Genomic DNA, 72,089 nt, shown 5'->3' on the forward strand with positions numbered 1-72,089 from the left:
ATGTCTGAATAAATTCTAAATGGATATGGGAGCTCCTAAGTCCCTATCATATTGCTTCACAGGCCATAAGAGTGCATTTACCTTAACGTGTATAGACCCAAAAGGATTAGTAGCCTGATGCTATAGAGTTACTGCTGACAATGCGATGAAACTGCCCTTTATACTGATGAATGCCAGATCCCATAGATGGAGTTCAAGGTTAAAGCTAAGGGAAGATGTTACAGTGAAAAGGGCATTTGTTCCTTCTCTGTGAGTGATAAAAGACCTATCTAAAAAGGAGCATGTGTGCTCTGAGCTAAAATGTGATTGAAAGCAAAAAAAAAAAAAAAAAAAAAAGACGTATTGGTCAGCTGTTTATGAGAATACACTTAGATTTTGCTTAAGCAAAAAGAATTGGAGTTATTCATGAGGGGAGACTATGGAATCTGTAACTCTTGTTTCCAAAAGAAAATAGGCCTGCCTAGGAATCCTTGAGGTGATTTATTTTTTTCACTAAATTTTATGGTACAACCAATAAAACAGTGGGACCAGATCTTTAAATACTAATATTCACCATCCTTGTATGTATATTTTAATGACGAAAGCAAAGAAAGAATACATTTTTCTCTTGAATCTATATTCCTTCTTTGGAATTTTCAAGTGAAGTAAGAAAAACTAAGTGTATAAATCCTTTAGTACAGAAAGAAACCCTTGTGGACCTGGAGCAGGGAATTAATTAGGAGATGGAACTTAGTTTGCTGATAATACCATGGATTACCTGAGGTCAGCTATTATCCTCAGGTTTTCAAGTTTTGAAACTTAATTTTAATCATGGTACACAGAGCTGTTCAGCCCTTTAGGGGCCCACTTACACATTGCTCAAACTCACAAGATTCTGATGTGTAAAACCAGAATGCCAGTTTATGAACCGATGTTGGAAGTTATCTCCTAGTAGGAGTTTATGCCTTCTGATGGTCACGAATACTCAGACCTCCAAATTTGCCATCAAAAGACTTATATTAAAATGAAGTAAACTGCATAGTCTTAAGACATCAGAGTTCCATCAAGCGAAGAAATTAATGGGTTGTCTTTCTCTAGGGAAAGAGTCCAGCACAGAAGCTAAGTGATTAGGATACGGCTGAGACTAGGGTTGGATTCAAAGCTCATCTACCACCTATTAGTGACTTCGGGAAAGCTCACTAGTGCTTATTTCTCTCTTCTGAATATGGAAATAATGAAAAAAAGACAATCCGTCTAAAGCACTAAGCACAACAGACCTACAGGAAACAGTCCAAAAATGTTCAGCGTTATATTTCTAACTAAAGAATTGATATTGGTTTTCTGGGAAAGGTTTATTTTAATAGGGTTGTTGTGAGAATTAAGATGCTCTAACAATATTAACTAGTACTGTTTCTAGCTAGAGAAATAGGTTTTACGGGATCAAAATACCCTCCACCTGGATAGCAGCGCTTGACAGATATTCAAACTTCCTACTTTCAAGGTTGTTTTCATAGGACACCACCAAACACCCTAGCATTACTTTTTCATCAGTCTTCTTTTCACCAGTCACATTCTAGGCATGACTTTCTGTGCGTGGCCGCCTCCTCTGGATTTAGGGTTTCCTAGATCTCCAGGGAAGGTTATTTTGATAGGGGTGTTAAGTTTATTAATTATGTGACTATTTCTACTATCGAATAGTTTCAGCCTCAGAACTACAGGTGAGTTTTTCCTGACCATGGTACTAATTCCACTTATTTTCAAAAGATGAAGAAAGACATATAAGTCCAGATCACTTGAGCTACTGGTTAAAATTGCAAACTCTTGGAATCGTTAAAATGGTGGTTATCTCAGGACAGGGTGGGGTAAGTTTGGCCTGGGAAGGGGCATGAGCAAACATTCTGGGGTGTTGGAACATTCCACAGCTTTATCTTGGTGGTGGCTGTGTATACACAGATATAGACGTATGTGAAAATTCAGTGAACTGGAAGGCTTCTCGCTCCTGGTTCTTCATGTCAGGAGCTTGGAATTTGCCACTCCATCCTTTTGTTTTTACTAAAAACAGGTAAAAAGCTGAACAGACTGAAAAAGCAATAACTCTTCTTGGATCCATAAGAGAGGGGAGGACACAGGGCAAACTGCTGCCCTCAAGACTGGAGAGACAGGTAGGAGAATAAAGGGAGTCACAGCTTACTGGAGCAGAGACTCCTGAAAGGAAACCGCCCCAGGTATGGGGATGCCTTTTTAAATACAACATCAAAGACAAGATCCATGAAAGAAATAATTGATAAGCTGGATTTCATTAAAATTAAAAGCTTTTGCTCTGCTAAAGACAGTATCAAAAGAATTAGAAGACAAGCCACTTACTGGGAGAAAATATTTGCAAAAGACATATCTGATAAAGGACTGTTATCCAAAATACACAAAGAACTCGTGAAACTCAATCATAACAAAACAAAAATCTAATTAAAACACGGGCCAAACACCTTAACAGACACCTTATCAAAGAAGATATACAGACGGTAAATGAGTATATGAAAAGATGCTCCACATCATTTGTCATCAGAGAAATGCAAATTAAAGCAACAACGAGATATCACTACACACCAGTCAGAATGGTCAAAATCCAGAACACTGACAACACTAAATGCTGGCAAGGATGGGGAGCAACGGAGCTCTCATTCATTGCTGGTAGAAATACAAAATAGTACAGCCACTTTGGAAGACAGTTTGGTGGTTCTCATAAAACTAAACATAATCTTACCATATGTTTCAGCAATCAAGAACCTAGGCATTGGGCTTCCCTGGTGGCGCAGTGGTTGGGAGTCCGCCTGCCGATGCAGGGGATGCGGGTTTGTGCCCCGGTCCGGGAAGATCCCACATGCCACGGAGCGGCTGGGCCCGTCAGCCATGGCCGCTGAGCCTGCGCGTCCGGAGCCTGTGCTCCACAACGGGAGAGGCCACAACAGTAAGAGGCCCACGTACGGCAAAAAAAAAAAAAAAAAAAAGAACCTAGGCATTTATTCAAAAGAACTGAAAACTTATGTTTACACAAAAACCTGCACATGGATATTTATGGCAGCTTTATTCATAGCTGCCAAACCTTGGAAGCAAACAAGATGCCCTTCAGCAGGTGAATGGATGAATAAACTTTCCTACACCCAGACAACGGAATATTATTCAGGGCTAGAAAGAAATGAGCCATCAAGCTACGTAGTAATGGAGGAGTCTTAAGTGTATATTACTAATTGAAAAAAGCCAATCTGAAAAGGCTACGTACTATATGATTCCAACTATATGACATTCTGGAAAATGTAAAACTATGGAGACAAAAGATCAGGGGTTGGGGGGTTGGAGAGATGAATAGGCAGAGCACAGAGGATTTTTACAGCAGTGGAAATACTCTGTATAATATTAGAATGACGGATATATGTCATTATACATTCGTTCAAACCCACAGAATGTACACCACCAAGAGTGAACTCTGAAGTAACCTATAAACTTTGGGTGATGACGATGAGTCAATGTGAGTTCAACCTTGGTAAAACATGTACCATTCTGGTGAACGATGTTGGTGATACAGGAGGCATGTGTTGGGGTAGGAGGGTTAAGGGGAATCTCTATACGTCCCTCTCAATTTTGTTGTAAACCTAAAACGGTTCAAAAACTATGAAGTCTTTTAAAACTTCATTGAACTGTGAACTTGAGAGCACTTTACCATGGGTATTTGACAACTCAATAAAAAGATTTAAGCATCAAATAAAAAGGTCTGGCCCTATCTCAGATGTTTTGAATCAGAATCTCTGGGCAAAGGGCATGTGAATCTTCATTTTTAATAAGCACCCTCGGATGATTATAATGTACATTGAAGTTTGAGAACCACTGATATAAAAAAAGCACATTTTCAATATTGAAGACCAAGAAAAATAATCTGAAATCAAAACCATCCCAGAAGCTGTGAGATAAATGCCACATAAATACCAGTTTTCATATATTCTGAAACCTTAGAGCTTTGAGTCAAGCAACCAACATCTGTTTCTTGTGCTATCTGATACGTCTCTACATGCAGCTCTAACATAAAAATTGAAATGAGCCATTGGGAGGTGAGGACCCACAGAGAGGCTGCAGCAGGGCTCTGCTCTTAACAGTCACCTTGTGGCCAGAGCCTCAGGCTGCACTGCTCCTCTCTTCCAATCTGATAACGTCAAAAGCTGGTCAAGTTACTGGGGGTTGAATTACAATGCAGTGCCATTGGGAAGAGCACTTGTCAAGAACCTACCTCCTCCCAAATAATCAGGGGTCTGTTTGGAAAAGAAGAAAAAGGATCTGCCTAATGGAGCTTTTTGAAAGCTGAGATAAAAAGACTTTCTTCCGTGTTACTGCCTGCAGAGTGTCATGATTCCAAATGAAAAACTCTCTGGCTCACAAACAGATGCTCTAATGTTTGAGTGAATGAATCGGGAGAGTATTTAGAGATCATCCAAGATCTCTGCAAGGATTTGTTTACACAAGTCTCCTTTGGCTTTAGCATGACTTTACACTGCATCATTTTCTTGCAACATTCACTGCGGTGTTATTAGGGATGTATGCAGGAAAAGGCGAGCTTGCCTTCAAGGGCATCGTCTGCCTGCATCTCTGCAGACTGTGGGAGAATACATAACATCCACTCCACTGTGGAACAAACCACAAGACTCCGGTTACCCACCTCTTGCGTTTTCCTTTTACAGTTCTGGACGTGTGTAGCACACTTTTTATACAACGGGCCCCAACTGAACAAACGTTTTCTGGGCTGCAAATCGAATGAGAAAATGCAAATCTAGGATCTCCCTGTGGACAGTATGGCTAAGGTTACAGTGAAAAGTGATCCCTGGCACAACTTTCATGACTAATCCTCTTCATCTATATCCTCTTTCCCCACTCACAATAATCATGTCCTTCAGTTCATGCCCCACCCATCAACAGCACACCTGTTAGTGCAAACCTATAATAACAGAGGGTAGATTTTCCTGGGGAAATGGTAAAATGACTCAAGGTATTTATCTGTCGGCAAAACTGTGCTTCCTTCTGAGACTGTTGTGTGTACACAGATATTTCTCCTCACATGAATCACAGCATTTTCCAGCTGGAAAAGACCTTGAAGATAATCTAGGGAAACTTCTCGTTAATAGATACAGAAACACAAGGCCAGAAAGCAAACCTACTTCAGGTTATAGAACCAGTTAAGAATAAAACCTGAGCTTCAGTTACTATCCTTTCGCCAAACCAGTATGGCCTCGATCAGACTTGGTCAACAACTCTCAGTCCTTTTCTTTTTTTTTGTTTTCTTTAATAGGCAATTTTTTAGTGCAGTTTTATATCTGCAGCAACATTGAGTGGAAGGTACAGAGATTTCCCATATACTGCCCTGTCCCACACACGCCTCCAAGTCATTATAAGTTGCCCAGTAACTGGACCATTCCATGGAGGTTAAACCAAGGTAATACCTTTTTTCCTCTATTTTTGTCCGATATTTTTACAGAATGAGACACCAGACAGGAGATGATATCCTATCACAGTTGCATTAGGAAGAACTTCACAAATGTTCCCATTCTCCTGCAACCAAAATACATTTGTTTACTTCTCCCCAGCAACTAATCCTACTCCCTCCCTCTTGGTTATGGGTCACGCCTTCCATCAGCAATATTACACTTCCTTCCTAAATTCTGGAATTTCTCCACCTCTACTTTTCTGGGACCCATCACACATAGTCTCTTTTAGTCCATAGCACATCTGTTGACTATTTTGAAACAATCCATGTCTTTTTCCCAATGTTTATCATCAGTTTTCTCACACAAAAGCATTGGGGCACTTTGGCATTCTTATTAGTCTGTGGTTGCATTTCAACCGTCTCCTACAAACTGAATGACAAAAATGTCCACAATATTCAAGAAGTTGAACATTTTCATCATGCCCCATTGTCCCAGGCAATGAAAGCACATGTTCAGGATGAGTCATTCCATTTCCTGCCAACAATAATTGGCAGGCATACTGTGGCTTCCTTCAGTTCATCACTTCTTAGTGTCAGCCTTAAAAATTTAAATCTTAAATCATAAGAGTTTATGATCTTAATCAATCTGCAATTATTATAAGCAAATGCCTTGTTTCATCTGTTGACAGAGATACATGTGAAATATTTAAGCAATTCAGAAATTGCCAGGTATTGATAATATGTATCTTAGCCTCATTTGCTTTTTAATAAGCATCAATGTGGCTCATGATACTTTCAGATAACCTAATTTAAGATGCGAATCTTAGGGGCTTCCCTGGTGGTGCAGTGGTTGAGAGTCCATCTGCCGATGCAGGGGACACGGGTTCGTGCCCCGGTCTGGGAAGATCCCACATGCCGCGGAGCGGCTGGGCCCGTGAGCCATGGCCGCTGAGCCTGCGCGTCCGGAGCCTGTGCTCTGCAGCGGGAGGGGCCACAACAGTGAGAGGCCCTCATACCACAAAAAAAAAAAAAAAAAAAAAAAAAAAAAGATGCGAATCTTAAACATTTTCCTGATGAAATATCCTTCCAAAGTTTCACCAGTGTTAGCTAGTTTATATAGTACTGTACTTCAGTTTTGATGAATGGAAAAGTCAAAACAGCAAGCCCAAGGTCATGAGGCATTAACAGGAGAACAAGGACTAAAATGTGCATCAAGGTCACCTAACCAGTGATTCAAAATCTAGCAACAGATCTTGAAATCTTTCATGATAGATCCCTAAACTGTCACCACTACACTCCCTACTTAACCAAGCTCCCCCTTCATTACCTTCCACGCTGCTTTTCCTAAGGGTTCCCGGATATTAAGTGGAGTGTTCCGTCTCACCCAGACTCTCAAGACCCTCATTTTAGCATCGCCCAAGGTCTACTCCTCCTCTTTTCACTCTCCATTCACAAAGTGATATAGCAAGGAAATGGATATGAGCCACGAAAAGGCTAGAGCTCCTTGACCTAGGTCTCCCTGTTTTTAATTATTGCAAAGAGAGGCAGTATGATTTAGTAGAAAGAATAATAGATTTGGTGTCAGTAAACCCAAGATGAAGTCTGGTTCTGTCACTTTACAGCTCTGTGACTTTGAAAAAAGTCACTGAAGTGAATTACTCTTGAATTAATCTTACAGAGCTTCACTTCCCTCATCTCTTACCAGTGTGGGTATGGCACACTGGTTCACTGTGATTTGCAAAATCCACTGAATGCACTTTTTAAATGCACTTCTAGTGTTATATGAGTGTAAAAGAGTGTGATGCTGGATACCTCTAACCCTGAGGGCAAAGTGGCACTAAAGGGCTTATAGGGCTTCAGTGACTCCTGTACAGAAAGCTGATAATCATGTCCTAGGCCCATGATCTCAATTTTTTTTTTCCCTAAAAGTCTTCATTAGGAGAATAGAGAATGAACCAGTAACTGGGCTAAATGAAAGAAATTTATTTGAAAATTTATTTCTACTTTTTAACCCATGTTTTATTTTAAGAGCGTTTAAATTTCCAGTGAGATAAAATGGATGCTTTGGGGGCTTCCCTGGTGGTGCAGCGGTTGAGAGTCCGCCTGCCGATGCAGGGGACACGGGTTCGTGTCCCGGTCCGGGAGGATCCCACATGCTACGGAGCGGCTGGGCCCGTGAGCCATGGCCGCTGAGCCTGCGCGTCCGGAGCCTGTGCTCTGCAACGGGAGAGGCCACAACAGTGAGAGGCCCGCGTACCGCAAAAAAACCAAAAACAAACAAAAAAAATGGATGCTTTGGGAAGATGTGACACATTTACCACATTTTTTTTATGCCCTCTGGAACTGCACCCCATGGCACCCTTGTGTCATTAGCTGTGGCCTTCTGCCTTTCCTCATCTGTATTTCCATGGGAAGTTATTAGAGCTATATTATAGCCCTTTGTTTACTGGTCTTCCTCCTCCAGACAGGCACTTTGGTTTCTTTCTTGTATTATCGCTAGAGCCTAGCATAGTGCTTGGTATATTGCAAACATGCTATACACATTTGCTGAATGAATCAATTAACTTCCTCTTTTCAAGGATATGTTTTGGGTTGGTTGATAATTAATGTCCTAATTACTATTGATTTCCACTGATAAAAATGAAAAAGGCAAAATGAGAGCTTTGAAAGTTAACTGGTTAGACGTAAATCTAAGTCCAATGCTGGCTTTCAGTTCTTCCATCCAGCGCCCCAGCCATCTTCCCTGGTACTCAACAGCCTGACGCTCAGTAGAGGTGTTCATTTCATCGCTATTGGCCTGTCTTTGCATATGAACAGTATTGGTGGTTTATTCTGCCATTTGATTTCTATAATCCTCAATTATAAATATAAGAAACCTTGCTCCAGTCCTTGTTCCACATTCCACAATGTCTGTTTCACACACACACAAATTTCCCTTTGAAACCAATGAGCATTCTGTGCCAGAAGATATCATGGAGATGAGGGAAGAAGACAGGGAGAGGAGAGAGGGAGAATCAGAGTCACCATCTGTTGACAATACTCATGTGTAGAGCCAGTTTTGAAGGTTAATGACATGTCACGCATCCTCTAGCGTCTGGTAACAAAAATAGGCTGCTCTCCCAGAATTTGATAGAACAGTTGTTGCTCCGTGGAAGATGTAACATGTCAGCCAGCACTCCAGCAGGGTCCAGGAAGGCAATTCCTGCCAAAAGCTGGATGAAATTTAACAGTGGTCCAGGAAAAACAACTTTTACCAAAATTCAAATGTGGAGGTGATCACTTTTCCCTGAGACCAATAAAGGGGCTATAGAGCATTGACCTTCCCAAACGACCCTGCATAATGGGTTGTTGTTTTTTAAAGTGCCCTTGAATTTCATCAGGAACTCTTCAATATGCATCTACTCCTTTCTCTACCTATTTTCAGGAAAAAAATAAAAAAACGTTTGTTGTTTTTTTAAAAAAATATATTTATTTATTTTTTGGCTGCAACAGGTCTCAGTTGCGGCACGCAGGATCTTTCATTGCGGCGTGCGGGCTCTTCGTTGCAGTGCGCGGTCTTCTCTCTAGTTGTGGTGCGTGGGCTCCAGAGCATGTGGGCTCTATAGTTGCAGCATGCGGGCTCTCTAGTTGTGGCTCACATGCTCAGTAGTTGCGGCATGTTGACTTAGTTGCCCCGTGGCATGTGGGATCTTAGTTCCCTGACCAGGGATCGAACTGGCACCCCTTGCATTGCAAGATGGATTCTTAACCACTGGACCACCAGGAAAGTACCCCCCCTCCAAAAAAAAAAGGGTTTCTAAGACTATAATAAAAATGGGTCCAAGGGTTTACCAAGGGTCCACCCATAGTTTCTTCCGGTGGTTAAATTATTGGCATTGCAGCTGATCCAAGGAAAATCTGGGTCTCAACTTCATCGACAGCCTACTGGTTAATGACTCGCTTTGCTGTTTCATCAAGAATTCACCCAGGTGAAAGGCTGTACCTTCTCAAATGTAATAGCATGCTTTCCCCACATCGCATCTGGGCTCTCTTTAATTTTCAAAGCCCTGCTGAGCAACCTTTGAAAATCCAGGCCCTTTACCACCTGGTGCTCCAAGGGTGTCTTGAGAGGGGGCAGCTCTGCCTATTTTGCTGTTAACCTAAGAACAAACTGTCTGGTCCCAGCATGGAGTACAGAAGATTGACCAGAGCTTGTATAAAGGGACAGAGCAGAGAAACTGGAACGCTCCCAAGCTCCTCCAGATCATGTCTTCATAGTGTGACATCATTGTTCTGTTTGAAGTAAAATTTCTGGACTTTAGCTCTGCCTAACTTCAAATATAAGTGTAGAATACAAAAAAAATTTAAATGATTGCTTGATTACTTGCCAGTTTGAATATATCCAACCCTCTCTTATTTATGAGCAGACATACTGTAAGTAGCTCTTTGCAGGAAACCGCCCTCAGCATGAAGCCCCTTTGCTTGTCACTGTAGCAAAGCTGTATCGTAACAAACTTCTTTTTTTTTTTGCGTTACGCGGGCCTCTCACTGTTGTGGGCCTCTCCCGTTGCGGAGCACAGGCTCCGGACGCGCAGGCTCAGCGGCCATGGCTCACGGGCCCAGCCGCTCCGCGGCATGTGGAATCTTCCCGGACCGGGGCATGAACCCGCATCCCCTGCATGGGCAGGCGGACTCTCAACCACTGCGCCACCAGGGAAGCTCACGTAACTAACTTTTAAACCAGGCAGCCCCACGCTCTACTCATCTCCGGTCCAAGCACACTTTTCAAATCTTTTAATCACACAATACCTTGCCTAACTTGTCGGTTCTTTCTGACAAGAAGAAGAAATGAAAGAATCAAAGAAGTAGAAATGAAGAATTGGTAAGTAAGAGATGACTAGGTCTCTTCCCTAGCTTCCCCTTCAGTAATCTCCTGAACAAATTGTGCGACCAAACTGTGTGAACAAGATAACATCTAGCGGAAGATCATACCAGCCTGCAAGCGGTGGGGGATGGCAACGACTCTGACCCTCCATCTCAATGATTAACTGAGATTACTTCCCTTCTTCCCTTCAAAACTTTCATGGCCGAGTGGAATCTTGGGAGGTGGTTTTTGGGGGACGCTGAGTCCACCATCTCCCCAGATTGCTGGCATTCTGATTAAAGGTGACTTTCCAGTCTATCAACATTTCTGAGTTTTGATTTTGTAAGTAACGAGCAACAGGACCCTATTTGGTAACAATACAAGTTAAAATTTGGGTACTGAAATGATCACTTGCACAGAAGTTAGGAGATGTGGGTTCATTTTCAGGCTTTTCTTGTGTGACTTTGTGTAAATCATTTAACCTCTCTGGGCCTCAAATTCCTCAACCCTAAAATTAAACTCAAGATAATAAATGTGTTTTCAGCCACTGAAAACAGGAGGGAATTTGTCTAGATCAGTACTGTCCAGTAGAACTTCCTGCAAAGAAGGAAATGTGCTATCCAAGATGGTAGCCACTAGCCATATTGAGCAGCACATGAAATGTGGATACTATGACTGAGGAATGAATTTTTAATTTTATTTAATTTTAATCATTTTAAATTAAAAAAAAACACATGGTCAGTGGTTGCTATATTGGACAATGCAGGTTCAATAATTTCTAATTTGATGATTTCTAAACCTAGCTAATGGCCCACAATGAATCTTTCTTGTTATTTTGCCCACCCTGAAATTTACTTCTTAAATTATTTGGTATATATTAATAACTAATCTTTATCAGTGGAGTAATTAATCATTCTAATAAAAAATGGAATCCCTACATGAGCAAGATAAAACATATGTGAAAGAATTTTATGAATTCTAAAATACTACACAAATATAAAGCATTACTAATAAACTATCACACCTAACTGCGCGCCTTTGCTGAGTGCCAGCTGGTATATACAGACTAAAAATTCTTCTATTTCATAGCCCAGACCAATGGAAATTCCTTAATGGAACCCTGTGGTAGTCCTGAAAACACACTTTCTGAGCACCTTCTTCCACTGACATTTAAATAAACAAATTTTAGATTCCTTTTCTTTCCTAGTGCATTAATCAAGAGTTTCAGCCTGTATGTTGCCATAACCTACGCAAAAAAATGATTTCTATTAATTATGTAATGTCTTACAACGGTTGAATGAGTGCATTTCTTTTGCTTCTAAGCTTTGCCTCACACCTGCAAAACTCATTAAACATTGACCAGAGGAAGTCCAAAGGGGTGACTCACCAGAAGCTCCCACTTTGGCCTGTGCCTGCATTTGCCTCTTTTCACCTCTGTTTAATCCTGTTCATCCCCTTGGTTTCCTCTCACGGACCTTCAGACTATATTCTAGCCCTGCCCATGTGGCTTCCAGACTGATGGTCTTCTCGGGACCACAACCCTCTCCATTTCTTCTCTATTCTGTCATCTCCCCACTCTTGGCACATCTGCTCAGTTCTGTACACTCTGACTATCCCCTTTAAGATGGCCCTGAGATTTTCTCCTGGGTACTGACCCAGTGGGCAGCTTAAGCTAGCACAGCCTAGAGGCCATGCCTCTGGCCTCTTCTCAGCTCTCCAAGGTCCAGAATCCAGAGAATGGGTTTTGATTGGAAGGAAAGGCCTCTCTTACCAATTATTTAAGAACAAATAATTTTCCATTTTATCTTATTTTTAAGTGATTCTAGAGTCTCCTATAAGGTATATGGTTCATAGTTTGGAAAAAGTGATTTTTTAAAATAGCTTTATTATATGTATAACTGACCTGCAATAAATGACACATATTTGAAGTGTACAATTTGTTAAATTTTGACATACGTATACACCCAAAAGCCATCAATACAACCAAGAAAATGAGTATATCCATTACCCTCAAAAGTTTCCTATGCCCCTCTTTAATCCTTCACTATCACACTTACCTGCCGCCCTTTGTCCTGGACTCAGGCAATCACTGATCTGCTTACTGTCACTAGAGATTACTTTGCATTTTCTAGAATTTTAAATAAATGGGCTCATACAGTATGCACTATATTTTTCTCTAGCTTCTTTCCTTTTTATTAATAAGTAGTGTTTATTTTAGGATATACCATAAAATGGATCAATTTATTATCCATTCATTTGTTGATGGACATTTGGGTTGTTTCCAGTTTGGGCTATTACAGATAAACCTTCTATGAACATTTATGAACAAGTCTTTGTATGAACACAAGGCTTCATTTCCCTTGGGCAAATACCTGGGAGTGGAATCACTGGATCATACAGTTCTTTAAGAAATTGCCAACATTCAGCATACTCAATTTTTTTAAATTTTAGCTGTTCTAATAGGTAAATGATGGTTCACTGATGCTTTGTTTATTTACTTTTTATTCCTTTTTGTCTTTATCTTTCATTTTGGACACTTTCTATTGCAATGTCTTCCAGTTCACTAGTCTTTTCTTTTGCAGTATCTAATCTACTGCTAATCCCACTACCGTGTGTTTTTCATCTGAGACACAGTTTTCATCTATGCCAGTTCAGTTTGGGCCTTCTTTTATCTTCCAGCTTTCCTCTAGCTCTTGGACTATGAAATAGTCTTTCCTCTAGCTCTTAGACTATGAAATATAATTATAATAACTGTTTTAATGTCCTTGTCTGCTAATTCTAATATCTAGGACAATTCTATTTTGCTGTCCTCAATATGGGTCATATCCTCCCACTTCTTTGCATGCCTGGTAACTTCTTAATAGATGCCACACATTTTGAATTTTCCTGTGGTGTGTGCTGGATATTTTTGCATTCTTATAAATATCTTTGAGTTTTGTTCTGAGACACAGTTACATTACTTGAAAACAATTTGATACTTTCAAGTCATATTTTTGAGATTTATTGGGCAAGACTAGAGCAGCACATTTAGTCTTGGGTTAATTATTCCCCACTACTGAGGCAAAATCTTTCTGAGTACTCTATCCAGTGTGCCGTGAATTCTGTTTTCCAATCTGGCTGATGGGAACAGTACTATTCCCAGTCCTATGTGAGCTCCTGGAAATTTCTTCCTAATCTTTTTGGAAGTTCTTTCCACAGCCAAGAGTAGTTTTCTCACACACATGTGCTCATCAACATTCTGCTTAAAACTTAAAGCTCTGTAGGCCTCTGAGCTTCTTTCCTTTGCAGTTTCTCCTCTCCAGAACTCTGCCCTGCAAACTCTGCCTTTGTCTCTCCAGCCTGTCAGTTCCATCTCCCCAACTCACGGGGTCCACTGGACCAACCTGGGTTACCCCTCCCTACACAGCAACCTGACAACTCATTCAGAGCAGTAAGCTGGGGCAATTTTAGAGCTTACCTTGTTTGATCCCCACCTTGCAGGTATCACTTTCCTTAATTTGCCTCAGCTCCAATGTCTTAATAACCTTTGTTTCATATATTTTTCCTGTTTTTTTTTTTCCTCATTGTTTCAGGGTGAAGGGTAAACTTGGTCCCAGTTTCTCTATCTTGACCAGAAGCACAAGTCCATTATTTCTTTTTGAAAATTATTTACTTCTACCACACACCCTCAATATGAGGAGGAGAAACAAACAAAAAATAATTGTGTCCTTACAGGAAAGTTTATGAGTTAGGTTAGGTCTACCCTGGCTACCTAGACAGAACAAAGCTTCAGGAGGAAAATGGGAGAAACTGACTGGTCCTTCTACAATGTTTAGACCCAGAGGTGCACAACTTTCTGGAACAGGGTCACATAGAGAAAGACAGTCAGAGAAAAAGCTGCTTCTGAGGAGAGATTGTTAGTCCATGGGATTGTGAGTCCACTGGAGAATAAAAGGAGAATATGGAAAGGAATTCACATTTCATTCATTTAAAGCTCCTCCCTCTTCTTCTCACTCTCTAACTGCAGCTTCCTTTGGTGCACTGAGCAGTCTGAGCCTCTCCTGCCCTTGTTAATGTGCCTTTGCTCTAATCTCTAGCTAATCTCATGCCCTTCTCCCATTTTTTTCCAAGCCAAACCTCTTGTCTCTCACATCATTTCTCTTACTCAATTAAAGAGGTGGGCAGGAGTTGTTCCAGGAAAGCTGCCCTCCATTATAGGTCAAAGGGCATCAACCTTGAGGGAGAGGACAAGACTGTCCAGGACCTTTAGCAATTTAGAGGGCTTAGTGATGATTTTCTGATTTTTTTTTTTTTTTTTGTCAAGTGGATGTGAATTTTAGTGTTAACCTAGAAACATGTGCCTTCTGGGATGGATAAATTAGGAGGTTGGGATTAACATAGACACACTACTATATATAAAATAGATAATCAACATATGTATATGTATAACTGATTTACTTTGTTATAAAGCAGAAACTAACACATCATTGTAAAGCAATTATACTCCAATAAAGATATAAAAAAAATAGATAATAAGGACCTACTATATAGCACAGGGAACTCTATTCAATATTCTGAAATAACCTATATGGGAAAAGAATCTGAAAAAGAATAGATACATGTACATGTATAACTAAATCACTTTGCTGTACACCTGAAACTAACACAACATTGTAAGTCAACTATATTCCAATATAAAGTTTTTTAAAAGAATATAAAAAAATAAAAACATGTGCCTTCTAAGTACCCACATTTAGATAAAGGTAAGACTGAAAAACAGATAATATCTTACTTATGTCAGGTAGAAAAATGAGATTCCAAATAGTGTCTTTCAACTGATCAGTTTTGCACTGACTTCAATATTCACTCTACTCTGACACCACGTCTTTTATCACAATTGTGTAAAACTTATGACAGAGAGTTAACAGAAGTAGAGTAAAACTCAGACGAAACACGAGACATTCTTGAATTAATGGAAAGATGCCATAGGTCAGATCACATTCTCAAAACCCAGCTCCACGCATTAAAAGGTCATAATAAAATGACTAACACACAGCAAACATTAGTTCTGATTGCAACACTGGAACTATAAAAGAATGGCACCTTTTGATCACAAAAGCATCCGGTAAAAAAGTACAGAGGATTTTTTCCTCCTGGAGCCATCACAAATTTATTTCTGAAAGGGACTATGGGGCATAGAAACAAACGGCTAAAAATTTAGTCCAAAAAGGTACTTGGTATCATACAGAATTTTTAAAACTTGATTTGAAACTAGTTTCATTCAAACTGATTTATATATGTAGACAGAACCAATGCTGTAAGATATATAGATAAATTATAGATGGATAGATACATAGATAATCCTCAAAATGCCATTATTTTCACATTATTTTCTTCTTTGCATTTAAAAGTATATTGGGATAGTAGGAAACATCAGGGGACACGCAGAGTCTCAACAACAGCAGCAAGAGACAGGGTAATGTTTGATTTAGAGCGGTGTTTCTCTAAGTATGGTCTGAGGAGCACTCCCATCATAAGTATATTGAGCGCTTGTTAAATATGCAAATACCCAGGCCCCTCTGTACATATTAAATCAGAATCTCCAAGAGTGCAGCCCGGGATTCTGCATTTTAACCCACTTCCCTAGTATTCCTTCTTCACATTAAAACTTAGGAACTCCAGGTTTCAAGCATAGACTCTGGAGCCAGACTTCCTGGGTTCAAAATTCAACTCTACTAAATAGGCATATTATTCTGCATCAGTTTCTTCATCAGCCAACTGGAGGTGATGATAACAGTACCTAGCTCATAGGATTATAAAAGAACTAAATGAGTTACATAAAAAGTCATCAGAACTGCGTTGCGCACGATATAAGTGCTACCTATACAAACGCAACAGGCATAACTAAGTCAACCAGCCTCCATACTACTACATCCGGTAAGTACAGGAGCTCAACAGGAACACAATATTAACAATGAGTTATGAGGAGTAAAAACGCAAGTTGGACTCACATCATTCCCTTTAGCTTATCGTTTGCGGGTCCTTCGTTGTGTTGTATTTTGCTTTTATTGGCAAAAGACAACGTTTTGTGAAGCTGTCCCTTGCTGCCCTAGAAGATATGGCAGCACCAAGTAATTCCCCTTTATCTGTAACCAAAACTTCAGAGCTCTCCCTAAAGTTCTAGTGAATCCCCGGGCATTGTCCTCCCCATATAAACACCATATGCCTCTGAAGGAAAAATGATTCTTCATTCAGCTCTTGTCTTGTCAAGATGCCCTGGCTAACACAGAGATATCCTGGTTGCCTACCTGTCCCCTGGACCTTACGTGACTCAGGTGTTCCAACCTCACTCATACTGTCAGGATTCATGCTGGCTCAGCTCCACGGTTTAAATTTTAGTGTACGTGCTGCTGAAGTAAGCACAACTCCACAGTTTCTGGCAATGACTAACTCTTGAGAAAAATGGGTGGAGAAGATTCTGAATAAACAGGGTTCAGAAACTGTTCTTGTAAGTCCTTGGTTCAGACTGGATGGAGAGAGAAATATAATAAGCCAGTGAACGATGTCCAATTTTTTTAATAAATTTATTTATTTATTTTTGGTTGCGTTGGGTCTTCGTTGCTGCGCACAGGCTTTCTCTAGTTGCGGCAATCGGGGGCTACTCTTCGTTGAGGCGCGCAGGCTTCTCACTGCGGTGGCTCCTCTTGTTGCGGAACACAGGCTCTAGGTGCACGGGCTTCAGTAGTTGTGGCACGTAGGCTCAGTAGTTGTAACTCGCGGGCTCTAGAGAGCAGGCTCAGTAATTGTGGCACACGGGCTTAGCTGCTCTGCAGCATGTGTGATCTTCCTGGACCAGGGATAGAAGCCGTGTCCCCTGAACTGGCAGGCAGATTCTTAACCACTGCACCACCAGGAAGTCCCCAATGTCCAATTTTTGATCCTACAGTTTCATATCCACTGCAGGTCAGGATGTGACACATGGGACAATGAGAAGTCTGGCAAGGTATGTGCCAGTCTCTTCTGAACCAGTTTCAAATTATCGGCCTCCTCCAGACTCCTCTGCTTTTCCATCCAGCCTGGCGTCCCTGGTCCATGACTTCTACTTCTCTCTAGCTCCCTTGTCCCTCTCTAAACTCAGTCCCATCCTTAATCAATATAAATATGCACTATGATAAAGCCCAACTTCCTTACCTTCACCCCAAAGCTGCATGTTCTCCACTCTCTCCTCTCTACACGCCCCAAACATACTGAATTGCTTACAGGTCCCCAAATATGCCTCTATCTCTCTCCTTGCAGATCTTGCCATATGCTGTGCCTTTTCCCTAGGACATCTTTCTCTCCCACCTCTGCCCCACCCATTACTTGACTCATGCCTACTCATTCTTCAGAATTCACCTAAGGCAACACCTCCTCCAATGTCTTACCTAATCCAGACCCTCCCAATTACACATCAGTCAGACCCTCTTCACATTGTAAGTCCCACGTATTCATTTGTCTTTTCTTCTGAACTCTTAAATCCTTAAGGAACCATGTTTTGTTCATTCTTGTACCGCCAGCCCCTAGCAGAGGGGTTTACACTGGTACGCCACTCAATATCCATCAGAGACAAGTATGTGGCACAGTGACCATGTGCTTGAGAGCGCCACGGCTCTGTAGTTCGATGGAAAGGACACACGCTTTGGACTCAGGCACATCTAGGCTTAAATCACAGCTCAGCCACTTGCTGTCCACGACGTGGGGCAACAAATTACATAAACTCATTTAAATCCAAGTGGTACATCTGCAAGTGAGGAGGATAATCCTTACCCTGCAGATATGTTGTAAGAATTAACTTAGCTAGTACATATCAAACACTTTCCAGGGTCTGATTAAAGGTAGCTTTTAGTATTATCATATTAATGATGAAAATCAGAACTTATTCCTATATAAATCAGATCAAAGTCAATCGTAACTCACAGACAATATGCTACAAGTACCTGAAAGAGATTCTGAGGTGTCGCTCAAGTATCTGAGAATGGCTGCACACACCTGAGGGAGGCTCTCAGGATACTAGTTCCTGCAAATAAAATATACATCGGAGTCTTTTCAAAAGCCCAATTAATTTCAAGTTATTTGGTTAAGCTTTCAGTCAGTGTCACTATGGGAGAAATTCCCACATGTGCTGAAAGTAGGGTGGTCAATGTAAAATAATGTTGCTAATTAATTACAAATTAATATTACTAACTAAAACCCTTACTGAGCATAGTGCTAAATGCTACATATGCCTTTATTTTTTTCCTTTTTACTTAATCTTTAAAACCAACTGATAAGGCACTCACTGTTGCCCCTATTTGACAGTTGAGCCTTAGGTTAAGCAACTTTCCAAGATCACAGATTGAGTAGGATACAGCCTCCAAGATTTCAGAAGATCCGCCTGCCAATGCAGGGGACACGGGTTCAAACCCTGGTCCGGGAAGATGCCACATGTGGCGGAGCAACTAAGCCCGTGCGCCACAACTACTGAGCCTGTGCTCTACAGCCCGCAAGTCACAACTACTGAGCCCATGTGCCACAACTACTGAAGCCCACGTGCCTAGAGCCCGTGCTCCACAACAAAAGAAGCCACTGCAATGAGAAGACCGTGCACCGCAACGAAGAGTAGCCCCTGCTTGCCGCAACTAGAGAAAGCCCACGTGCAGCAACAAAGACCCAACGCAGCCAAAAATAAATAAATAAATATTTTAAAAAAGAGAGATTTCAGAAGATCCTTTTGACAGCAGACTCACTTCGTTATTTATCTTTCATAGTGTGACAACTCACATTGACGGCTTGTGAATAACTTAAAAATTTCTCATCTGAAAGTTCCTCTATCGCTAACTTGGTTAATTTCGCGATTTGAATAGCCTGAAGCAGGGGCTCAGAGAGGCTTCTGACTTCAAACTTTCCACTGGAACTGGCATTACACATGGTCTGGGATCTGCTATGGATGACAGCTGAAAACAACAAGGTTTTAGCTGCTGCTTTTTCAGGCCTGCAGTCATAGAACAGAGACTCTAAAAGGGCATGGCAGGCATTGTAATTAAGAGTGTAGGTTTCAGTGATGGTGGCAGAACTTCTCGATCCCACCATGGCAGCACGAGGCTGTTTGTCAATTGGGGCTTATTTCCATTGTGCAGCTAATCTTGTTCTTTGAGCAAAAGCAGTTGGTTTTTCTGTGCCAAGTGGCATGATTCCAAGCTCTCTAGTAGGAAAGTGACTTATTCTTAGTACATTAGTTCTATAATTCATCAGTTTTTTTCCATTAGTAATTCATTGATTTATTTTTAAATTAATTAATTAATTTAAAATTCATTCATCAAGCACTTGCTATCTAATGGTATAGTGAGAGGCATCACGATACAGTGGCAAGAATGGATTTTTCAAGTCAGGTAAACATAGCTTTGCATCCTGCTTTATAATTTACTAGCTAATAACACACACTGGTATAAGTGGATGCTAAGGGCATTAGTTCTGGAGTCAGACAGACTTGGCTTTAAAATTCAGCTCTGCCCACTTATTATATCTGTGACCTTAGAAAAGATTCGCTGAGCTTTAGTTTCTCCACCTAAAAAATGGAAAGAGTAACATATACCTTATAGAATTCTTGTGGAGAATTAAAATGAAAGTGAATATAAGGCACCCAGTACAGTCCCTGACAGACAGTAGATACTCAGTAAGTTTACTTCTCTTCCCTCTCCCACTAGGTTCCAGGCACTATAGAAACAGATATATTTGAAATGTATAACTTCCATTAAAAAAAGAGAATAAAGGGAAAGGAAGCTAACATATTGAATACCTAAGTTGTCCTAGGCATTCGCATGTGATGATACCACTGAATTTAAGTAAACACATACCTATATTTATTCACTCATTCATTCATTTATTCATTCAATAAATATTTATTCAGCACCTGCTGTGTTCTAGGCACTTGCCAAGGCCCTGAATGAATGAATGAATAAAAATGGACTCAGACTGGGTTGATCTTATATTCTAGAGATCCATATCCTTTCTGCTACACCTTGATGCACAAATAAAGAGCTTTGGAAATTAAAAAAATAAAAAGAGTATTACTTCCAACTTAGAAATCAGAAAAGCTTCATGGAGAAGGGAAAGTCTAACCTAGACCTCAAAGGACCACAGGGTTCAGAGATGTGTGGTGAGAGCAGGGGTGGGTGGAACTTCGTATTCAATAGCCCAAAGGCAAGAAAAGGCAGGACCTGGGAGGAAGCAGTGAGTTTGATTTGGTCATCGGGTAGGGTGGGTGAAAGTGAGTAATAGGCAATCTTTCAGAAACGTATATGGAAATCAGATGGTGGAAACCACATGATATTGAAAAGCAGACTGAAAAGTCTGGACATCACTTGTAGACCATAGAGAGTAATTTAAGTTGATTGAAGGAGGTAATAAGATAGAGGATATGCTTCACAAATATTAATATTCACAAATATTAATTGGGCAACAGTGTGTAAAATGGATTAAGAGAGGGAGAGACTAGAGACAGTCTTAGGAGGTTGTTGATTAAATATTACTGTGTATGTTAGGGTTTTTTGGCCAATGACAAAACAGATCACCAGAAAATTCAGATAGATCCATTTTCATCAGAGTTTACAAAGGTAAAAGTGGGTTTTTAAAAAGAAGCCAGGAAAGAAAACCTGTTCAGCAGAGAAAGCACTACATGCTCTCATGTAAGGAACCAATTCCTTTGATGTATGAAAGACACTTGGTGTCTTCAGCAGAAGAACAAACTAAATTAGCCATGAGGGAGGGTAAAACCTGAGACAACAGGCCTTATGGTATAATTTTCACACTAAGTGGAATTTTAGGCCAGAGCTTTAAAATGTCTGCAAGCAAATTCTGATTCCTCAATGGCTTTTGTAATAAAAGTCCTATCGTAAAATAAGAATAAAGTTAACCATTTACGTGAGAACACTTGCAAGGTGACAAATGCTTCCAGCCCCTTTTTGGCGATTAAGGAAAATACATGTTCAGTGCCGTTGACGCTGTTCCTGGCCAGGCGTGCTACTGGTCCAGGTCTAGCTCTCAGCTGATGGAGAGCAACCCATTCCCAGGCCAGCAGGTGTCACACAACATTCTGCCTTCAAAACATTACCTGCTTTTGCTACCTTCTCTGGGTTTCTGCAAAACCAAACTCAAATACCCAGATTGAGGTCATTATCTTCCCTTCTCCCATCCCTTTCCAACCCCATCTGCTCTTCTCCCTGTCTGTCTATTTATTCGACAAAAACTTCTTTAGCACTACTCTGTACCCAGTTTTGTACGGATCACTGGGATCTCTGCTTAAGGCACCACTAACCAACAAAACCTTGTTGTCATCTTCAACTTCTCCCTCTCTCCCAGTTCTCACTTCCTCCCAGCAACCAAGGCCTGCTGAGCCAACCTCCCCAAAGACTCCTAACTGATGGTACAACTCTCCCCTCCATCCTCACCCTCGCTCTCCAATCCGGGCTCTCTTCCATGGATGGATCCAACCTGGGATCTTTGAAAGCCTTGATACTCGAGGTGTGATTCACAGATCCAACCTTGCTGCCGAAGTATCACCTGGGAGCTGGTTAGATACACAGAATCTCACAACAGAATCTGCATTTTAACAGAATCCCCAGATGATTCATATGCACATTTGAATTCCAGGCTCACTGGCTGAAAATGCAAATCTGATCCTGTCATCCCAGTTGACACTCTATTATAGGGACCAACAGATTACAGCCCACAGGCCTCATCTGGCTTACCACCTGTTTTTGTATGGTTTGTGAAGTAAGGATGGTTTTTACTTTTCTAAATGAAAAAATTAAAAGAAGAATATTTCACAACACAGAAAAATGATATGAAATTCAAATTTCAAGGTCCATAAACACAATTTTATTGGAACACACTGTGCCCATTCATTTACATACTGTCTTTGGCTGCTTTTGCACTAGGATGGCAGAGTTGAGTAGCTACAACAGAGACTGTTATAGCCAACGAATCCTAAAATATTTACTATTTGGCCCTTTACAGAAAAAGTTTGTTGAGCCTTGTTCTAGGAAGAAAACACACATGGTAAAAAAGAAAAAGAACTGCAAGTTATGAGATATGAAGGAAAAAAGAAAGGCCTGAATAAATGCTTTCTCTCCTGGGTACCCATAACAGGTGCAAATGCCCTTTTATCATCCCACGTGTCACGTTGTTGGTATAGTCTTTGAAGAACGGAGGAAGATTCTGTTACTTTTGTTCAGTTTCATGGCTTGCTGATTTCTTCCCTTAGAAGGATAGAGAGTAGGTTTTAAACAAGATGAGAGCTTTATCCTGGGGGTTCTGATATGAAGGATTATCCTGGGGGTTCTGATATGAAGAGGGAATCATGAGGGATTTAAGTGGACTGTTTCCACTTAGGTCCTTATTCCTAAGGCCAAAACAAAAGGCATCTTCTGGCTCTGGAGAGCTAAACAAATCACCGAAGGGACCCAGTACTCTGCCATGGGCAGTAATTCTTCCACTAAAAGGAATGTTTGAAAATTCCAAAATTCGGTGTTTTTAAATATCAACAACACCCCACCTGCAGGCCTTCCCCTAGCCACATTCTCTGATTTTATGGCCCTATGAGAGATTGAAAACATCAGTTCAGATTTCATTCATCTTCCAAATGCAGACCCTTTTGGAATAACACTGTCAGAGCTATTTCTAGTGGCTTGCTCTTTGCTTAATTGGTACATTCCTTCAGAGTCACTTTACACCATTAAAGAAGCAGGTGTAAGAAAATAGTTCGAATTCCAATTCCATTCCAGAATGAGAAAAAAGGGGAAGTTCATGGATCAGGAACCTTCCAGAGAAGTTGTCACAGAAGCACTGAACAGCTTAAAGCCAGAGTGGTTGCCTTTTCATTCTTCTGACCCCATCCTTATATTCTCGTTTTCTGCAACAGCTAAACAAATGATTTTGCACGTCCCCAATAGCAAATTATGCTACCAGCTGACAGCTGAGTCAAGTACTAGAGTAGATCCCTGGGCTACGAGAGTGAATAAAATATTGCTCCTGTCCTGGAGAAGTTGACTGCCTTGTGGAAAAGACAGATGCAGAGGTAGACAATCGCAACACAGCCTCTTAAGTGCTATAGTCCAGAGTGAGTAAAGGAACCATGTGAGCCCGGAGGGACACTTAGCTCAGAATCATGGGGTCAGAAAGGCTTCCCAGAGACAATGTCTGAGCTGAGCTCTGAAGAACTAGAAGAAACCTGCCAGATAAAGGGCCCAAGGTTAGGAGTAAAAACGGTATTCAAGGCACAAAGATATCAAAGATGAGGCAGTGTGATCCATTTCAACTGCAGGAGAGTAAAAGGCACAAGGGAAGGGGTAAAAGAAGAAAGGAGAAAGGCCACGGAGTCAGGTAAAGAGCAATGTGTTTGCTATTCCAGAAAGTCCGGACTCCATAAGGAAGACAAAGGGGACGTATGGTAGTGTTGTTGGTGGGGTCAGCGTGATCACAGTTAAGAAAGCGCTGCAGGGAAGAAATGATGGTGACTTGAACCACAGGGAAGATAATGAAGGTGGAAAAGAACAAGGCCAAGGCCACCACATATGGCTGTGCAGGATATACCCTGCACAATACACTTTTCCAAAAGGTGAGAAGTTGCTGAAAATCAGACTGTAGTCTGCTGGCCAAGTATTGTGGGCCAGCCCGGGGGGAGGAACGGAGCCCTTTCTTATGCATCAGCCAGACATTTTGTTATCAAAGGTACCATTCTGTTATTCTCACAATGTCACCATATGTACAGGCAGTGTTGAAGACCCCATCCAAGACAAGCATATTCCAGAGCTGATCAGCTACAGGAATTAGAGGGAGAGAATCGGCGGTCACTGCCATGTTTGGCCCTAGCACTTTGTCATTCACTAAGGCAGGAAGTGTTTTTTCAGTCCTACCCCAGCTCCATTTTGCCTGTTCAACCCAATTCCTTTTTTTGCTATCACAAATTTCATACACAAGTTCAAATAAATCCATTCAAATAAATAAGAAGTACATTTTATTTCTATTTAATATTTTTCACCTCTTTGATTCTTTGTCTTTTCCCAGTTATATTTACACCACATCTGAGACAATACGGGGTAGCAGGAAGCAAGTAAGCTTTATTGCGGAACAAACCATAAATCTCAGCTCTGCCAACGGTTATAAGACCCTTCACTCTTCTGAGCCTCAGTTTATTCATCTGTAAAATGGAGCTGATAAGGCTTATTTGTAGGGTTGCTATAAAAGGCAGTGAATATAAACCGCCTTACCTAGAATCCAACACATACAAGTGAACACTCAATACCTTCAGCTACTGCTGCTACTATTTACTCTTTCTTCTTTTTCTATTATTTACTCTAGCTTTCTTCTTTCTCCACTTCCATTTTCTCAGTTTCTATTTCAAGCTTTATAGTCCTGTCAGCCCTTCCTTTTATATAGTTAACATTACGATAACAGTCAATAGATTGCCGAAGTGCTTGCCTAGTTGCCAAAGCTACCCACCTAAAAAGCTTCTAAAACGTGAAAGTTCATCTAGTGGAACTCCACTGAAAATTCTAAAAACACATCGAAAATACAACTCCTGAAAAATAGCAGATTTCCAATGATGAGGATTAAGAATACATGAACTCGGGCTTCCCTGGTGGCGCAGTGGTTGGGAATCCACCTGCCGATGCAGGGGACACGGGTTCGTGCCCTGGTCCGGGATGATCCCGCGTGCCGCGGAGCGGCTGGGCCCGTGAGCCATGGCCGCTGGGCCTGAGCGTCCGAAGCCTGTGCTCCGCGACGGGGGAGGCCACGGCAGTGAGAGGCCCGCATACCGCAGAAAAAAAAAAAAGAATACATGGACTCATTTGGTAAGTTTCCCTGGAATTTATCAGAAAATGAAGGAAGAAGAATCCAGATCTTGTTAGGCCACGTAGCTTACATGACTATTTGTAAGCAGTGATTCTACCTTACATAGTTTGATTTAGAGAGTGTTAAATGTAAACTGTGTGGCTGGCACTATGTTGGATAATTAGGGACATCTTAAGGAAAAGGAAAGCATGGGAAAGCATTTCTCCTCTTGGGAAATGGGGCTTCAGTTTCTGTTTCCAGTTAGGGTATTTGAAAAGTTGAATTCTGTTTCAATAAAAGTGTGTTTATTCAAACATTTAGGTAGGAAGCAAGATCTTAACCAAGAATTTTTAGTTAATCGTCAGCAGCCAGTGCATAACAAGATGTTACTGGAAACACTTTCAGATTTGTTTATCCTTAAATAATGTGGTCAATTTTCATTTTGAGAAAAAAAATAATGAATTCCACAGAAAAAGAAAAAGCCTTGCATGACTGGTTGAGTCATACTGTGTAGATTTTTTCCAGTAAAGCTACATTATGCCGGATGCTGTTCAAAAGGGAAAATGTCAAACACACTGGGGTTCAGTCTGGCATGTGGGTGGGTTTACTCAAGCACAGAAATCAAATATCGGCATTGCAGCCAATACTTTAGAAAACAACAGAATGGCTTATAAATCAGAGCTGGAATTTCCAGAAGTTCTTTTTCAGCTGAATCCTACAAATGCAATATAAAATGAGCAATACACAAGTGTGCATTCTAATGACATTTACTATATTTCTTTCTTAGAATCCTAAAGTAGAAAAAAAATTAGACATTGTAAAATTCAGTCTTCCTCCATACAATAACTCTTTCTACAACACATAGCTCTGACAGATTTTCATACCTCTGCTTCAAAACTTCTGGTAATGGAGAGCTCACTACTTTGTAGCTCCCCTTCCTTGGTAAGATGATATATCTCAGAGGAAAGGACCTGGAATGAGGTAAGTCACGGTAATAACAGTGGTTACCTACAGATGGCAATATTATGGAGTTTGTTGTTGTTCTGCTTTTGCTTCTCTATATTTTCTAACTTTTCTATAATGTTTCCATTTTTTACAATAAGAAAAAAAATAAGTACTTAAAAACTGTAAAGAATTCAAATACTAACATTGAGATTGTTCCAAACTTTTAAAAATCAAGGCAGAGGGAATTCCCTGGTGGTCCAGTGGTTAAGACTTTGCCTTCCAATGCAGGGGGTGAGTATTCAATCCCTGGTCGGGGAGCAAAGATCCCACATGCTTCATGGCCAAAAAAAACAAAAAACATAAAAAACAAAACAAACAAACAAAAAAAACCCAGAAGCAATACTGTAACAAATTCAATAAAGACTTTAAAAATGGTCTACATCAAAAAAAAAAAAAAATCAAGGCAGAGTAAGATTAATTGGCTGAAAATTAAGCACCAAAATGACCAATGTTCCAAAAATCCATGATTAGGAAATACCAATTTCAACCACATCATTATGTCAACCAAGGTACTTCCGATCAAATTGTTTAGAGCCCAACTGCTCTTGGTCAAATTTTATGCTACTTTGTCATTCCTATGCAGTGCACCCTCTGTTTCTATTAAAGTCTCCTAAGGATGCCAAGGTTTAGAAGCTGTATCACTCTGTGGACTGTAATGAAATTGATCCTGAACTAAACCAGCATGTTTACTGTGTCCTATAGTTATGTGAATAAATTTTTAATGTGGAACTTTACATTTATCTTTGGTAAGTTTGATTGTATGGTCTTGGTTTCTTCCTCCTATCAGGTGTGAAGCAGAGTATTTAAGATGTTGTAGGGGATAAATCATCCCTGAATGAGAAAGACCATGTTGTCCAGAATCACTCATTTCTCCTCATGACTATTTCCACTCCCCTGCCTTGCAGGTCCTTGGCCTTCCCATCCTGTTCCCAGTAAATTATTACCCAATTCCTAGTAAATAAATAATACACTTTAAAACAAATCATAGGCATTGAACGTCTACTCTGTGCCTAACGCTTTCACAGAAGTTCTCCCACTTATTCCTCAAAACAGTCCAGTTGGTAGGTACCATCATCTCCATTCTCAATGTGGAGAAACAGAAGATCTGAGATGAAGGAAATTTTCCTCAGGTCACACAGTTACTCATTGACAAGGGTAGGATTTGAACCTACATTTGTGTGGGGTTTTTTTTTTTTTTTTTTTTTTTGCGGTATGCAGGCCTCTCACTCTCGTGGCCTCTCCCGTTACGGAGCACAGGCTCCGGACGTGCAGGCTCAGCGGCCATGGCTCACGGGCCCAGCTGCTCCGCAGCATGTGGGATCCTCCCGGACCGGGGCACGAACCCGCGTCCCCTGCATCGGCAGGCGGACCCCCAACCACTGCGCCACCAGGGAAGCCCCCATCTGTGTGGATTTAATGCTAGTGCTGTCTCTGGGTATTTATTGACCTTGGCTGCCTGCCCTTACCTTTGCCTCTCTGGTCTCAGATAGACGCTGTCACCTATTCTCTGATGTACAACACTGACCTAGATGCTCCCACTTTTTTCCTTTGCACCATCCACAGTCATGCTAGAGGCAGTGCTTTCCACTTATCTAGAATCTGCATCTCCAACATATGAGCATTATCTTGAAGATCTGTAAGAGTTCATATTTGCTCATTTATATTTTCTCCTAACTATAAAACTTACAGAATTATTTCCAGTCTTATGTATCTTCATAAAGATAATTTGAGCACTATATACTCACTCTAATTCACCCTCTTGACCATGAGCCTATTTTAATAAATGTTGTCAAATACCTTGCTGAAATCAAGGCCAACAATATTCTCCTGCTATGTCATTTTAGTAATTTTCAGTTACTAAACAGAAAATCTAAGTCATACTCAACTGGACCAGCTCATAGTCCTAAATAGTTCAAAGATAGAACTGAGTTGATGCAGATATTCCAGTAATGTCACCAAAACGTGATCTCAGTTCAGTGACGTTCTCGGCTTCAACCTCAGTCTTCACATGGTACAAAATAATTGCCAGCAGCTCCCAACCTACATCCTTCTATGTCCACAACATACGCATCATTACCATTGTTTTAGGGACTACAGGAGGCACACATATAAGTAAAAGAGAGCCCTTGATCATACAAAGGCAGCATGGTCTAATAGAGAAAACATGTGCTTTGGTGTGAAATTGAGTCTGGATTGAATCTAGCGCTTGTCCTTGAGCAAGTTATTCAAACTCAATTTCCTTAATTGTAAGAGGGAGTTTCTATGTAGTTCATAGAACTGATGTGAAGCCTGAACATTTAAATGAGATAATGTAAACAGGATGCCTAGCATAATGCCAGGAACATCACAGGTGTACAACATATTCGCAAAGACAAGTATACAAATAGCAATAATCCTAGTACAGATACAGGCTCTATAATCTCAAGATAAACTAGGAGTCAGAAGGCTCATATCTGGTTGGGATAAGGGGATTGGAAGAGATTTCATGAATGAGATGGTATTGGAAGTGGATCTGAAAAGGATAAATAAAATTTTGAAAAGTAACTCTAAGAGAGAAGAGCTTAGGGCATATTCGTGGCATGACTGGAGCAGAGGTTGTCAGTAGCAGTGACTGGAGATATACTCAGAAAGGCAGATTGAAACCTATTTTTGTGGGCTTTGGATGAAAGGAGTCTGTGTTTAATTCATTGAATGACACCTTCCTGAAGGTTATCAAGCAGGAGAGTGACAGGACAAGGGTCGAAGAACAGAAGTCAGAGACAAAATAGGAAACTATTTACAATGGACATGCAAGTGAAAATGAAGGCTTCATCTCAAGCAGTGCCATTGTAATAGGGGAGAACAGATTCATGTAAATAAGAGTTCAGAGGTAATATCTATGAGATTCATCAACTGACTGGATGTTAGGAATAAAAGAAAGGGAAAAGTCAAAATGTACTCGCTTTCAAATCTGGATGGCTTGAAGAATAAAGATACCATTTACAGAACTAAAGAACAAAACCAACTTGGGGATGTCTGGGGGAAAAGAGGAGCAACAATGAATCTGGTTTGTGACATGGTAAACTTAGATGCCTATGAACTATTCAGATGGCCGTGTTTCAAGGGCAGTTGAAAACATTTGATTAGAGCAAGAAAGAAAGATTTGGACAGAAGATAGTTCCATTCTTTATTCTTTCATTATTTATCTTCTTTTTTCTTCCCCTTCTAATTTCTAGTTTTATATATAACCTAAATTTCCCAGCATTCCACCAATCTATGGTCACAGTAATGATAAAGACACAATTTTCACTGGTTCTTGCCCACACAATGACCTCAGAAAGTCTCCTTGACCCCCATCACCACCCCCATCAAGAAGGGTGGAGGGACTTCCCTGGTGGTCCAGTGAGTAAGACTCTGCACTCCAATGCAGGGGGCCCGGGTTCAATCCCTGGTCGGGGAACTAGATCCTGCATGCATGCCGCAACTAAAGAGTTGGCATGCCGCAACTAAGGGACCGCATGCCGCAACTAAGAGTCTGCATGCCGCAACTAAGAAGAAGTCCGCGTGCTGCAACTAAAAGATCCCGCATGCCACAACTAAGACCCGGTGCAGCATAAATGAATGAATAAATGAATGAATGAATGAATATTAAAAAAAGAAGAAGAAGAAGAAGAAGAAGAAGAAGAAGAAGGGTGGTCCACAAGTCTCCTTCCCCATGGGGTGTGGCTGCTGCTCTGTAGGACCTGCCGTCACCTTCTGGAGCTGCCACCAGCACACTGACACCCTCGTGTGCGACAGTCGTGGTCTCCAGAGATCTGAGAAGAGCACGTCTGTCCTCTTTGCATCACTCCATTCGAAAGGATCCCCAAAGCAGGGCTACCTGTGCCCCAGTGTTTTAGAGAAACTGCTAATTCAGTTTATATTACAACTCTTGTATGGGACCCACACATGGATCGATTAAAAATGGACCACAAATTCTGAACCTAGATTAGTGTTCTCAGAAGCCTACCCAAGCTGGAGCTGTGTCGGGTGGATCCCGACTAATTTGCAATACACTTAGGTTTGAGTCAAAATTCAATCCTTTTGAATGATGGTTGAATATCATTCATGGATATCGAATCATAACTCAATAATTCAATCAAACATCTAGGGTCTCTGCTCCAAGAGATTCATTAAAACTTCACCTTTTCATCTGTTTTATCTTTAAAATTTTTGCATTTTAATTATGAGAAATAATAAATTAAGAAATAACCTCCTTTCCCTGAGCCACGAAAGCCCACAGTGGAACACATAGATTTATTCAACGTTTTCTTCAGTGACTAAAACAACAAATGAACTGTAACCAATGATTCATGGAAAGCCATGAAAATAGAGTGAATGTTATTTCCTTTCTTAGACACACTCATCCACAGCGCAGATAGGATGGTAGTCTCACACTTCAGAACTCTGACTCTGAGCCAGGCTATAGATGCAGTGAAAATAGAAATTCTATAAAATCAGAGGTGAGAGAGTGCAATTTGGTACAGAAACCTGCACCAAACCTGAAGGAATCAAGTATCAAAACAGACGAGGCACGTGCTCTTAGTGAGCTGGACTGTCAAGATAAAGTTTAAAAAGGGGGGAAAAAAGTTTTGACTCTAAAGACCTTTCTGCCAGGTGGCTTTTGCCTCTGGCACCAAGTTGTAGGTTACTATAGGCAGCTAAGTAAATCAGTACATTATTACTCTGACATGTGCCTAGCACTTTACCTTTAAATAAAATTTTCTTTCCTATACCTTACCTTATCTCACTTTGTTAAACAGAGCCCAGGACGGAAGACAGAGGACTGGAAAATGGTTACACATATAATCAAGCTGCCTAATAACACTTGTTGGTATGCAGCTGAAGCAACGCTATAAATTCCAATCAATCTGTACCTAAGTGAAATCTGTATGCTTTGAATATCCCAATGACCTAGAGCTTGTGTTTTGCAGATGCTGGATTTAGCAGATGTGCAATCACCTTAACGCAGGGTTTATGTAAAGTAACCTTCTGAAGCAATTCATACAAATTCTCATGTAAGGGTGAAATATGGGGGGAACATCAATCCATCGACGGGAGAGAGGGAGCGCCCTGCCTTCTCTTTCCATGAATGAAGCCATCCCGTATACAATCTCCCGCACCATTTAACTCCCCTGGTTTGTTTGTCCTGGCTCAGAATCATGAGTAAAAATCTAAACACTATGGTGTTGCACCTGAGAGGCTCTATATCTCCCTGGGAGAGAGCCAATGTCAAAACTATAAACCACCTGATACCTGAAATAGGCGGATAGCTTTTAAAAGTCATAACCCAAACAGAGCCCTCTGTTTACATTTCCTTATGTGAGTGAGATACCAAAGCAAACAAGAAGTCTTTGATGAGCTTGGGATTTTTCCATACACACACACACATCCTGTCTCATACCCAGTCCCTTGGTCTCCTCCCTTTCCAGCACAGCCATTCAGCCCACTACATCTGTTTTGTGGGAACCGAAGCCTTCAGGAAAGTAAACAGAATGTACACAGATGTGTACACATATTTTCCACTCCTTTATTCAACAGTTGGAGAGTGTTTACTGTGCTCCAGGCACCACAGGATCAGTAGGTACTATATGGCCATTGTTTTGTGGGCTACTCGTAGTCTTTAGTAATCTTAGTAACCCTGAAGTAAAGACAAATTATCCAGAACAACACTGGGGAGAAGACACCACTTTTTCCATTTTATAGATGAGGAAACTAAGATTCAGAGATGTCAAATAGATTACTCGAGATCAAGTGGCTCATAAGTCACAGAAGTGGGCTTTGGATCAGGTGTTCCTCATTCCAAAGTCTATGTTCTTACTGTTACACCACTCTGACTTTTCCATCCCTTTTCACTTATCTATTGATGTGAACCAGTATTTACTCTGATGCTTAAAAAATAAGCCAGTATTTACTCTGATGCTTAAAAAAAAATCCTGTCCAGTGGGCATATAAACCAAATAAACAACTTAATCCCCCCCCAAAAAAAGAGCAGAAAATCAGCAAGCAAAGCACAACATTCCTTTTCATCCTCCAAGACAGTCCATTTAAATAGATCCTGTGATTCCTCTCACACTCCCTGAGAAGCAATGAATGGTTACTTCTCTGAGCTACTATTCATTTGCCATTTGATATTTATTTCCCAAACCCATCTCTGGACCACAATTCCTACTGAAATGAAAGCATAATTATCTGTTGCTCAGAACAATAAAGCATCAACTTACACATACTTTTTTAAAAATCACTTTATTGAGTTAGACACCCAGAGCTAATGATCAGAACTATCACTGTTTCCTGTCCAGCCTTTGCGGTCTTCCCCAGCCCTCCCCACAATATTATTATGATTATGCTCTGTTTCTTGTGTACACAAGGAACGAAGTTTGGGGTGATTCTCCAGACCAGGACGTGATTTACTGACTTGGAATGCACACAAGTCAGAAATGAAAAAATTAGCCATGGGAAAACCTAATCGTATTTTCTTAACAATTATAATGCTCACTTGAGAAATAACTGAAAGATGCCAACACCATTCTGGAATTAAGAAATAAAATTAATCTACATTAAGAACAGTACCAACCAATTCTCCACTCTCCACAGCATTAATCCCATCCTCCCATTAACCCAGGGGAGGAACATTGAAACATTTTAGGAAGTCAGAGGAAAACACTGCAAATCAGAAAATAAGCGACCTGTGTGAAAAGCCTTAAAAAAGTGATTTGTAGGGCTTCCCTGGTGGCACAGTGGTTGAGAGTCCGCCTGCCGATGCAGGGGACACGGGTTCATGTCCCAGTCCGGGAAGATCCCACATGCCGCGGAGCGGCTGGGCCCGTGAGCCATGGCCGCTGAGCCTGCGTGTCCGGAGCCTGTGCTCTGCAGCAGGAGAGGCCGCAGCAGTGAGAGGCCCGCGTATCGCAAAAAAAAAAAGTGATTTGTAGAATTTAACACTACAGGTAGAGGAGAAATTTAATAATTCTGGCCTACTACTGGAGAAGGATTTTTTTCAATATAAATACAGAGAGGGAAACGCTGCATTTCTTGTCTAATGATTCAGAGCACATAGGTGTGAATCAGTTTTTGTGTAAATTAGTTGCAGCTGCAAATGGCAGCAATGACAAAATCACAAAGACAGAAGCGTACTTCTCACGTGAACAGTCTGGAGGAAGACAAGCTATAGCTAGCAAGCAGTGTCTGGCCTACACTTCAGTTTCCAACATAGCTAGCAAGCAGTGTCTGGCCTACACTTCAGTTCCAACATAGCTGCTTAAGCTCCAGTCATCATGTCTACAGTTTATACAGCAGCAAAAAAAGCTGGAGCAAAGAAGAAGGCACGTCCCTTCCCTTTAAGAATAGATCCTAGAAATCGCAGGGAACACTTCAGCTAACATTCCATTGGCCAGTCACATGATCACAGCAGGCCAAAAGGGAAGCCAGTCCTAATTCCAGATAGCCAAATGCCTCGCTGAAAAACTGTGGTCTCTGTTACAGAAGAAGAGGAGAAACAGATATTAGGGGGCAGCTAGCAAACTTGGCCTCAGACACACAGGGAATTTTCTTAGAAATAAAGAACAGACTACATAAGACCTTAGCTGATAAGGTCTACTGAAGGCTGGAGTCGTTTATTTAAGGACATAATGTCTCCATCTTTGACTATTTCTAAGAAAAGATAAAGTTAAAACCTCTTCTTCCTAGAGTTTTATAAAGGCAGAGGATGTGGGTTTAGTGTCTTGAAAGTCTCCACTGAGTCTCTATTACCCTAAGGTCATTGTTTTCTCTTAGTTATGCCCCCATCACTCTTTTACTTAAAACCATCTAGTGTCTCCATATTGTCCACAAGATAAAAAGCAAGACCCCCAGAACGATTATTCTAAGCCCTTCCTATATTATGTGGTCCCCATGCCACTTACTTCCTCACAAATTTTATTCAAGAGACACCAAACTACTTCCATAATCCTGAAGATAACATGATGTTTCAAGCTTCTACTCTTCATCCATTCAATCAGCAAATACATACTGATTGTCTGACATGTGTCCTCAAACATAGTAGCAAGCAGCAGGGATAGAGTGGTGGCTAATATTTCAATAATATTAGCAGCAAATGTTTATTGTGTGTTCAGGATATACTGAGTACTATGTTAAGTACTTTACACATATTGCATTATAATTGCTTATAATAATCTTATGATAAAGAACCTACGTATCCCCATTTTATAGGTGAATAAACTAAGGCACAGAAAGTTTAAGTAAGTTGCAGCAGATCACAGAGCTCATCAGTTGAACAGTTGGATTTGTCTGATTCTAGAGTTGCTCAAGCTTATAACCACAAACTCCCTTGCACTGTCAGTTTCCTCTGTTCACCCACCTTCCTTCCCCTCCTGCATTCTTTTTATAGGCTCCTACTGGCCCTATAAGAGAAGCCCCAATTACCACCTCTTCTGAGAAGCCCTCCTTAATTCCCTTGGATGCTAAATCACTCCCCCTCTGACCAACACTGTATCTGGAGACACTTGGTTTTTTACCCATAAATCCAACTCTGCCTCATCCCTGCTACACAAAGAAAGCAGCACAAATTGGTGTTGGAAAGGATTATTCAATAATCAGTTACCTATTTGGAGGAAAAATCAATCTAGATGTCTTATCAGACCATAAACCAAAATAAATACATGTGGATTAAAGCATTAAAGTTTTGTTTTGTTTTTATTAAAAAGAAAAGAAAAAGAAGTCAAAGTGTGAAAGAGCTAAAATAAAACCAAATATTTATCAATACCATGGAGGGGAAGGACCATCTAAGAAGTCTCAAAGGGATGAAAGGCATCATAAAGGAAAACATCAATGGATTTTACTAGGTAAACCTGTCTGAAGTGTCTGATGTTGAAATATAGCCAAAATTACAAAGACTTTTTAAAAACTGAATAAACATATTTGCCTCAAATGTGATAGAAACAAAACTTTCTATTGTATTTGAAATTACTGAAATGAATGGAAGTAATGCTGTGATCCACAACAGCCCCACACAGCAACATGAATGAATTCTACAAACAAAATGCTGAAAAAAGCAAGCCAGTCACAAGAGTTTAGAGCAGGATTCCATTTACGTAAAGTTCAAAAGCAGGCACAACTGCAATCAATTGTTCATGAATGTCCACATAGGTAATAAAAATATTAAGAAAAGCAAGAGGATGGTTAATCAAAAGTCAGGATCGTGTTTACCAAGGGTGGGGGTGCGTAGGACACAGTGGAGAAGAATGTGATGGTCAAGGGGGACATATGGGTCTTGGGGGCAATGTTTTACACGCCATTTTTTTTTTTTTTTTTTTTTGCGGTACGCGGGCCTCTCACTGTTGTAGCCTCTCGCGTTGCGGAACACAGGCTCCGGATGCGCAGGCTCAGCGGCCATGGCTCACGGGCCCAGCCGCTCCGCGGCATGTGGGATCTTCCCGGACCGGGGCACAAACCTGTGTCCCCTGCATCGGCAGGCGGACTCTCAACCACTGCGCCACCAGGGAAGCCCTACACGCCATTTTTAACTTGAGCCATGGTTGCATGGGAGCTCACTGTACAATTATTCTTTAAACTGTTCATATGTTTTACATGCTCTTCCATATGTACAATACATGTTTCACAATAAGAAAGGGAAAGGATCTCAAAAGATGAATGGACAAAGGATGTGCATAGAAAAACCACAAAAAGAGGATATGCGAATGACTAATCATCTTACAAGAAAATATCTGGCTTATGGGAATCAAAGACATGCAATTTTTCAAACAATACAGTGCCATTTTCTGCCCAATTTTTATTTTTGTCTTTTATTTTTATGACAGTACTCAATGCTGAGGATAATGTGGTGAAAAGTGTACCTCAAACACTGCTGCAGGAAGTGAAAACAATTTAGCAATATGTGTCAAGGATCAAAAGAGGTCTTTAACCTTTAACCCACGGATTACACCTTGGGGGTATGTATGAGGAAAGAGCCCTAAACTAGAGAGGAAAAAGCAATAAATGTCAGAGAATGACAACTAAAAATTTTTAAACGCTAATCTTCTTAAGTCTAATAAAAGGAAAAAATAAATAACTGTATACAAGTGATAGATCATCAGATAGAAAATAAAACAATGTTTATAAAGAATTTTGATAATATAGAATATGCTTATATTATATTCAAAGCAATAAGCTGGACACTAAACTATATATATTTTTGGCACATCTGCATAAAAGTATATAAATCTTTCACATAAAGGAGAAAAAGACTAGAGGGAAATATACTAAAATGTTAACTGTGATTTTCTTTAGAAGGTGGGAGCGATAGTAAATTTTCTTTTTCTCTCTTTTTAAAAATTTCCCTGAATATTTTAAATTTTTTATACTGAGAATATATCACATGTAATTTCCTTCCCCCCTTCCTTCCTTCCTTCTTTCCTTCCTTCCTTCCTCTCTCTCTCTCTATGTCTCTCTCTTTCATTTAGTCAAGGTTCTTCAAACTACTGATCCTGACCCAACAGGAGTAGACTAAGCTATATATAAGCCAGAATTCTGACTTTGCAATATTCAGTCTGAATCAACCTTTTTTCATTAGCATTAGCTCTGTCTTGATTTACACCTACATTCCAGCCTCTGATACATAGTTTTATTTCCCAGACTCACTGTTCATTTTCACTTTCTGAACTTAGTGTTGAGCTGGGCTGACCATCAATTTTCTGACATCCCTGTTGTGGCCCCTGCATCAGCTCTCCTAAAGTATCCCCAAGGAGAACCCCACTGTGCATTGCACGGCCTTCCTCGGACTTAGGGATACAAAGACGTTCTAAGTTTCAGTTCTTTTTTTTTCCCTCAACAGTGATTTATTTTATTTATTTGGCCACGCCCCGCAGTTTGTGGGATCTTAGTACCCTGACCAAGGATCGAACCCCGGGCCCTCGGCAGTGAAAGTGCGGAGTCCTAACCTCTGGACTGCCAGGGAAGTCCCTAAGTTTCGGTTCTAATGATAGGTGCTAATTATAGCATGCTTTGTTTCCATTAGAAGAGATTGCTAGACAGAGCTACACCTGGACCCGACTTACCTTAATATGATATAATAGTTACAAGCACAGGACTTGGATTCAAAGAGACTTGAGTCTGAATCTTAGTCTTACCACTTAGTTGTTATATGACCTTGAGCAAGTTACTTATTTGCTTTATGTCATTTGTCTCCTAAAAATACAGGTAATAATGATACCCACCTTAAAACATAAAAATTAAATGGGATAAAGGTGGTCAAAAGGTACAAACTTCCAGTTTTATAAGGTAAATAAGTCCTGGGGGTGTAAAACACAGCCCGGTGACTATGGCTAACAGTACAGTATTGTATATTTGAAAAGTTGCTAAGAGAGATCTTAAAAGTTCTCACCACAAGAAAAAAATTGTAACTATGTGTGGTAATTGATGTTAACTTATTGTGATAATCATTTTGCAATACATACATATATCAAATCATTATGCTACATACCTAAAACCAATACAATGCTATATGTCAATTACATTTCTTTTTTTTTTTTTTGCAGTACGCGGGCCTCTCACTGTTGTGGCCTCTCCCGTTGCGGAGCACAGGCTCCGGACGCGCAGGCTCAGCGGCCATGGCTCACGGGCCCAGCCACTCCATGGCATATGGGATCCTCCAGGACCGGGGCACGAACCTGTGTCCCCTGCATCGGCAGGTGGACTCTCAACCACTGTGCCACCAGGGAAGCCGACATTTCAATTTTAAGAAGTTTTTTAAAAAGATGAAATGGGATGATCCACGTAAAACACTTCATGCCTAGCACGTAAGGCTTGCTCCACCAGCACTCCCATTCTCACTCTATTTGTGCAACCTCACGTACCACCACCTCTCACTTCAAATTTTACATTCTAATAGAATGTAAAACACTTACGCAGAACATTTTACACTTAATTTTATTATAGTCCTTTGTCTTTATTCCTTCCCTGCCAAACCAACAACTTTGCCTAAGAATGCTCTTCAAGAACGCTGCTCTCAATTCTTCTGTGCAATTGATCCCTTTAAGCAAGTACAGAATCCAAGAGAGTCCTAAAAGGAGGCTAGGAATATGCTCTGAGCAATATCCCTGGAGAGCTGGAAAGAGGAGAAAGCAGAGAGTGTGTGAGAACCAGCTTGAGAAATTGAAGCCAGAGTAAATGAGAACTCCTCAAGCTCAGGAACCAAAGAAACAGGGCGTGGAACCCTTCAGAGCCACTTGCGAGATACTTGTACCAAACCTAGGAGGACAAATCATGAAAAACAAAACTCATGCCCAAGGTTTGACTACACAGAGTTCCTAGATGGATGGCTTTACTTTAGCTCATTGGCTGACTCAATGAAAAGCATCAGTCAGTTCTGTGGTTTTGCATTTTGAGAATGTGATACTTGACGGACTGTTTCACTTGGTTATTCGGCCATTTATGAATACGCAATGTATCTCCTCCAATTATCCCGGAGCAATTGGTTGAATTCCATAGGAAAAAAATATGCACATGCACCTTCAGTTTCTTAGCTGGAAATGCCTCCTCTTTGTGTCCTAGGAAGACCCTCTCCCTTTCCTTCTGCAGGTAATCTAGACCAGCTGCTGGGGAGAAACCTGTTTCTTTATAGGATAAAATGCTCCCTCCAATTTGAAAAGCTTTTATGTCCCAGGATGCATTATTCAAAACACCTCCAGGCTCAGCTTCTGACAGTGGTGTATAGAAAAATACAAAACAATAGCTATGTACTGTAAATAAAATCAGTGGTTTCCTCACAAACTAGAGGACGTGCATGCAACACAAAATGCGATTATGTCTTGAATAAGGCTGAGCAGTACTGGTACCAGGCTAACAATGTTATCAGTGTTTACCTTGTTAAATTCATATCCAAGGACACAGGATGGCTCATTTCTCTAGATATCTTCCCTGACTATCTGCAAGCAAATGGATATGATTTTTGTTCTACCTTCTGGCTCAGAAAAGGCCCCCAAACATACACAGCCTTAGAAGAAGGCAGCTATTTCTCCTCACAATTGCATTTAACTGGAACATATTGCACAGAAAAACCACAGAGACTCTGCCTGACTTATCCCATGTTTAAATATGTGTTGAACATTGATAGGTCGTTTAGTCCTCACCTGCATTATAACTTTGCTGTGTGCCATAAACACAAAATGAGTTTTAGTGCTTTTTGATATATGACATCAGTTATTACATTTCCATAAAGCTGTCTAATATTTACTAGGGTTTTATAACTTTATTAAACAATTTTCTTCAACTGCCAAAGAGATGCCATCACCATAGTAACAGTGTAATTTTCTATATCCCATTTTCAGGTTTCTTTGCTTTCATCGAAGTGGCACATTTCCCATTAAACTTTGTAGTACATAAAGTCATTAAGGTGACAGTCGAGCACTGTTATGGCTGTAGTAAGAATGCTGACAGAAACTTTACCCTTGGGCCATTTGAAAGAGTTATTGGAAAAAGCTTCGAGAGAGTGAATGGCTTAGAAAAGTTAAATTTGCTTCTTTAAGCGGATGACAAAGGAAGAACATTTTGAAAGTTCAGCTTGCCTTCTGGACATCTCTCTGAACTGTAGCAACTGGATGACCAAGGTGATGCTGCTTTTCCAGTGTCTTAGAGGCAGCACTGGGGACCCCAGAGCCTGATCTTTCCCTGGGGTGTTCAGTGCTGGGAAAGATTTGCACTCATGTCAACACAGAGCTCTAATCCCGCCATTGGTTTCTATTTCCTCCTCAGGAATAATCACAGCCTGTAATTACAGAAATCATCTTTTACTTATTTGTGTATCTGTTTGTTGTCTATCATAGCCCTGCACACTCAAACCAGAGCAGAGTAATAGTTAGCTCCACGGGAGCAGGTATCTCTTCTGCCTTTTATTTCATCTCTTGAGCATTAAGCGCAATGCCTAGCACTGTGCTTGGGTGCTGAATAAATGAATAATTCAAGTAGGTGATGTAACTCTTCCCTCATATGCGGAATCCTCAATCCAGTAGACTCCCAGTTATCAAAAAAAAAATGAAATGAAACCAAAAAATAAAATACTGTTTCCCTTCAGGGGGAATAAATCTGCAATAAGCTTGAATTAGATCATTATAAGACTTCAATATGCAGAATCTTTTTTTTTTTTTTTTAAGCAGCTGTAACTCCAAATGTCCCTCATGCATCAAACACTCTTGGTCCAGGATTCCTATCCTCATCCCATCAGCCCCTCCTCGATGGCATGGACCAGACAGATTGGTTTACGTGGTGGATATCTCTGTCTTCACTAATGTTGCACAACAGCCAGGTCCTGACTCAGCTGATCCCCTACATCATGGCAGCTTGGTTCGCCAGATCATATTTCCATAATGAATGCTTTGATGACAACAGAAAGAATGTTCCCATTCGTCCCTCATATTCTATGTGTGAAGGATCCTGGTTTCCTGCCTGGAAGACATGATCTGTAAAGGTCTTAAAAGGAAGAGAACAAAAAGTCTGGCCTTGCATTTTCAGAATTGTTTTTCTAATCTAAATAAAGGTAACTCTGAATTAAAACCAAGTATTTCAAATAAAAAGGAGAATCTTCAAATACCAAGAAGTTCATTACCAGGTGTCTTCATGTGGGAAAGTCCCTATTGTTCAAAGCATGAAGCCATACTAGTGATCTAACTAAGGCATCAGCCAGAGACTCAAATCATAGTGCTAAACAGGCCAAGCCTGGGTTGCATCCCGACGAGGACCAGTTGGCTGCTTCTGCTTCAGCCACAGCTGCATCACTTACTTGGTGGCCACTCTTACTCAAAGGGTCACAAAGGAAACCCAGTCAGAGAATATGGGAAGATAGCATATCAGCAGAAGAAAAACATCTTAGCTCTTACATTTGGTTCACAACAAACCGGAAGAGTAATTTTCATGTATGAAGGACAGCCTGTCAGCTAATAGGTTAACAGTATTACCAATAAGATAAAAATGTTAATAAGTGATCCAAATTCCATTCTTATTGGACCACAGGAAGATGAATAGAAGGGTAGTAGGAGTACCAGTCCTAAGTATGTTCTCCTATTTCTTAAATAAAATCCCATATACGTGGTGTCTAAAATTCAAATTTATAAGTGGAACATCAGTATAAGGGCATTACTGTCACTCGGTTACTGACATATGAAAAGACAAAAGATCATGAAAAAGACATTAATGAAAAGACAAAATGAAAAAAAAGATAATGAAAATACAAAAGATTTAATGAAAAGACAAATGATAACTACATAATTTCAAATACAGGGGGGAATTGATTCTCCAAGAATCAACTTGAGATATTAATTATTCCTTTAATATCTTATTTTCAAAAGAAAAGAGCACTTTCATTTTCTTACAACTCTTATTTCCTTCATTAGTTCTGCAAAAGGAAAATCTTATGGTACACTTTCAATTTTTAGTCTCCTGGAATGACTGGTACCAATATAATAAAATCTCTTTTTGTTGTATTAATAAAAAAAGCAACAGAGCCTTGCTACAAAAGTTACTACATAATGAAAATACAATGTAATAATAACAGTAAATATGTTTTTATTATCCTAAAACTCTCTCAGTCTGAAAAATCAATATTAATAAAATATACTACAATAAATGGGTTCATAAAAGAGAAGTAATCAAAAAATGCAACCAACTATGGCCAATTCTACAGTGCTTAATTACTGACCTATATTACCACATTATTGACAGTTCAGCAAAAATATTCAACCAGAATTCTAGAGGGGCAGAATAGCGTATTTCTTGCAATGAGTTCCATTTTCCCTTTGACATATATATGAAGCAGACCAACTACATTCATTCAAACGACAAAAATGCATTGCCTCACCACAGTTCATCAAGTACTGTATTATGTATAAGAAATACATAATGAGGATGGTCCAGTTCACAATCCAGGGATGAAGACAAACAGAAAACTAATACTCAACAGAGTGAGGTTAGTACCCACGACACAAAGCAAAACACACTTAACTGTGTCAGGAGGTGCCATCAGGGCAGAACTCTGGTGAAGAGTAAACTTCAGTAATCCCATGCTTCTATCATTGCCTAGCGGCATATAAAAGAGTGGTTCCCAAAGGACTGTCAGCAGAACTACAGTGGTTTTCGCCACTTCGTAGTAAAATGAGATAAATTATTAAAAATCAATTTATTTCCCTAAAGCTAATTTTATGCCATTTGAGGATTTCTTTCATCCTAAGATTGTGTTCTTTTAACTTTTTTATGGCCTTTCTTTTCTGAAATCATGGATAATACATGATAGGGCCTTTTTTTTTCCCCTCCATAATTGGTCTAATAAGTAGTAGGCAACTCTATGTGAGTTCTCCAAAATACTTCTGAAGTTTTCCTTGTCAGTGAAATCCAAAAGTCCAGAAACCACTCTGATGGAGCAAAACCTGTTGGACCATGAAGAGGAAGTAGACAAGCTGGCTGATTCATCAGTTAGTTGAGTGTTAACAATAGAAGCCTTCTTATCCAATGTGATCCAGAAGAGCAGTAATTAATGAATTAATCAAAACATCAATTAAGATGGGACATCATTTAAAAAATACGTATTTTGCATCTTTTCTATTTTAACTTAAAATATTTATTCACCTATGCTCACCTATGTGGAGGGTCTTTTCTTTGATTTCTTTTCACTGGACCTGCCGATGATTGGAGTTTCAAGTAATCCTTCTTGCATGAACCACATCCAAAACCCAGGGTCCAGAATGTACTCTTTTAGTTTTTTTGTTTGTTTTGTTTTGTTTTGCGGTACGCGGGCCTCTCACTGTTGTGGCCTCTCCCGTTGCGGAGCACAGGCTCCGGACGCGCAGGCTCAGCGCCCATGGCTAACGGGCCTAGCCGCTCCGCGGCATGTGGGATCTTCCCAGACCGGGGCACGAACCCGTGTCCCCTGCATCGGCAGGCGGACTCTCAACCACTGCGTCACCAGGGAAGCCCAGTTTTTTTTTTTTAAAGTGGCACAACAATTTAAAGACAATTGTGAAGCAAGATGACTGCACAATCAATCTAGAATTTTATAAATCCCCCCCGCCAATGTTTACAGTTTATCTCAAACCTCATTTGAAAGCCAATTTTATACTCAGCTTTATTATCTTTCAAAATATTCATTACGTTTTCCGGAAATCAACTCTCTTTTTGAAATTGTAATTCATCAGTCATATAATGTTTACATAATTACAGCTGGATAGGCAGATTTAGAACAAACACAACTGACCCTTAGTATGCACGCTATTTAGCAGGTGGTGATAAAAGAGCATGGACCTGCCAGAGCAGGGCTTCTTGACTTCAGTGCGCATAAGGATCACCTAGACATCCTGTTAAAATGCAGATTCTGCTTTAGTAGGTCTGGGGTGGGGCAGAATCTGTAAATTCTAAGTTCCCAGGTCCTGCTGCTGTTGGCAATGGACCAAACTTTGAGTAGCTAGAAACTGAGGTCCCCCGCCTCAGCGGCACGTTAGGATTACCTGAGTCCCATCCTTGATGATTTTGCTTTAAGTGGTCTGGAGTGGGGGCTTGGAAACAGAATGTTTAAAACCTTGCTAGATGATTGTAATACACTAGAACGTAGAGGGAGTATTCATGCGGCATGAGGATCAGGTGTACTCTTTTACACCATGGAGAGAGTCAGTAACGCGGGGAGGACATCTGCCCATCGAAGTCAGTTAAGGGAACTGCTATGTATAGAATCAGTGGATGTCATCTTCCTACCTGACATCCCTCAGGTTCAATGTGTTTGAGGGTGTTTTATTGTTTTGTTGTTTAATTGGCTTCCTTTCTAAGACTTCTGATTTCACCTGTATAAAAATCCTGGGGCTTAGAGAAAGGGGAGAAAACCAAAATATTTGAAAGGTACCAATACCTGATATCCATTAAGCTAGTTAGAAATTTCTTCTTGGCTTTGCCACAGCAATTATACAACAGTTCACAGGCACATTCCAAAGCCTCCATTTCCTAGGGGGACCCATCTAATCTGATCCAATATTAAAGGTTAGGAAGTATTGACAGACACAGAAGGCTAGAGGGGAAGGCACGAAAGGAAAAATGAGGGAGCTTCAAGTTCAATCTATGATGCAAAGATAATATACAAGTAATATGAAATTAGAAATCATCATCCACGAGATAAGAGTTTAGTTATTTTTTTGTTAATATGTATGCATGATCGAAGACTGTGCTGTGTGGGACTTGTTCAGTCGTGATTTTAGTCCCTTGATGTAGAGCAGGGACCAGATGCCCATTTTTGTAAACACAGTTTTATTGGAACACAACCATGCTCTTTCATTTCTGTATTGTCAATGGCTGCTTTCGGGCTATTTATGGCAGAGTTGAGTCATGACAGAAACCATATGGCCCACAGATACTAAAATAATTACTCTTTGGACATTTACAGAAAAAAAAAATTGTCGACTTCTGATTTTTCTGATTTAAAGAAACCATCATCAAAGCTTACTCATCCCCATTACCAGCAAAATGCACAGTCCTACCCACAACCCCGCACTGTGGCATTGGAGGGCTAGTCCCAAAAGTCAATAATAACCCTCTGACCTTCCTGTTAGTGATCCCTCTTTAAATCACTTAAAATCTTTGCTGGGGAGGACACCTTAAATGTTGGCCAGAGTGCAGTTATGAGCTCAGAAGGAAGTTGAAATGCAGCCCATAATAAAAGGGAGGCAGAGCAAAGAAAGTGGACTCAAGAGAAATCAAGCTCTGGGGAGGGAAGTGGATTCTGTTCATAATATCCTTTTGCGTTGTGTTTATGCCAAGCTATACATCTTTTTAATGCAAAAGCAGTTATTTCAGCCAGAGGTCCAATCTTTCAGCAGGAGAGTTTCTAGGCACCATTTCTTTCACATTATTCAGACTGGTCCTACTAATTGATTGCCTTTTCTTTAGAGTCCAAAATGGAATATTATCCTTTTCATCAATTTTCTCAGCAGTCGGCAAATGTACTATTTATTGCATGTAAGTTCTACTTAAATAACATTCAATCATCTTTCCAACAGATTTCAATGAGCAATGTTCCTGGAGATGCTTAACAACCTGTAATGCCTATTCATTGTGTGGAATGCTTCTAATGACAAATGGCTAATGTAGAAACTCTTTAGGCTTATCGTTTCTTTAAATGAATTTTCTTGACAGGGTTGAAAAATGAACATCACTGTTTGCAAATGAGTGTATCATGTATTCCCAGCAGCTATTCTTAACGCTGCCTTTGTTCAGATTGTACAAAAAGGGATGATAAATCAACTGCATAGTGGGGGGAGTGGTCTGGCCGGGGGTGTGGGGGGGAGATGTAAAAAAATCCATAAAGTGTGACCGAGTCTGCCTAAACTGAGTTCCCCTGCTGAATTTATGATTAACTTCTCTATCCAAAATTTTATTCCCTTTCTTGTCCCACCCCTGTTCCCCTCAGGATGAGGAATATCAAAGAAAAGGGAGGACGGAAGCCAGGCAGGACCCTGCGGGGCCTTCCCAGGTTCAAAAGCCCCTCCACGTTCCCCGTTTCTTATTTGCAGGAAAAAAGGCTTTAGTCTCCTAGGCCTTTCCCCAGTTCCAAAGAGCAAGCCCAAGCACTTAATGATCAGGACAAGTGACAGGGCTCCTAGTTCCTCCTGAAGGGATATAGATAACCATCTGATGCATATCTTTGAGTTGTTCTGCAGGAACTAAGACCCCCCCACTCGAGAGGAGGGTGGAGGCTACATGCTGACCAGAAGCACGTAGACCCCAGACTGGTTGGAACCAGACGGTTGATATTCCTGAAACATCACCCTCACCACCTTACCTCACCTCACCACCAACCAATCAGAAAAAAAGGTCTATGAGCTGATCACACATCCTATGACTCTCTCTCCTAACACTGTCTTTAAAAACTCTTGCCTGAAAGCCATGGGGGAGTTCGGGTCTTTTGAGCATGAGCTGCCCATTCTCCTGCTTGGCGTCCTGCAATTAAACCCTTACTCTGCTGCAAACATCCACTGTCTCAGTTTGGCTTTCTGCTCATATGAGCCCTTGCTGAGTAACGATAGCCTATATATCAGCATTATATTTAATATATTTACAAATTTATTTCACCTGAAGTGGTGGCTTCACTGAAAACTAGTACTTGTAATTTTTTGCTCCAAGTTGCCTAAATGAGCAGGCTCTAAAAATGAAAGGATCTGTTGCTCGAATCTGCCTGTTGCCACTTCCTGAGCTGGTCGCTGATTAGGATAATACACCGAACTGGCCCTAGGATGTAGAGTTCATCACTAAATTACTCATATACATATCACACTGCCTGTGAGGAAGTATTTTAAATAAATTACAGGCAATAGAACATACACTGGTTTCTAAGTATGTACAAAAATCCTATTGGCTATAAAGAAGGGAGGGATTCATTCAGCCTGAGGTGTTAGAGAGGCTTCATAAGAAGGTGATATTTGAATGGAGTCTTGAAGTTCAGCAGGGAGAAGAGAGTTGAGTACAAGAATTCCAGGCGGAAAGAACATGTACAAAGGCAGGAAGACAAAAACAAGCATGCATGGTCAGGTGCCATAAGCCATTCAGTGCTGCTGAAACGTGGAGTGAATGGAGGGGTAGAGGGAGAGAGATGAATGAAGGAATGAGGTCCAACAAACAGCAAGTAGCTCAGACTGCCTTTGTTTCTTTCCTGTCCTTTTTATTTCCATCAGCAGGAGACGGTAGAAAGAACACAGGCACCCTAGTCAAAATTTGTCACTTCTTGGTAATTCAACCTTGGGCAAGTGAGCCATTGGGGTTCATTCATTAAAATGTTAATTCAGAGACCGGCTACTTGTTGAATCAAAATACAATTTCCCAGGCCCCCTCCCATGCCTCCTGAATCAGACACTCTGGAGGTGGCCCCAGTAAGCTGTGCGTTTTCAGCTCCCAGTTTGTGAATCACTGCCTTAAGTACAATATTATGTGGAAGAAATCACCTTTGTTAAAAATGCTCTAAGTGGGTATTATTTCTTTTGGCCTTGTTTCTTCCAAGGAGAAAGAAAAGAGCAGTAATCTGAAGAATCTGACTTTATTTAAAACAAAAAACCTTTAAAAATCCTTTAGCTGGGTTGTGGCGTTTGGAGGGGGAGGGAGAGATTGTCCAAAGGTAAGAGACTTTTCTTCCTTTGAAGCTATATTGGTGTGATGTGAATCAAACCATTCATGCAGAGAACAAAAGTACCTTTGACTTTTAGAGCCAGTTAAGATGGTAACTTAAATAAACAGGGAGGAAAAGAGATATGACAAAAGGTCAACTTAGTCACAGCTTCTTGAAGTAGTGCCTAAGGCTGAACAGCTGAATTGAGTTTGCAATTATCCACCCTTCCAGAGGTTCCCAGCCTGAAGTTACCAGATCTGTGAATTCAGAGGTCTGGAAGCTCTGTTCAATATTTCAAAATTTCAAGTGCAAAGCCTCTCAAAGTATGGTTCAAGGAACAATGAGATCTGAAGAATGACAGAATGCTTATTTCAATAAGAATACTATTTGAAAATGAGGATTCCTATGTCCCAGATTATATTTCAAAGTGTTGGGTGTAAGGCCTGGAAATCTGTATTTGTTTTCAAACACTAGGTGATTTTGAGAAAACTCATTTGTGATAAGACTAATTAAAATATCCCTAAGTAGCATCCCAATTTTCTCTGCTTTAGCTGAAAGGATCAAGTCAACTTAGCACATCCTGATCAGAATTTCTAACTATCAGACACAGGTCTTTCATTAATAAAAGTGGGAAAATAAGTTATTATGTAATAAATTTGCTTAGTAGAGAAAAATCTATCAAAACGTGTGTCTACACAGAAACTCTCTTTTAAAGGAATCCCTAATAGTAAAAATTTGAAATGGCTTCCCTCCGACTGCTCTCCTCCCCCCATTCCTGGCTAAGTACATCTTGACTAGAATCCTGATAGTAGAAAAATACTAGTGGAAGCAATTTTCTCCCCTATTTTCCCACTCTACATCCTTCTCCTTACCCCTTTTCTCCACATGCTTCCCTTTGTTTTCAAATGGAGATAGCTACTCTAGTTGACATTTGGGCACGTGCCATGCGCCCTATGAGGGAACCTACACTTCTGAAACATTTCCCTGGAAAATAAAAACCACTGATCCACCAATTAGTTGGTATAAAAGGTATTTCCAGAGCTAGCTTTTTAAAGATTTGCCACACAGTTCACTTCCCCTACTTCAGCAAAATGACTTTTGGGAGTTGACTTGAACAGTTACCAAAGAGAGAGAGAGAGAGAGAGAGAGAATGTTAAAATTTAATCCAGTATTATTTTAAAAAGCATAGAGTCATGTGATGTGATTTTATGAATATAAGGTATAAAACACAGGATTCCATCAAGTTCAATGGTCTTTAAACTTCAGTGGGAAAAACCTTCACATAGTTAAAAGCTCAAGAATTACAACATCTAATCAAACAATGTGGAGATTGTAGATTCCCCTGAGTAGAAAATTAAAGATCCTGACCTATGAAACCACCACCTCCCCTGCAGTTACGAATTCAGTGACATAACAGCTATAATAGGGTTCCATCAAGGTTGCCAAAAAGAATCACTTCTGATTATGCAACCATAAATTAATAGCAAAATTACATGGAAAGATGTTTCCAAAGGGCTAAGCCAAATTAGTTAGGAACAACCATTAGGTTCTTCTTGGTAAATAACAGTAGCTACTCACACACAACCTCACCACTATGCTATTAAGACAGTAAGACTCAAACCAAATTCTACCACACATGCAGGTACATTGAGAGGTAAAGGTTAAGGGCTAGCCAAACCACATATCTTTAATAGATCTAATTCCACATACGAGAGTATATTTCTATCAACTACTATGCTAACAAGCCACTGTTTCAAATCTCTCTATTATGTGAATTAGACAAAATGTCTGGTCTCAATCAGAGAGAAAGATAGCTGAAGCTTTTACAGAAGCTGCCTGTGGAAATAGATCTTTCTGACCACATGTGAACTGACAGCACTTGGAATGTGAATTCTTGATCAGTGCTCCTGATTATCCCCGCAATTCAGCTTAAACTAACACCCACACAAACACACTTATATCTCAAAATGGGGAAGGAGGGGCATGATGTAATCATTTCTTTGCTGCTGATCAGTATATTTTAATCTCAAGAAGATTTAAAATTAAGCATAAAATTGTGCATCAAAACAAAAGAATATTATTGTGTGAAGAAAGTTGTGCATAACTGGATTTGTTCTTGTAATGTTTTATAAAATTTATCATATTAGAATAACAGTTCAGCCTGTTTATTGCAGTTTAAAATACACATATGAGAAACTGATTTAAACTTGTGAATTTAAGTTGAAACCTTGTTAAGTTTATGTACAGTATTAGAACTTTTAAGAAGACTCAAGTTTGCAATATTTAGAAATGTACTTCTTAGATTTATAAGAAGTACTTAAGTATATAGAGAGCTTTGACAGGGAGCTAATGTCTTTTAGAAGCGTTCAAATCTATAAAATGTAATTTAAAATGTTTAAAAGTGTTAAATGACTAAATATTAATGGGACCAAATATAATATTATTCAGAGACCCCATCAAAGCAGTTGCTAAAATTCACTAGATTAAGACTTTCGAATTGAATTAGAGGTTATCAGAACTAGATTTTTTTATTTACAACTTTATTAAATTGAATACTAATTTCTATGACCAAAGTAAAATCAAATTAGCTTTTTCTATGTATAAAACTCACTTTCAGCACCAAAAAGCTCATTATCAACATCACTGAACAAATTCTCCTTGCCACTAAAGATGACCCAGGCTTGCAGCATTTCTCATTTATTAATATTACAATAAACCCTTTGGGGTCTACAAAGAGAAGAGTCAGGGAACTCATTCCACAGCTTGCAGAGTGAGTCGGGGTGTTATCAGAATCAGTGTTTTAGAATTAGACCGGGGTCATAGAGGTCATTTGATCCAATCCATAGAGGAAGAAACAAACTGAGACCCAAGAAGGGTGACTTGTCCAACATACTCCGTAAACCAGTAGTGAAGCCAGGATTAAATACAGGTCTCATGACCCCCAACCCAGCATTCTTTTCAATATTAATGAATATTTATTAAGTGCTTACTGTGACCCACGTACTGTTTCTAGACTCAGGGGATACAGCAGCGATGAGGACAAAATCTTTTAACTTCTAAGAGGATGGACATTATATAAAGGAGGAAATATGAGTTGGTGATAATTGCTCTCAAGAAAACCAAAAAAAGAAAAAATTGTCATGAAGGAGAGTTGTATGCCTGACAGGAGGATGGGGGTTGGGACGTGATACTTTTATTTAGGTTGGTCAGGAGCAAAGTCATCTCCACGGTATTGGCATTTGGACTGGCACCTGGATGACGAGAGAAAGGCTGCCAGACAAAGAGCTATGGGAAGAATACTTTAAGCGTTACAAAGTATGGCAAGTACAAAGAGCCTGGGGCAGAGAAGAGCTTAGAAGGTAGGAAGAGTGAACGCTGGAACTTGTAGGTAATGCAAACTTGTTTGGATTTTATTCTGAATACATTATGGGGCCATTGGAGGATGTTGAGCAAAGAGTGACATAATCAGATTTACCTTTTTAAAGGATCACACCAGCGACTATGAAGAGTGTCCTGTAGGGGCCTGAGAGTAGGAACAGGAAAACCAGTTAGCGAGTTGTAGTATGATGCAGACTTAAACACGGGTGGTAGTATAGGAGATGGGAAGAAACAGGCTCTGAATATATCTCGGAGGTAGGATCTACAGGATACGTGTAGGCACCCTGTTTTTCTGTGACTAAGAGATATTTCTTATGTCCTTCTGATGATACCTGCATTCCATTAAGTGACAAGGCAGTACTGATAACTGCTCAAAATTTGGGATCCCCACATTTTAAAATATCAGAAGAGGACATAAGTTTTTGGTTAATTCCAAATGAACAGATCCCCAGCCCCAGACATGACCTACCTCAAATCCCTCATCTTTCAGAGACTCCTAGGATGCTGGTAGTGCCTGAGAGCTGGATTTTCTATGCTAATTACTCAAGGGATAACGAGATAAAGCAGAAAAGGCCTTAGGGAGAGACAGACCTGCATCTAACTCCTGGCACCATAATTTACCAGCTCTATGATCTTGAGCCAATTACCTGACTTTGAACCTTGGCTTTACTTTCTGAAAAATGGGCAGAGTTTTTAAAATATGTTTTTAATAGCTAAAATACCTTGCACAGTACCTGATCATGCTTATACTAGGTATTCAAAAAGGGTAGTTATTACCCTTGTTGTCTGTGATCTCTTCCATTTTACTGGTAAAAGAATATACCAGAACCAGGTGAATTTCAGCCCTTTGAGCTTACAAGTGAGTATATACCATAAAGGCACATTTTATGGAGGCCTGGAGGATCTCAGTATTACTGTAAATGTCTTCTTCTAGGTTCACAAATACTTAAAGTAGATGGGCAGTTATCACAGAATGGCCTGAAACTGTTGACTTTAAAGTTGGTCTCCTGAGGCTTTGTGAAATTTCCTATAGCCCCTAACGTTAAATATCTTCTTAATTAAAACTTTCATTCTGAGAGATAGAATCTAGAATGGGGAAAAGTCAGAGTGGGTCCCCTGGCTGCTGAAGTTATCTAGAGCATAAAACAAGAGCCTCAAGGTCAAGGACTATTTAAGCAAGCTTAGTAGAGATATTTTCAGACTCTCATGCAAATCAAAACCACTAGATTAAATATAATTCTGGGCATAGTATTCAGACAGTCCAGTTCAGCCAATTCAAGCCTCTTTCCCCTGCTGAACACCTATAATTTGTCATATGTACTTAACTGTTCCCTTTTTGGCGTCTTCATCTCTACAATTATTGGGAGAATAAATCATAATGTTAATGCGTTGGCTCTGTCCACAAATATCACCACCTTTAGTTTTCAAGGTCTTTCATCAGACTCTGGCCTTTTACAGTTTTATCTCTGTTATCTTAAAGGTCAAGTGCCGCCACTTACGAACACCAACAGCCCTGTCAAGTGAGTGGTTAATTTTCAGTTCTATGTCCTTTAGTCTCTTCTTTTCCCCCATCTCACATCTTTGATCTTTTAAGAATCTTGAAAACATGATTACTAACTAAACTCAAACACCACCCTGGACATCTTTTCCATTTTAACACCACAGCACTCAAGTGACTGTAGGAAACTAGCAGAGTAATGACAGTGTCACACAGTTCATTACCACTCAGATTCCAATATCTCATAGGTCACATCAAATGAGTCAGTCTGTACTGATCATTACCTTATAAAGTGATTTCTAATGAAGTTCCCTTCAAAAACATACTTGTGCTGGGCTTCCCTGGTGACACAGTGGTTAAGAATCTGCCTGTCAATGCAAGGGACACAGGTTCGAGCCCTGGCCTGGGAAGATCCCACATGCCGCAGAGCAACTAAGCCTGTATGCCACAACTACTGAGTCTGAGCTCTAGAGCCTGTGAGCCACAACTACTGAGCCCACATGCCACAGCTACTAAAGCCTGCACGCCTAGAGCCCATGCTCTGCAACAAGAGAAGCCACAACAATGAGAAGCCCGCACACTACAACGAAGAGTAGCCCCCGCTTGCCACAACTAGAGAAAGCCTGTGCACAACAACGAAGACCCAAAACAGCCAAAAATAAATAAATAAATTTACTTAAAAAAATAAAAACATACTTGTGCAGAGATTATTGTTCTGATGGTTCTGATATCTACCCTGTGCTGTTTTGCATAAGAGTAACAACTAATATTTACATGGTGTTGACTATATACTGGGCACTGTTCTGAGAACCATATACATACACTCATTTAATCCACATAAAAATCTTATAAGGAAAATACTACTATTATTTCATTTTACAGATGGGGAATTGAGAGACAGAGGTTCAGTCACTTGTACAAGGTCAAGTGAAACTCAGCCCATCTGGCTCCATAAATGAAGTTTTAGCTCCTATACCAGAGTTTCTCAATCCTGGCACAATGGGCACTTTAAAGAGGATAATTCTTTATTGTGGGGGCTATCCTGTGCATCATAAGATGTTTAGCAGCCTCTCTGGTCTCTACCTACTAGATGCCAATAGCACCACCCCCGCCACACCACCCGCGGGGTTGTAAAAATCAAAAATGTCCCCAGACACTGCTAAAGTCCCGTGGTGGAGAGGAGGTCAAATCACACCCCCTACCACCACTACTCACTAGGAATCACTGCCCTATACTAAACTGTCACTGCACAAAACAGGCAAAGCATAACTACACTTATAGTTACAGAAGAAAAGTTAAGAGGCTTGTCCCTGAAATTCAAGGATTAAAATTATCATTAATCAAATGGATCTTCACCCAAATGTAATTGATATTGACCCTGATTCCTTTTCTTGTTCCTTCTTCTCTTTCCTCTTCCTAAGTTGGATAATTGCTCATCTAAAGCCCACAGGCTGCTTAGCTGATGACTTCATGCTTTCCTTCAAGTCTGTGACTGAAGCCTTGAAGGAGGTGTGCATCTTTTTAGGCAGTAACTGTGGCTGATCTCCAGAAAAAAAGCCTTTCATGATCTTGAAGGTGTGAGGAGAGGCAAGCACAAACAACTTCATTTCCTTTCAGAAAGGACAGTTACTTTCCTCGCCGGACCCTCTGCAGGTTACTGCTGCTTTGTTCCCTAAATAGTGGATTAAAACGTTGTGTGGTTCATAGGACTCTAAATGTTTATGTGCTCACACGGTCTAGCTCAGGCTCTCCCTGGATGCTGTCTGCAGGAATGTACTGAGAACTTGCCACTTGATCATACCTCTTCAATATTTTCGGAGGTGAAATAGATTGAGTTGAAAATAAGGAAGATTTTTTTCTCAGATTTTCAAATCTCCATAACCAAGAGAATGCCTTTGGTAATCCTGGAAACTACTGCCAAAGTGAACATGTTTTGTGGCCAACGCCTGGTAAGCAGGTAGGAGACCGCACCTGATCAGTAAACAATGGTGGGCTTGTTTGCATGGCGCCTGTTTTCCATGGACTCAACCCAAGCGAATCACCTCATACATAAACCACCAGCCAACGTGATATCTTTAAGGAATCAGACTACGCTCAACTAGAGTAAAACATCCAATTGCATGTCATCAGACTTTTGGAAGCTCTTACACTGTTAGAGTTTTTCCTTGAGGTCGTGACTTTGTTGAATAGTGATGCAATGAGCATTTACTGCATTTATTGAGTATCTGCCACATGCTTGGAACTATTACGCTGTTCTTCTCCCACCCACAACTTCTCTGACGCTATTATAGTAAAAACTTCAATGAGGTAGAAATCAAGAGATCTTGGGTCTCATTGTTTCTCCTGCTTACAATCAAGTTGCAACCTTGAGTAGGCTACTTAACCTCACTGAGAGTCATATCCTCCAACCTTAAATTGAGGAGTTTGGATTGTTAAACAAACTGTAAGGTCTCCTACAACTATAGCGTTCTATGATTTTTTTTTTAATTTATTTATTTTTTAGCTCAAGTTTATTGAGCTCCTATTATGTGCCATGAACTAAAGTTCTAACACTTTACATATATTATCACGCCTAAATTTCACAATAATGCTGTAAGGTAGTTCCTATTATCTCCATGTTAAGGATGAGAAATAATTCTATAATTCAGTTCAATATATTGCTTCACTAAGAGGAAGTCTGCTGTTCTGATGGATGGAGAAACACACTAGTGAGCAGTATAAGGGCAGATGTCATGGCAAAATCACTGACCTCTGAGCACCTATCACAGGTTCTGGCACATATGGGAAGTCAATAAAATTGATCAAATATATAAATGAAAGAAGAAAATTTAGTATCACTTTTTTTTTTTTTTTTTTTTTTTTGCGGTACGCGGGCCTCTCACTGTTGTGGCCTCTCCCGTTGCGGAGCACAGGCTCCGGACGCGAAGGCTCAGCGGCCATGGCTCACGGGCCCAGCCACTCCGCGGCATGTGGGATCCTCCCGGACTGGGGCACGAGCCCGTGTACCCTGCATCGGCAGGCGGACTCTCAACCACTGAGCCACGAGGGAAGCCCTAGTATCACTTTTATCAAATGTACTAGTAAGGGTGGGAAGTTATAGTTTGCAAGTTTAGAACCCATTCAAAAGCTCATATTCTGAGTTTCAAAACAGTTGAGGATATAGTTTGCACTTGAGTTTTTGATGTGTCAAGATTATCCTTGACCTGTTTTATAAAGATAAATGTATTCTCATGATGGAAGAATTTTTAAAATATATCAAATACTCACCATGGCTTTTCACTGATAATTCTAGAATGTAGGGGAGTTCTTCTTTTCTAATCCTGGGCCATATAGTCAGGAATATATTTTTGAGGGACTGCATTTAATGGCAATCTTATTTTGAAAATTTTCATAGAAAAGATAAACATTTTGTCACTATCTCAGAATGTTACTCTGTCCTTTTGGTATGCCTGATCTATTTTATAGAAGTAAAAAAATAAGATTTATTAATAAAAAAGAGGTATTCTTATCTAGATTTCAGGGAAGGTGAGCTACCTGTCACTCAGGTGATATAATGACTGCTGAAGTCTATGTCATGTGATTTAAAGGATGCTGTAAGAATCTCCTAACCAAAACATCTAATAACTCCCCAGTGCCTGTGCCAGAGTCTGAAATCAACACCATCATTATTCCTTTAGGCTGAAGCATTAAAATATTCTGTTAAAATTCAACCATACTCCCACACCCATTAGGATGGCTACTAACAACAACAATAACAACAAAAAAAAACCCCACAGAAAATAACTAGTGTTGGTGGGGATGCAGAGAAGTTGGAACCCTTGTGCACTATTGGTAGAATTAGTAAGATGGTGCAACTGCTGTCAAAAACAATATTGCAGTTCCTCAAAAAATTCAAAACAGAACTACCATGCGATCAAGCAATCCTATTTCTGGATACACATTCAAAAGAACTGAAAGCAGGGCCTCAAAGAGATATTCACACATCCATATTTATAGTAGCACTATTCACAATAGCCAAAATGTGTAAGCAACCCAAATACTCGTCAAAGGATGAATAAACAAAATGTGGTATGTACATACAATGGAATAGTATGCAGCCTTAAAAAAGGAAGGAAATCCTGACATACGCTACAACATAGATGAACCCTAAGCCAGTCACATAAGGACAAATACATTATGATTCTATTTACACAAAGTATCTAGTCAGATTCATAGATATAGAAAGTAGAATGGTGGTTATTAGGGGTTGGAAGAAGAAGGAAATGGGGAGTTGTTTAATGGACACAGAGTTTCAATTCTGCAAGATAAAAAAGTTCTGGAGATCTGCCTCACAATAATGTGAACATACTTAACAGTACAAAACTGTGTACTTAAAAAATGGTTAAGGGCTTCCCTGGTGGCGCAGTGGTTGAGAGTCCGCCTGCTGATGCAGGAGACACGGGTTCGAGCCCCGGTCTGGGAAGATCCCACATGCCGCGAGCAGCTGGGCCCGTGAGCCATGGCCGCTGAGCCTGAGCGTCTGGAGCCTGTGCTCCGCAGCAGGAGAGTCCACAACAGTAAGAGGCCCGCGTACCACCAAAAAAAAAAAAAAAAAAAAAAAGGTTAAGATGGTAAATTTCATGAAACGTGTTTTTTAACGCACAATTTGACACAATGCTCCATACTCTGTATAACATGTCATTTTAAACCATCCTCCTTTGTACTTCATTGTGAGTTCATTTATCCGATTAACTTCCTTCCCTGAAGGACAGATATGTCCGTTTTGGTGAAGAAGAGAGAGTGAGATCCCAGACAAGGGGCTATGAGGAAAGGCGGCTCAGGGAACCATGAATGTCTCCAGGGATCCAGACAGTGCAGGCACAGAAGTGACCTGGCTAATGTTGGGGTGCTGGGAGGCTTCTGGGGAGACTGAGGAAGGAGGCAGGAAAAGAGGGGCAACAGAAAGTCAGGAGAAAATGCACTAAGAATACATGTCTTCTTCTTCTTCCTATTTCTCCCATAGCTGCTCTCCTTGGCTGACCTCAGTAAGTTGCAGGCAAGGAGAACTTGCCTTCATAAAGGCTGCCCTGAGAGGCACTAAGAATAAGATGACTTGAAGGGCTCTTCTGGCAAGCGTGCCACAGCTGAGTTTCCAGAACCACGGGGGCAGGCTTCAAACCTTCTCCATTAGCTGTGGATGCCCCCTGCTGAACTCTGTGGGCCCAGCTGGTGGTTCTTTTCAGGCACGTTCCTCTTTCTGTGACTGCCTGGGAACTTTGAAGTGCGGAAGGAGAACGGGGTCTAGGAGCCAACGCAAAGTCTCCACACTTTCAGCAGGAGAGAAGTGTTGGCCTAGAAGCCTTCTGGGTTCCTGTCTCTATGTTAGAGGAGGGAAGTCTATTGGCCCTAGGCAGGAAAGTAGAAATAAACTTGGGGTTGAGGAAGCCCTGAGAACCTATCAGCCCCTAATGGCTTTAGCTCGTGTGCCAGGAGCCCCGGCTAATGAAGCACTGCTGAGTGCTACCCTGACGCTAGCTCCGGGGGGGTGATTCCTCAGTGATGGGCTTTCAGAGCCCTGCCTGGGCCTGCCCGTGCCGCTCACCCCACCACGGGAAGGACTTCAAGCCTCGAATTGTTCATTCTGCTTCTCACCCCAGGCTTTGCCCACACTGCACCGAGGCCAGCCTGGCCTGGCCTGGAGCTCCGGTGGCCTCTGAAGGTGCCTGGCAGAGAAGCTCCACGTGTACAGAATGAAAGGACAGGGTTTTCCGAGAGATTTCACTCAGTAAATACAGGGACACAGAACAGAGCGTGAGCCACAGTCCCTTCACTTGGGTGTGTAAAAAAATTACGCATTAGCTATTTTTATGCTTTTAAAAGTCAGTTTAATTCTGACTCCAAGTCCCATTCCTATTGGACTTTGAAGAAGTTAAGCCCTAGGCCTTCTTGGGGCTCCCTCCTGTAAAGGTAGAAAGCCCTGGGGTCTTACCCCTCTCCAAGGTGGGGAATACCGTAGGTTGTCAGAGTCCACACTGCCTACAGCCGAGTCACCCGTTGTCCCAGGCTCTGCTGCTTCTTTGCTGAGGCTGGAAATCTCACGTGAGTTGGAAACACGAGTCGTAGAACCCAAGCCTTCTAAGGGTGCCTGCACTGCTTTGTCACACCTCCCTCCTGAGGCCTTATCACCTCCTGAGCAGAACACAAATTCTGAAGGCAGGATTGATCCCTCTCTCTCCCTCTCTCTCTCTCTCTCTCTCTCTCTCTCTTACCCTCCCTCCCTCCCTCCCAGTTTCCAGAAATCTCTCCTTGCAGCCTAACTGCCTCTCTTCACCCCTTACCCCCTCCAGGACACTCTTCAACTGTTTAGAATTTTAAGACAGAGCCCTGAATTTCACTTAAGCATTTTCTGCTTTCCACCCTGATAAATCCCTGAGATAAGAACCACAAAGCTTGGCCATTATTAGGGATTAGATCTCCATTTGAAAGAAGGCACGGGGAGGTTAAGTGATGTGCACAGTACATTAGAGACAAAATCTGGAGAAGAAGCCAGGTGTGCTGATCTAGGCAAGTGTTCTTTCCATGACACCACAAAAGTGGCAAGTCAGAGAGCCTGCAGAAAAGGCTGGTTTTGGAAGCAGAAGGAAGAAACTGAAAGCTCAATTGTGTTTTATCATCAACAATGGGGAAGCTGAATAAACCAGTCAGTGGTGGGCAGAGAGCCAGGATTCACTTGATTCGATCTTCATTCTTGTTACCAGCCAGTGCCATCCAGGGAGAGCCTGCCTCTGGAGGAGAGGCCTTGCTGCCGATGCAGACAGCACCCGTGTTTGCCTATTTCTACCGCCCACTGCAAGCAAACAAGCAGTGACTGGAGGCAGGCAGGAAAGAGGGCTCTTAACCGGGCAACCAGGGAGAGGCCAAGCTTGGCTGGGCAAGCGCATTCTTCCTCCTCCATCTGGGGATGAACAATCTGCCCCTCATCAGAAGCTCTCTTAACTAGATGTCCAATCATGGAGACAAAAGTTAAGTAATGGGTTGACTTCTCAGTGTTTCCTGCTTTGAAGTCAGCTTCACAGGCTAGGGGACAGGCTGGTGTGATGTTACATCAGGGAGGCCCTGTTTGCTCTGATGCCCTCTTACTTTCCTTCCAGAGCACTTCACATCCCTGTGGACGCCTCACCCTTCCTGTGCCCAGGGTCACTGAGCTGCCCTTTCTCATGCTCCAGCCAAACCCGAAATGTCTGGGCTTCAGCTCAAGCACAAAAATGATACTGCTCTCTTCATACCCCTCACGTTGCCATTTTCTGGAAGTCATACTGTCAAGAATGGGGCGGTGGTGATGAATAAGTTCACATAAATAATTCAGTCTAAAATCGGAGTCCTATGAATATTTTTATGTAAAAGAAACACTCCAGGTGAGTATAGATTCTATGAACTTGAGAATTTTTGTCAGCTTTGTTTACTACTGAGATTTGATAGAAAATTACCCCATTATCAAAACAAAACCAAAAAGGCCAGTCATAATAATATGGTTTAAAATGAGCCTCCGGAGAAATATTTAGTAATGTTTGCCAGATTTGGAATGTAATACATCATTTTGGTATTAGTGAAAGTCTCAGCAATAATAACAATGGTGAAAAAAATACTTTCTCAGAAGGGACAATAATTTCATAATAAGTTTAACCCTAATTTATATGCACTCGGGTAACAAATAATATATTAAGCTTCAAAAGGAATGAGGCACATAAAGCAAAAAGATGTCATCAGGAGAAGGTCAGATCCTTGGTAGACAAGAGATCAGAGTACAGCCTTCTGGCAAAACGAACACAGTCTGATGCAGAATTTTCCAAATTGCATGTCATATGCGTGGCGGAATCAATTTAGTGAGTTTTAACCAAACTTTTCTTTCTAATGGTATAAAACTGAAAAAAATTGAATGGATTGGATTAGAATGGAATGGAAAGCAGATGGTAAGGTCTGTATACACATATATTTAATACGTATGCATATGTATGATACAAAATGTAATTATACACAGTGTGGATCGTGATCTAAAGTGTTTGAAAGCTCTAAGTCTAAGGCACTAGTCTGTAAACTCCTTTTAACCTCAGAATTTTTGTGTGGAAGCCTAATATATAAAACAGACCCAAGCAAATCTGCTCTCACTGAAGGCATTGTGCATAGAGGAAGGATTCAGCCCTGCCAGTTCACTCCAACCTTCTTCCTCTGAGAAGCAGAATTTGAAAACCCCTGGTCCAGAAATTAGACTTCATCAGTATATGCACCCTAGTATATGCATCAAGTTTGATGCTTAGAGTTGAGGTTTGAAGGAACCAACAACAGCATCTTCTCTCCCACCCAAATTCTGAATTAATTTAGAGACAATGGAGTCAAGCAGATGGGGATCAAGTATCAGCATAACACTAATAAAGGCTGTGTCAGGAATGTGGCAGAGGTACGAGGCGGCAGTGGTTCTCCTAATCTGAACTGCAGACTTGGACAGACATGAGCAGTGTCACAGCAGTGCTGGAAACCTGGAAGGCCCCAAATTACCCCCCCTCCCACTCAGAGGCAGAGGCTCAGAGCAGACAGGCTCATCCCCAAAGCAGAGGGAAGCGAAAGGCTAAGCTAGACAAGCCCAGCTCAGAGAAGCCAGGAGCACTACTTTAACTGATGTCCCTCTACAAGGAAATGTGAAGCAGATGGAAAGAAGGTTCATCTCCGTAACACTTGGCAAAATGAAGTACACTTTTCCTTCAGGGCACTTACTGAATTGGGATTAATGGTCTGCCTCCCATGACAGACTATAAACTTCTTAAAGGCAGAGACTGTATCTGTTCTATAGCCTGCTTGCTTCCAGCATCCAGCACACATTAGATACCCACGAATGTACTACATGAGCTACATGAAAAAAACGTGAAGAAAACAAATGTATAAATGCTGTCAATATAATAACCAGAACACCGACACCCCATTTCCAATATCCAGGGATTGCAAAATTGAATTATATTCAGTCAATGGCAAACAAAACTGACAGACCCCCTTTGGAGGGTATTCAAAAGATTACCTTTGTTCCGCCCCCAACCCCTTGATGAGCAAAGAAAAAAACTTGGCCTCTTCAGAGAAAAAAAGAGCCATGAAAAAGTAGGAAATCCAGCCCTGTAGGAAAGAAAAACAAGAGCAAATCTTCCTTCTTCTGGAGAGTCCCCAGAGTAGTCAATCAGGTTCTTATAAGAGAGGACTTTTTCTCTCGTGATCTCACACAAACTCTTCACTGTGAATAAACTATAAATCACTTCTTTCATCTTCTTCTGTGGGAAAACAGCTTTGATTTATCAAGCCTGGCATTTAACATGGCTCATGCCTTTTAAATCTACAAGGTGGTAAAGCTGCTGTCACAATCAATGAAGCCGCAAGGAGCAGGCATTTAAATAACAGGAATCGTGACCACATTTCTCCTCCGCACCGCAGGTCCTCACTTCTCAGAGGCAACACGTCACCAGCCACTGAAGAGTCTTATTAACAACAGCAGCATGTGCGGTCCAGTGGGAATACACAGGGACACTAGGAACAGCCCCCGCCAAAAATCTCTCCTTCACTCACCCCACTAAGGAACCTGAAATTCCCATGTTATTTACTCCTGTGAGGGAAGGCTAGGAAAACTCTTATTAAGATTTGAATATATTTTGAGCGGATGAGCCTTTACATGTCACCCCTTAAGGACTTTTAGCCTATCGATAAGGATTACTGTTGCTTTAAACAGAAATTAATCGTATCCTCTCCACAAAGATAGAGCCATGTTTTAATAAAGACAACAGGCACACTTATTTCTAAGATAAAAGCAACCATGATGATACCCTCAAAGTTTAGGACAGTAGTCACCACCCCTGGAGGTGGGGTACGCAGTGAAGGAGAAAGAGTTTGGAGACTCAAGAGGCTTCGAAGTTAATTACAACATTCCTTTTCTTACACTAGACAGGTACATGGATTTTTGTTTTATTGTTATTCGTTACCCTTATACTTACTGAATTATTATCTATATTTTAATCTACTTTCAAATAAAGCAGTATGTTGAGAACAGATGAGACAAATATAATCTACTAATCTGCATCTCACTGATTCCAACTTTTTATTCATTCCTCAAACATCCTGAGAGCCTACTAAGTGTGAAAGCTCTGTGTTCGATTTTGATAGTACAAGGCGGAACGAGAAACAGTCCTTGCTTTCAAAGAGATCTGAGCTATCTAAAAATTAACATCTACTAAGAAATATATACCCGTACATGAACCAAGCTGAAAAAATTCAGAACACAGGGCTTCCCTGGTGGCGCAGTGGTTGAGAGTCCGCCTGCCGATGCAGGGGACACGGGTTCGTGCCCCGGTCTGGGAAGATCCCACATGTCGCAGAGCGGCTGGGCTCGTGAGCCATGGCTGCTGAGCCTGCGCATCCGGAGCCTGTGCTCCGCAACGGGAGAGGCCACAACACTGAGAGGCCCGCGTACCGGAAAAAAAAAAAAAAAAAAAAAATTCAGAACACAAAATTAATTCAGCACAAGCTGGATTTCTCTCGAGTCCTCTATGCTGTAGAAATGACCTAAGGAATTCTGCACAGACACAGATACAGTGAGATCAAAAATAAACTGTCAGGTCAGCCAATTTTCTAGGTCTCGTCTGGGGCTACAGGACACCCCTCTGTGCCATGTTCTCTCTTTTTTCACACATAATGAACCGAATCCAGAATTCTGAGAAAGAGAACAATGACATCAGAAAATGCTGACCAGCTCATTGAGAAAAACTCGTTCTTCTGAAATCCTTTTTAAATATACACCCATTGCCCACAGCCTTGAGAAAATAACATATAGTCATTGAAAAATATGAGGGTGTTCAGCATGTACAGGCCAGCTCATCTCTATTAATCTGCAAAGTCATTTCCTTTTCTTTGAACTAATTTGATTTGGTTTGCTTAAGGGCCTCAATTCCTTTCTTTCACCTTCATTTTAGAGCCGCTGTGAAACTCAGCCCTCAGCCCACGCAGAGGTTCCAAATCATCTTAGCTCCTTGCTCATGCATACCACATTTCATGTCTGCGCCAAACAAGTCACTTTATTTGCCAATTATTCCATAACTTTCAGACAGAGACATGTTGGATTGCATTAATGAGATAAGAAAGACATCCAATGTCCTGAAGTTTTTAAAAAAGAACTGAAATGAATAAGGTTGTGAATCTACTGGCAAAATAATCATTACACTCAAGTGAGAAATGTCTAACAGAGTTGTAGCTTAAGCGAACCAAGAAAGTAAAGCAGAAAAAGTATGGAATTTAGGGTCAGGGATACTTCCTTTAAATACCAATTCTTTCATTTTGTTAGCCATATGACCCTGGAGAGATGCTTCACCTTTAAAATAAGGATAAAAGGTCAGATCTTTGAGAATTAAATGATATAGTGAAAGCCCTGAACCCCTAGCAGATGGCAGGTGCTTAATAACCCAACTCTTAGATATTTTCATGATATACTTATGTGGAGGCAATGCTGAAATATCATTGATAAATGTAAACCCACAGGAAAGTGATTGTCTACCAAAATTCCTATTGCTGAATTTTAAGATGTTCAAAATTAATCCTACAACCCAATATCTAGTAGGTAAGCACTGAATTATGTCGATTGTAGAATACCATATGGAAGTGATTTTTCAATTTTAATTGGGAGTTTGTGAAAAACTTCCAATATCAGTCACCTGGGAGTTTGTGAAAAATATAGGATCAGGGTTCTCTCTCTAGAGAAGCTGATTTAATAGGACTGAGGCGGCTCAGTAATTTGCATCCTTAATAAATTTCCAGGTGATTCTGATGGAGATGGTCCTCAACCATATTTTGATCAATACAGTCTTATCCACAATGTATTTATGTATTTATAATGTATTGCAATATTTGTGAAATTTTTTTTAAAGAAATGGCTCAGATTAGCTATCACCTCCCATGCTAAAAAACTATCACTCCCTAGGACATCAGTGGGAACGGTGAAGTAAGAACCCCAAAAATCTGTTCTAATGAGAAAAATTTTATCAAGGTCAATTTTTTTTTAGAACTCTGGAAATTAGCCAAAGGTTTACAACCGTCTGAAGAGAGCATTTATTCAACAACAACAGAATAGCTGAATCTTGAAAAGAACAGCTAGCTTTGTGGAGTTTTAACTTGCCCTATTCCCATTCTACCTTCCACAGCTCTAGAGTAGCTTTGAAAATCAATAGCCTCACAATAATGGTAGCCATGAAAACCAGCTAAAACTAGAACAACCAGACAGAAAACCAACAAAAAAATGTAGTCCCGGTTTCCTCATCTATGAAATATGGCCAATACTTTACCTTTCTTAGAGAACTGTTGTGATGGTTAAATGAGATAATACATGTCATACTCTTAGTGCCTGCTATATAGTAAATAAATAAGAAAGATACTAGGAAAATTGCTGTGCATTTAGTAATTTTCCATAGCAAATGTAGACAATTCTACAAAATATCTTGTATATTGCCATATATCCTTTTTGAATTAAAACCTAAGGGTTTTTGTTTTGTTTTGTTTTTTTTAATAACAAGATTCCTATGTGCTGATGGAGACATTTATGCAAAGGAGTGAATGAAGAAAGAGTTTTCCCCACAGTGACCTCCACTGCTGTGTTAGAGGAGAGGGCAACATGTTCAAATATCATACAGGACTGTCTCTAGGAAAAGAACAGCCAATCCAAAGAGAATGTAGTTGCTAACTGCATTTGTGGTAACATTTGAAAATTTAAAAAAAACAGCAACCTGAGAGATAGGCAGAATTTAACTACTTATCCCAATTTTACCAGAGAATACACTGTCACAAGTGGTTAAATCACTTGGTTAATATATAGATTCCACACCTCATTCTTAATCTAGTCTTCTTTCCTTCTACATTTTGCCTCTCCTTGATCTTTCATGTCATTAGAAAAGACAGACCTGGGACTTCCCTGGTGGTCCAGTGGTTAAGACTCTGTGCTCCCATTGCTGGCGGCCCGGGTTTGATCCCTGGTCGGGGAACTAAGATCCCACATGCTGCAACTAAGCCCTCATGCCGCAGTGAAGACCCAGTGCAGCCAAAATAAATTTTAAAAGAAAAAAAGAAAGAAAGAAAAAGAAGAAAAGACAGACCTGATTTTCCTTTCATCTCAATGACTTAATGTTAGCACTCTTCAAAGTATCAAAGTTCTCCTTGTCATGGTCCAAGTAAGCACTGGAGAAAGTACTCTCCAAGGATCCAAGATAAAATTTTCAGGAAGTATCCAATATTAATTTTTATTTTTCTAAGGTTGGGCAAGTAATATATTTTAAATTCTCCTTTTAAACATACAAATAAGATAATTTTCACACCTTTTTAGCTGAAAAGTGAAATTTTTACTTGAAAAGTGCAATGCCTACTCTCCCAATGGGGTTAATCTATGCTGAAAATATCAGCCTCCCTCAAACTTATTGCAGGGTCTCCACTGAAGATTTCATGGGACAGTATCCAGATGCTAACTCCTAGGTAACACAGAAACAAAAAATGACTTCCTTTCCACTAGTGATGGTGCTTAAATATTCCAATTATCCTGAAAAACTACTCCATTAAAAACTCTGAAGATAAAAACAAGATCTGGTATTCAAATCTACAATTACCATGAAAGGATAATTAACATATTATCCAGGCAATCAGCAAGTACTTATGGATAAAGATGTTTACATTTTCTCAATTAATCCATTAGTAGATGCTCTTCTAGGTCTGTATTCCTTTTTATATATTCAATAAATAATTATTAAGAATCTACTCTCTTTCTTCTCAGTTTTAAAAAGCAACAAATTACTAACAGACAAAACAACATGGATGGATTTCAAAAGCATTATGCTAAATGAAAGAAGCCAGACACAAAAGACTACCCACTGTTTGAGGCCATTTATATGATATTCTAGAAAAGGCAACGCTAGAGGGACAGAAAACAAATTGGTGGTTGCCAGGAGCTGGAGATGAAAGCAAAGTAGGGGACTGACGGCAAAGGGGAAGGAGGGAACTTTAAGGAATGATGTAACTGTTCTTCATCTTGATTATGGTGAAAATTACATGACTCCCTATATTTGTCAAAACACATGAAAGTATACACTTCAAAGTGTAAACTGTATTGTGTGTAAATTATTTTACAGCTAGAAAAAGAAGAAGCAGTTATAAAATCCCTGGCTTTCACCTCCCTCTAACTAACACACACACACACACACACACACACACACACACACACACCCCGCAAATCACAAAGAACCAACCATAGATCAGAGGGGAGCTTAGCACTGGAAATGGAACGTGAACAAGATACATAGAGTCCCTGATCTCAGGAGCTTGTATCTAGAGAGGGAAACAGACTTTTTAAAAATAATCACAGGAAAATATATAATCACAAATTTGAGTAAGTACAATGAAGGAGTCAATGAGAATAAACAATATAAAGAGACCTAACTGAGACCTTTGTGGACTATATGGGTTTGGTTTGAAATCGTTTTTGTTTTTGTTTTTTTTGCGGTACGCGGGCCTCTCACTGTTGTGGCCTCTCCCGTTGCGGAGCACAGGCTCCGGACGCGCAGGCTCAGCGGCCATGGCTCACGGGCTCAGCCGCTCTGCGGCATGTGGGATCTTCTCGGACCTGGGCACGAACCCGTGTCCGCTGCATCGGCAGGTGGACTCTCAACCACTGCACCACCAGGGAAGCCCTGAAATCTTTTTTAATTGGCAAGGCTTATCTCGAGGATACCAGGCTCATCTAGAGCTCAGAGGAAAAGCAGGTCTTTCATTTAGTCACTTGAATCCTAAAAACTGGGAAAAACTACACTTTTTCTGAAAGACTGCAAAACAGAGAGTAGGGAAGTCTGTTAAGCCAGGAAGCAGTCTCCTCATATTAAAACTCCAGGACACTTCCACCCCTTGGACAAGGGAACAAACTATGTGTGAGATTGTTACTCATGGAAAATGCAGGTTTAATTAAGATCATTTGTATATTATTAATAAAAAGGTATAATATTTATGAGCTTGATTCTTGTCTGCTCCTTGTCTCTCGTTCTATTTAATTAGCTGTGTGTAGGAGGTGCTGAATTGCAAGAGCCTCTTTATTTTACAGTGATATTCCCAGTACAGCTTGAGATGCATTTGAAATATAACAAGGAGAAAATTAAACTGTTCCTTTGGCCCTAATATAAAGGGAACTCTGTGGGCTCACACCTTCACTGAAATTGCTCCCGCCTTCGAATTACATTCTATCCCTGGTGGTTAAGATGAGAAAGAACTTGCCCCATGAGTAGAATATTTTCAGAATTACCATAAAAAAAAATTCAATCCATTATTGAGTATTATGGAAATAAACAAGCACACACTTAAAAATCACCATATACATATACACAAATACATATACACGTATGCATATATATGTCACATACACACATATTCTTCAGAAGAAAAAAGAAAATTCAACTTTCAATATTTGTAAAGTTGATTAACAATAAAATCTTCACCTCCAAGCACCTTAAGCATGAACTCACGCAGAAGTAGACCATGGGAGTATAATCATAATAATAGTGAACACTTATTTGGCACTGTGTACCAGGCATTCTTCTATGAACTTTATACATATTGACTCATTTTAAACTCTCAACACCCCTGTAAGATAAATACTATTATCACCAGTCTCATTTAACAGGGGAAACGAGACTTGAAGAGGCCAAGTAACTTGCTCAGATCACCAAGCTAATTAAGAGTAGAGGTGGGGTTGGAACCTAAGATATTTGGCTCTAAATAGATCCCCTCTGGATTCTGTTAGCTATATGTCAATTCCATCAGATATGTATAGTACATGTTTTGACACCCAGAGAAGTAGTTTTGCATAATATTAAAACCATTGCAGATGTGTAGGGCTTAGATTTCTATCATGAATTAATTTTGTTTATTCCTAGTCAGAGATATACTTCCTTCTTATAAGAAAAACATAATTAGAATAAGCAAGTAACCAAACTATCAAATAGCATTTTTAAGCATATTTTTGAATTCAAACACTGGAAAATAAAAGTTTCCTAAATTTTCACATGGTACTAAACATTAAAAGAAGATGGGGTGGGGCTAGGCACAGGGGTGGGTAATGATGTTTATTAGATATGTTTCCATTTTATTTTATTGACCTAAAATTGTTAAATAACACAGACACTGAGTTCAGCTACTTCTACATCTCAGTGTGGACCTGCAAAATTTAGTCCTCCCTCCTTGACCCCATCTCTATATCTCCTCCTCACATATTGGGTATTTTCAGGACACAGTTGGGTCTGAGGTGTAGTGGCCCAGGCCTCTCAACTTCCCTTCCTTACGTCATTTCCTGCTCTCAAGAAGATGTACCAGTAGGTGTGCTCCCTTTGCACATATACTCCCCTCCACCACCTTTTCAAGCTCTGATTACAGTTCCTTCTGCCCAGTTATATCACCAGCATCCTCCTGCATAGAAAAAGCAGTGCCAATGTGACACCCTGGCTTCAGTTCAGTCTCTGGCAACTCAGCATACTATTTTCCCATTGGGTTATGCAATAGGAAATCACAGTATGAAATTTAAAGATTAAACTCTCTCATGTCAAATGAGATTAAACAATGCTCTCGAATGGGAATTTCACGGGATGGCGTGCCCAAATCCATATGACAAGCAGTGGCAACTGAACTTGGGACAAATTCAGGAGGAAGGTGAAATGAAAGACATTTTCAAAATAGAGCAATGCAGTAAGTCTAAGGCCTTTGGCAGTGTTTGGGGGGTAAACAATAGACTTCAGTCTGACAAGACTATGTTACATTATTTTGTTGAGTACTAAATAGGCATTGTTGTCAAACAGGGAGCGAGGGGTTCTTAAAACAAAGTACCTGTCTTTAAAGTGTTTGTGTTCCGTCTGATTGGGAGGAGAATACACATGTACAAATGATGAAATATGGCAAAATGGCATCACACAAACTGAACACATAAGTGCTAAGAATAAAGTGTTAATTAGAAGGACTTGAGGCTAACCAGGCTTCCAAAAAAGGTTGGGTTTTGAAATAAGTTTTGAAGATGGTGATGGAAGGCAACCAGCCAAGAAGAAGTGGAGAATTTCTACAGGTCGTATAAGGAGCTGTTCAGAAACTTGAGCCAGTAAGATTGAAATTTTGATAGCTGGCTGTTATGTGAGATAGTTATTTCAAAGCCCGCAAACAGGTTTTTTCTGTTTGTTTTATATTTTTAAAATTTAGCTGGAAGTGGAGGCATTATTCATAGTGGGGAGGGGAGGGGTTCTCTTTTATCTTGGGAAAAATTCTTACTTAGAGCATTTTGATTATGGGGAAAAGAGAGCCCAACTTCAAGTCTGGAATGGAAAACATGAGACCATGAAGACTAAACTGCTCTCTATGATTTTGTCAAAGGTTGTCATCAATGTGGACTGCAGTGCCTCTCTGGGAGACGAAAGGACTTTTTTTAACTGTCTAGAGCCAGTGAAGACCTAATGGCCTGGACTCCAGGAAGGAGGGACACTGTCAACGGCTGTGGTGTGTTAAACTGGTCCCTGCAATATGGTGGCAGGGATGGGCTCAGAGGAAGGTTGAAAGATTAAGACAACAATAAGGGACCTCTTCTGAGTGGCTTGACCAATGAACTCTAGTCATAGCTAGCATTCAAGTTCCTTTTCCTTTTTTGCAGAGTAATTCTCTTCTGTCATCCCCAAACCATTGGTAAAATTTTGTAAACTAGATAGCCTGGTCTTAGAAGGGCTTAGAAAATGAACTGTGTCCACACTGAGGAAATTCCCAGCAGTCAGGAAACTTCCAGAGTCCACCCACAGAAAAACCTGGAACACTAAGCCAGACAGAGAGGAGGCACACGAGGGCCCATTAAAGGCTAGATTTCTTGCTAATTTGGGAGTGGAAAGGGGGCTTCTATGTTGTTATTAGGTATTAAATAACAGGAAATTCCTGGAGCCTGGAGATCTTGGGATATCTCAGGGTTAATCACGTGTGAGACCATAAATGTTCAGGTCTGGGGTTTTATAAATTAAAAACCCAGAGATGCATCACTCACTGGAAATCCACAGGGACGAGCTACTTATAATTAGCTGTAACTAGCTGTGAAACCCACAGTAAGGTAACTTCTCTGAGCCTCAATTTCATCACCTACAGAGTGAAGGAAATTAGACTGGATCAACTCTAAGATAAAAATTCTGCAATTGTGTCTCCCCGCCCCCTCACCTTAATGTTTTATAAAATAGGAAACCTAAAAAAAATAAATAAAAATAGAAATCAAAAGCTCAAGGAAAAAGAAAGTCATTGTACTAAACAGCAATTACCCAGATGATCAGTAGCTATATGCTATACTACTGTGCCTTGTTTTTCTTTTTTTTTTTAACATCTTTATTGGAGTATAATTTCTTTACAATGGTGTGATAGTTTCTGCTTTATAACAAAGTGAATCAGCTATACATATACATATATCCCCATATCTCCTCCCTCTTGCGTCTCCCTCCCGCCCTCCCTATCCCACCCCTCTAGGTGGTCACAAAGCGCCGAGCTGATCTCCCTGTGCTATGCGGCTGCTTCCCACAAGCTATCTATTTTACATTTGGTAGCATATATATGTCCATGCCACTCTCTCACTTCATCCCAGCTTACCCTTCCCCTCCCCATGTCCTCAAGTCCATTCTCTACGTCTGTGTCTTTATTTCTGTCCTGCCCCTAGGTTCTTCAGAACCTTTTTTTTTTTTAGATTCCATATATATGTGTCAGCATACGGTATTTGTTTTTCTCTTTCTGACTTACTTCAATCTGTATGACAGACTCTAGGTCCATCCATGTGCCTTGTTTTATTATGATTATTATAGATATATTATTACCCGCCTTCTTAGGAATTCACATTGCTTTAATGACAAACCCCTCTCCTCCACAGTGGTCTCTTTTTATCTTGATAGTACTTATCTCTTGCTTTATTTAATTACTGTCTGTCTTTCTGATTAAAATATAATTGCTATGAGAGTTTGTTTTCTTTACTGATATATTTTCAGCATCTAACACAGTATCTGGCAAATGGTGGATACTCAATAAATATTTGACTAAATAAATAAGTGAAATAAAGAGGAAATGAATGATACTCCCTGAGTATTCCCCTTTAGTTCAGACATTGAAGTGGTTAAATTTTACATATTACAGTAGATAATAACCCAAAAGCAAGGTATTAAGATTGCCTAGCAATTCTTTCAGTTACCAACCATGAAAATACTAATTTTATCTGACAGATTTGTTTCCAATGAAAGTGTGTGATCAAATAAAGTATGGTGCCCCAGGCTCACACAAAATAGTTACTTTACGAATTAAGATATTTTACAATTTCTGGTGAGATTTTTTTTTAATTTGCATTTCTCTTTAATGATCCAAGGCCTTGATAACATGGAAAATACCAGGAGAAAGTCATGCTGGACTGAGTAGGAACGAGGAACCAAGCTTAAAACCCGTTAAGGCCACCTGGTCTCATAAGATTACATAGCCATCATCATCTCCATCAATAATTAATGGCAATGAAGCTTTTACTGTAATCAACGCACAACAGCATGAATTTAAAAGACAGAACAACAACTTTTTGCCCAAATAAAAAATAAACCCTGCACCCACAGAGAAAAGGACCAATATTTGGCTCCCTAAGCCTATTCCTAGGACCTAAGAGATTTCAAAGTTCCAGCTAAAACTCTCAAGCTACTGGCTCCTAATTCAACTTAAATTCTTTTGATGTCTACAAAACCATTTCATCTGATCAATAATATTGGTGAAGTTTACCCACCAAGGCACCAATTTCAGCAGTTAAAACTAAACTCAGCTCCTTCCAGCTTAAAAAATTTTAAGAGAGAAATGGGCCAGAGTTAGTGTCGGAAGAAACCCAAAGGGAGAGAAGAAAGTTGTA

The sequence above is a fragment of the Delphinus delphis genome, chromosome 11 (assembly GCF_949987515.2).
Source record: "Delphinus delphis chromosome 11, mDelDel1.2, whole genome shotgun sequence".
In the NCBI taxonomy this organism is placed as follows: domain Eukaryota; kingdom Metazoa; phylum Chordata; class Mammalia; order Artiodactyla; family Delphinidae; genus Delphinus; species Delphinus delphis.